This window comes from Plecotus auritus (assembly GCF_963455305.1).
Source record: "Plecotus auritus genome assembly, chromosome: 9".
Lineage (NCBI taxonomy): Eukaryota > Metazoa > Chordata > Mammalia > Chiroptera > Vespertilionidae > Plecotus > Plecotus auritus.
Genome location: NC_137783.1, coordinates 28,020,519 through 28,092,607, shown reverse-complemented (window position 1 = coordinate 28,092,607; position 72,089 = coordinate 28,020,519). Strand labels below are relative to the sequence as shown.

Below are 72,089 nucleotides of genomic sequence, written 5' to 3'. Positions count from 1 at the left end.
CCTCCCAGTGATACCAACAACAATCAAGACTTAACTACAACAAGGCTGTACACACAGTCCACAAAGGGGTGCACCAAGAGTGTCCACCTCAGGTTAACTGGGGAGGCCGACCCACTGGGCCATATAGGAAACCTAGCACACAAATTTACCCTACCAACTCAGGGAAGCAGTGAAAATGCGGCGTCAAAGAAACAGATCACAAACGAAAGAAATGGAGGAAAACAAACGACTGGATATAGAATTCAAAACCACAGTTATAAGGCTTTTCAAGAATATCCTAGAAAAGGCTGATAAATATAACAAGACCCTCGAAGATATGAAAAAGGACCAACTAGAAATTAAACATACACTGACTGAAATAAAAAATATTATACAGAGACCCAGAAACAGAATAGAGGAACACAAGAATCAAGTCAAAGAATTGAAATACAAAGAAGCAAAAAACACTCAACTGAAAAAGCAAAAAGCAAAAAAAAAAATCCAAAAAGTTGAAGATAGTGTAAGAAGACTCTGGGACAACTTCAAGCGTTCCAACATCAGAATTATGGGGGTGCCAGAAGAAGAGAGAGAGCAAGATACTGAAAACCTATTTGAAGAAATAATGACCGAAAACTTCCCCCACCTGGTGAAAGAAATAGACTTACAAGTCCAGGAAGCGCACAGAACCCCAAACAAACGGAATCCAAAGAGGACCACACCAAGACACATCATAATTAAAATGCCAAGAGCAAAAGACAAAGAGAGAATATTAAAAGCAGCAAGAGAAAAATAGTTAGTTACCTACAAGGGAGCACCCATACGACTGTCAGCTGATTTCTCAACAGAAACTATGCAGGCCAGACGGGAGTGGCAAGAAATTTTCAATGTGATGAATAGCAAGAACCTACAACCAAGATTACTCTACCCAGCGAAGCTATCATTCAGAATTGAAGGGCAGATAAAGAGCTTCACAGATAAGAAAAAGCTGAAGGAGTTCATCACCACCAAACCAGTATTATATGAAATGCTGAAAGGTATTCTTAAAGAAGAGGAAGAAGAAAAAAGTAAAGAGAAAAATTATGAACAACAAATACATATCTATCAACAAGTGAACCTAAAAATCAAGTGAATTAAAAACCTGAGGAACAGAATAATCTGGTGAATATAATAGAATCAGGGGCATAGAAAGGGAGTGGACTGATAATTCTCAGGGGGAAAGGAGTATGGGGGGTTCATGAAGAGACTGGACAAAAATCATACACCTCTGGATGAGGACAGTGGGAGGGAGGTAAGGGCAGAAGGTGGGGTGGGAACTGGGTGGAGGGGAGCTATGGGGGGAAAAAGGAGAAACAATTGTAATAATCTGAATAAAGATTTATTAAAATAAAAAAATAAAAAATATTTCTTAACTAGAAAAAAAATAAATAAATAAAACACTGATTTGTTAAAACAAGAATACCATAACTGGTTCATTTCAATGAGACATTATGGGACTAATTTACACCTCCTATAAAGATACCGCTGTTGCTCAGAACATACTGGAGGGGTGAGGCAGGGGGTGGGGAGCTCTCTTTTAACCTGCCTTCATGGGTTTTTGTCTACTACATATTATTTCAACCATCCTCTGGTGTTAAAAACCTTTTTTTGACATTGGAACTGATTATGGAATCAACATCATTTATAATGATGCTTCTTTGTTTAAAAAAATTACTTAATATTCTAAAATCAAATCTGTCATACCTACCTCTAAGCCTTCTTTGTGGACTAATTGGTTAGAATAACCTTTTGTAAACACTTATTATATACAAATGTCAGTTGTTACTACCATCTAAATCTCATGCCTTTTAGTCATAATATTTAGCAACTATCAAAATATCATAATCACAAAGGAATTTGGTTTTTCCATTCTGTCCTGATGATAGATTTCAATAGACACTGCTAATAAGATGACTTTCTTCGAAATAATGTGGTTACAGAGATTTGCATATGTTGTTCTGTCATTCATTCCACATTATTTTGAACACATTTCGACTACTACTTGATACTTTGGGGGCTATTTCAGGCTTTGAAAAAATGTGCCTAAATACTTACTAGTAAAGCAATATACAGCTCAATGCAATTTCTATTAAAATACCAATGGCATTCTTCTCAGAATTAGAGCAACTAATTCTAAAAATTATATGGAACCACAAAAGACTCTGAATAGCCAAAGAAGACCTGAGAGAGAATGAAGTGAGAAGTATAACACTCACTAATATAAAACTATACTTTAAAGCTACAATAATCAAAACAGTGTGGTACAGACATACAAACAGATATATAAATCAATGGAATAGAATAGAGAGCCCAGAAGTGAATCCTCACTTACATGGCCAATTAATCTATTACAAAGGAGACAATAATGTACAATGAGGTAAAGACAGTATTGTCATAAGTAGTGTTGGGAAACTGGGCAGATACATGCAAAAAAAAAAAAAAAGAAATTGGACCACTTTCTTACACTATATACAAAATAAATTCAAAATGAATTAAATATAAGACCTGAAACCAGAAAATTCCTAAAGAAAACATAGGCATTAAAATCTTAGACATTTCTCATAAGAATATCTTTTTAGATATGTCTCCTCAGCAAAGGAAACATAAGTAAAAATAAGGAAATGGGACTGCATCAAACTAAAAAGTTTTTGCAGAGCAAAGGAATCAATCAACAAAATGAAAAGGCAGCTTACTGAATGGGAGAGAATATTAGCAAATCATACATCTGATAAAAGATTAATATCCAAAATATATAAGAAATTCATACAACTTAACACCAAAAAAAAACCAAACAATTCAATTAAAAAATGGGCAGAGGACCTAAATACACATTTCTCCAAAGAGGACATACAGATGGTCAAATATTGCTCATCATCCTGAAAATGCAAATTAAAACCACAATGAGATATCTCCTCATACCTATCAGAATGGCTATCATCAATAAATCAACAAATAACAAATGCTAGAGAGGATGTGGGAGAAAATGAACCTTCATACAATGTTGATGTGATTGCAAATTAGTGCAGCCACTATGGAAAACAGTATGAAGATTCCTCAAAAAATTAAAAATAGAGCATCCATATGATCCAGTAATACTACTTCTGAGTATTTATCTGAAGAAAACAAAAACACTAATTCAAAAAGATATATGTACCACTATGTTTGTTGCAGCATTACTAGTAGTAGCCAAGATATGGAAAACATGATGTCCATCAAGAGATGGGTGAATAGAGGAATTGAGGGAACCAAGATGGCAGCGTAGGCAAACACCTGTACCCGCTGCCTCCCACAACCACATCAAAATTACAACTAAAATACAGAACAACCATTATCCAGAACCGCTGGAAAGCTGGCTGAATGGAAGTCCTACAACAAGAGAAGTAAAGAAAGCACACTGAGACTGGTAGGAGGTGTGGAGGCCCAGAACGGGCTGGTCTGGCACTCACTTGGGCTACCTTTTTAATCGGGAGGGAGATTGCCTTTGCGGAGGCCGCCCAGAGAAGCAAGGGATCCTAGGTCCACACCAGACGCCCAGCCCAGGGTCCCAGAGCTGGGAAAAGAAGTCCCTACAAAGGCTGTAAAAACTACAAGCTGTAAAAACCAGTTCGGATTGGGGTTCAGTGACACACCAGCTGCTGGAGACCCAGCTGCTCCTCTTAAAAGGCCAGCACCACAAACTGAACTTACAAGCTCCCGTTTCCTCTGAGCTTCAGTACCGGGCGAGGCTCTGGGGGACCCAGACACATACTAGGAGCAACTGGACTGTCCGGCATCAGGGCAGGAACTTGGGGCAGCTTTCTTCCAGATGGAGGTGCTTGCAGTGGTCATTGTTCCTGTGCTGGGACCTGCCAGGTTGCAGGGCTGACTGGCAGCCATTTCTGTTTGCTCTGCCCTGGTGATTCCCTGAGATCCCACCCCACCCAATTTACAACCCACCCAAGCTGTGCACACGGCTTTCTCAGGCTAAAAACCTGTCAAACAAGCTGCAGCTGGGTTAGGGAGCTCCAAACCTCTTGATAAAAGGCCCAAGGCCCAGCACCAGCACCAGCCTGCCTTGCTTCACAGCTGGGCCTCGTCTGGGCACTTCCAAGCCCAATATAAACAGAAGGAATCTGCAGATCTCTCTGTAGCTCCTGCTGGATAGCCCCAGGCAGTGGCTGACTTTGCACCTCCCTGGAGACCCAAGAGCCAGTGTACCCAGTGGTCAGTGTGAGACCATACCAGATTACAACTCTACACATCCATAAGCAACACACTCAAGGGGCAGACTCAGTGAGCACCAAAGCCCCACTGAAGCAAGTCTTGCTCCATAAGGGTGTCTCCTGCACAGTAGCTCTCCCACTGTAGTCACAGCTAGTCCCCACAGCCAATTGGCATAGAGGTCAATTCCTCTCAGTGACACCAACAGCAATCAAGTCTCAACTACAATAAGACTGTGCACACAGCCCACAAAGGGGTGCACCTACAGTATCTACCTCAGGTGACTGGGGAGGCTGAGCCACTGGGCCCTATGGAACACCTACTATACAAGGCCACTCTATCAACCCAAGGAGACTTAGCAGCTCTATCCAATACATAGAAACAAACACAGGAAAGCAGCCAAAATGCGGAGACAAAGAAACATGTCACAAATGAAAGAAATGGAAGAAAGCAAACTACTGGATATAGAGGTCAAAACCACAGTTATAAGGTTACTCAAGAATCTCCTAGAAACCTCCAAGGAACTTAGACTTTCAAGGATCTCGGTGAGAATGCCAAAAAAAAAAAAAAAATGAAAAAGGACCAGTCAGAAATTAAGCATACACTGACTGAAATAAAGAATAATATACAGGGATTCAACAGTAGACTGGAAGATCCCAAGAATCAAATCAATGATTTGAAATATGAGGCAGCAAAAGACAACCAACCAGAAGAGCAAAACAAAAAAAGAATCCAAAAATATGAAGATAGTGTAAGCCTCTGGGCCTCTGGGACAACTTCAAGTGTACCAACATCTGAATTATGGGGGTGCCAGAAGAAGAGAGGGAGCAAGATACTGAAAACCTATTTGAAGAAATAATGACTGAAAACTTCCCCCACCTGGTGAAAGAAATAGACTTACAAGTCCAGGAAGCACAGAGAACCCCAAACAAAAGGAATCCGAAGAGGACCACACCAAGACACATCATAATTAAAATGCCAAGAGCAAAAGACAAAGAGAGAATCTTAAAAGCAGCAAGAGAAAAACAGTTAGTTACCTACAAGGGAGGACCCATACGATTGTCAGCTGATTTCTCAACAGAAATTATGCAGGCCAGACGGGAGTGGCAAGAAATATTCAAAGTGATGAATAGTAAGAACCTACAACCAAGATTACTCTACCCAGCAAAGCTATCATTTAGAATTGAAGGTCAGATAAAGAGCTTCACAGATAAGGAAAAGCTAAAGGAGTTCATCACCACCAAACCAGTATTTTATGAAAGACTAAAGGGTATTCTTTAAGAAGAGGAAGAAGAAGAAAAAGGTAAGATAAAAAATATGAACAACAAAGTGGCAACAAATACATATCTATGAACAATTAAATCTAAAAGTCAAATGAATAAAAAATCTGATGAACAGAATAAACTGGTGAATGGAATAGAATCAGGGGCATGAAAATGGAACAGACTGACGGTTCTCAGAGGGGAGAGAGTGTGGGGGGTGCAGGAAGAGATTAGACAAAGATCTTATATGCATGTATGCATTACCTATGGACACAGACAATAGGGTGATGAGGGCCTGGGGCAGGGTGGGAACTGGGTTGAGGGGAGCTAGGAGGTGAAAAAAAGAGGGCATCTGTAATAATCTCAACAATAAAGATAAATAAATAAATAAATAAATAAATAAGAATGAATAAAGAAGATGTGGTGTATGTGTAATGGAATATTATTCAGCAATAAAAAAGAGTGAAATTTTACCATTTGCAACAACATGGATGGACATAGAGGGTGTTATACAAAGTGAAAGTAGACAGAGAAAGACAACATATGACTTCACTTGTATGCAGAATCTAAAATTAAAAATAAATAAACAAACAAAACAGAAACAGACCCATAGATAAAGAGAACAAGTAGATAGATGCCAAAGGGGTGGAGATGGGGGATTGGAAATTTTAAAATGTGTCAAAAGACCCAATCAGGCTACAGTTGCAGTTGGGGTCATCTTTCAGACCTTGATCCCTACAAGACCCACATCTGGGGGTGAGCTGGAAAGTTTGCAAGGTGGAAGCTACCATTCTGGGGACTTTTGGGGAATAGGGATGGTTCTAAGATTGTCTTTAAGATTGGTGTTGAGATTCTTAGTTTGCCTAGAATTCACAAAATCTAGAAGTGTAATTGTCACCTCTAAGAACAAGCAATTACCTTTTCTCTCCTGCATCTTTCATCCAGGACACCAGGATTCCTCAAAATGTGGCTCATGAACCATTTGTAAAAGGACTCCCAGTCCCTACCCCAGGTCTGCTGAATCAGAATATCTAGAATATCCAGAGTATAGTTCAGGAACCTATGTTTTGTTTTGTTTTTTACAGTTTCCGGGAGTGATTCTTATGTATTCTAAAATTTGAGAACCATGGTTTTACAAGTTATTAAAGCCTACCTCCAGGATGCTTATAAATTAGATCTGACAATATATCAAGGCAAAACTTCATTGAGCTGAAAGATTCATTAGTGTTATGTATGTCATTCTTTATTAGGACCAAATAGCAAGAAGTACCTGTCCCGGTCAGCAATTATGAGAACATCAAGACACATAGGCCCACATTCATTCTCCTTAATATACTTACTTCCTTGTACTCCCTTGGTTTTAGGTACTTTTGTCACTCGAACATAGATTTTTAAAAATATAGTTGTCTATTTAACAAATTGCTAAATTAATCAGTACCTGCCATGAGACAGGTCTTGCGCTTGTCATCAACAATATACAAATAAATATGTTAGGATCCTGCCCATCCAAGAGTTCACAGTCTAATCCTTTCTTTCTGGTGTCCTCTAGCAGTTGCGATAGAACAGCCACCACATTCCCCACAAAGAAATTCAGAAATGCCCTAGTCCACTGGTCTTGCACTGTGTTCCTTAGAGCTCTGAAGTGTCTCCGATGTTCCCCAGGGGATGTGTGGATGGCCGACCAAGCAGGCTCCGTACAACTACCCGCTGTTCAACCGTAAAAGGTCCAGTTCTTCCTGCTTATTTTTTATTACATGTCCACATAACATTCTAAGACAAGAAACTTTATAAAATATCACCCTAGAATACATATATTTTCAAGTATTTATCTCTTACAAATGGTTTTAATGCTGTATTCCACTCTCCCCTTTTTGTTGTTTCTGGTTAATCAGTGAGGATACCTCAAATTGGTGCTGACATGTCATAGACTTCCCACCAGCTGTAATTTGATAAAGGTGTTTGCCCTCAAGGGGACTGGAGGCAGTTAGAAACATTAACTTTCTCAGAAGCTACTGCCTTGGCATTTCACTTGGAAAAAGACGTTTTTGAAAGCATGTCAAGCCACACAAGGAAATTCAAAACCACAAACCTTAACTCTCCCATTTCCTGCATTCTCATTCCAACCTGCTCCAATCCCGGTCTAAGCTGATCTCTTTGCTAAACTCCCCATTGAGATGTGTATTAGCACCTGCTTCCGCTGAATTAGAAGATACTTCCATTTTCTAAATAATATTTGCTTTTCACATCAAGAGTTAGTTCAATTGTTCACAGGAACCTAGATGTTAAAAGAGAACAAGGAGGGCCTTTTATTTGTCACCGATTAATGATATACATTAAGGCATGTGCTTCTATCAGCATGCATGTTTAAATTCAAAAAATTATGCCCGCCAGACCACATGTTAAGCTCGAAAGTAGAAAGGACCGTTTAGGGGGTGTAAGCATGCGTTTCTGAGGGGATAGAGGTATCGCCAATCCTTGAGAATGAATACAGCATCGTAATCTGGCTGAGTGACAATCAAAGATGCTGGGTTGTATGTGCTCTCTACCTGCCTATACCTCTGTAGGTCAATAGGGACCACATGTTTTCATGGGGATACAAATATCTGCTTGGTCTTGGGGTAGTTTTTGTTGAAGCAATTCTTAATAGACAGCAATTGGAGTTCTGCCTTTTACTGTTTATGTTGGCACTTGTAGCTGATTAGGGTGACAGAAAGGGCTATTTCTGGAGAAGGCAGCTTACAAAGACATGGATTTATTCTACTGGAGTATTCACTCAACTCTAATTAGTCTAAAATCACTATAATAATTTGGAGATATTTTAGATGTTCTCCACATTGCTATAGTGAATCTTTGGGTTTAGGACTTAAGGAAAGCAAAGGATATGAGTCTCTACAACCTCCAAACAGATGCAGTGATTGCTATGGGCCTTTTTGGGATGAAAAGCTCCAATATTGTTCTGGACTCTGATTTTTTTTTTAATTTCTTTATTGATTACGGTGTTACATATGTGTCCTTATCCCCCCCTTATCCCCCCATCCCTCCCCTCATGCCCTCACCCCCCTGTTGTCTGTGTCCATTGGTTAGGCTTATATGCATGCATACAAGTCCTTTGGTTGATATCTCCCTCTTACCCCCACCCTCCCCTACCTTCCCTCTGAGGTTTAATGGTCTGATCGATGTTTCTCTGTCTCTGGATCTATTTTTGTGCATCAGTTTATGTTGTTCACTATATTCCATAAATGAGTGAGATCATGTGATATTTATCTTTCTCTGGACTCTGATTTGCTTTGTGAATTTAGACATCTTTTTTGACATCACTAGCTTAATAGTCCAGATTTCTCTCTTGCAAGACATAAAATTACCTATCCACCTGACCTCACAAGATTATGATATGGATCTAAGTTCTTGCCTGTAAGAGCATTCTATAAAACCCTGTATAAGTGTAAGGGAAATATAATAAACTATTTGTAACTATTACTGAGGTCATTAAATAAAGTCATTAAGTGGAGCCAGCCCAGACCATAGACCTTTCTCAGAGCTGCTGAAAGCTAGTGTGTCTGCTGCCTCCAGCTCCCTTAGTGCAAACACCATTATGAAAGCTTAGCGGGTGGAGAAGGATCTCTGTGGACCATAGCATTTGGGAAGATGGCCTAGAGAAGAAAATATGCCCAGGTGAAAACTACTCATGTCCTCTAACTTATTCTTAAATGTATATGTCCTCTCACATATGCATAAAGGCACAGCCAAAGGCATAGAACAATGCTAAGCTGCATCTTCTGGAAAATTAGACATGAAAGGGTTTATTTCATGGAAGACTGCCTCTCAGACATTTCGTGGCTTAAGCATACACAAGTACATGAAGAAAAATCTTCCAAGATGCACTAAAAGAAAATAGCTCACTTTTGCCTGTGTTTGGGCATCAGACTGCCAAACCGAGCTACGTACACAATTTCTTTCACAGCATGCTTGGGAAGGTGGCAGGCACCGAGGGGCATATGGAAGGTAAATACTCAAAGAATAGTACAAATGCAGGCACACCCACAGGGTGAGAGGTGGTGTGGTCAGGTTGCTTTGGGTCATGTACTCAGAATTATAAAAGCATGGAAAGCACTTCCAAGAATGATTGAAAAGAGGAATGCAGGGGTATCAATGTGGCTGTCAATAAAACCTTCTCTCCTCTCTGAATAAAACACATTAACTGCACCAGGGCCTCCTCATACATGTCTGCAAGTTGTGCTCAGCATGGCTCCAAAGGGTGTATGACATTGATACGTATGAAAATGACACTCCTGGAGTTGTTCAATGTACAACCTGCATGGCTGTACATAGCAGGCCCAGGACAGCCTCTCGAGCATTTGAGGGAGGGAGTAGAATAAAGAGGGGAGGTCTGTGGAAGAAAGAGGCTTTACTCATATCCTGGTTTTCATATCACTATAAACATCACCAGGGACAAGTCATTTAACCTCTCCGAGTCTCAATTTCCTCCTCTGTAAAGAAGTAATAATAAAAAGTTTCTACAAGGTTACCAGGGTAAATGAGGGCTAAGTGAGATCATGGAGATAAAAGTGCCTGAAACACAGAAGGGACTTGTGAATGACCATTACAATCATGCACCGCTTAACAATGGAAATGCATTCTAAAAAATGTGTCGTTAGTCGTTTTTGTCACTGTGCGAACATCTGAGAATATACTTGCACAGGGCTAGTGGTATAGCCTCCTATGTGCTATCCTTTTGTATAGCTGGCAGTGCAGCATGTTTTCTACACCAGCATCACCAGAAACATGTGAGTAATGTGCTACCACGTTAGGATGGCTGCCACATTAGGACAGCTACCACATTATGATGGATGCGGTATTACCATGGCTATGACATTACAATGGCTACAACTTTCGGATGGCTATGATGTTAGGATGGCTGTGACATCAACAGGCAATAGAAAAATTTCAGCTCCATTATAATCTCACTAGATGCCCAGTGCCACGAGATTCGTGCTCTGGGGGGTAGGGGTCCCTCAGCCTGGCCTGTGCCCTCTTGCAGTCCTGGACCCCTTGGGGGATGTCCGCCTGCCAGCTTGGGCCCGATCAGACATCCCTTAGGCCAGCAATCAGACATCCCTCTTGCAGTCCGGGGCTCTCACAGTCCTGGACCCCTCGCTCCTTACCGCCCACCTGCAGTGGAGGCGGAAGAGGATCCTGCCACCACTGCTGTGCTCACCAGCCATGAGCCCGGCTTCTGGCTGAGCGGAGCTCGCCCTGTGGGAGTGAACTGACCACCAGGGGGCAGCTCCTGCATTGAGTGTCTGCCCCCTGATGGTCAGTGTGCATCATAATAACCAGTCATTCCACAATTCAGTCGATTAGACTTATTATATAGGACTAGAGGCCCGGTGCACGAAATTCATGCACAGGGGAGGGGGGTGTCCCTCAGCCTAGCCTGCACCAATCTGGGACCCCTTGAGGGATGTCCGACTGCCCCTTTAAGCCCAATCCCACCGGCAGTCGGACATCCCTCTCACAATGCAGGACTGCTGGCTCCCAACTGCTCGCCTGCCTGCCTTCCTGATTGCCCCTAACCACTTCTGCCTGCCAGCCTGATCACCCCCTAACCACTCCCCTGCCAGCATGATTGATGCCTAACTGCCCCCCTGCCAGCCTATTTGCCCCTAAATGCCCTCCCCTGAAGGCCTGGTCACCCCTAACTGCCCTCCCCTGCAGGCCTAGTCACTCCTAACTGCCCTCCCCTGCAGGCCTGGTCACCCCAACTGCTCTCCCCTGCAGGCCTGGGTCCCTCCCAACTGCCTTTCCCTGCAGGCCTAGTCACCCCCAACTTCCCTCCTCTGCTGGCTTGGTCACCCCTAACTGCCCTCCCCTGCTGGCCATCTTCTGGTGGCCATCTTGTGTCCACATGGGGGCAGGATCTTTGATTACATGGGGGCAGCCATCTTGTGTGTTGGAGTGATGGTCAATCTGCATATTACTCTTTTATTAGATAGGATAGAGGCCTGGTGCACGGGTGGGGGCCAGCTGGTTTGCCCTGAAGGGTGTCCCGTATCAGGGTGGGGGTTCCCTTGGGGTGTGAGGCGGCCTGGGCGAGGGGCCTGTGGTGGTTTGCAGGCCGGCCATGCCCCCTGGCGACCCAAGCAGAGGCCCTGGTATATGGGGTTTATTTATCTTCTACAATTGAAACTTTGTAGCCTGGAGCAGAGCCAAGCTTTCTGCTTGCTCCGTGGTGGCAGCCATTTTTGGGGGGATTTATGTATCTTCTATAATTGAAACTTTGTAGCCTTAAGCGGAGGCCTGGGCCGGCCAGGGTGTGTGGAAAGCTTGGCTTCCTCCATCACCGGGGGCAACCCTAGCCTCCTGCTCTTTCCAGCTCCGTGGCTGCCACCATTTCTGTTTGGATTTATGTATCTTCTATCATTGAAACTTTGTAGCCTTGAGTGGAGGCCTAGGCCAGCAAGGGCAGGCAGAAAACTGTCTTCCTCCATCGCCAGGGAAACCCTAGCCTCCCTCCCGCTCTCTGTGGCTGTAGCCATCTTGGTTGGGTTTATTTGCATATTCGCTCCTGATTGGCTGGTGGGTGTGGATGGTGGGCGTGGCTTATGGGTGTAGCGGAGTGGTGGTTAATTTGCATATTACTCTTTTATTATATAGGATGGTATCACCATCGTATATGTGGTCTGTGTTGACTGAAATGTCATCATGCAGCACATGGCTGTATTAGCATTGACTACATGGCCAAGCAGATACTAGAGGAAGGAAGCCCCCTTTATTTATAAAGAGAGATAAAAATTGCCATAATAAAGCCCCTTTAAGTGGTGGTCTATGTATTACTATCAAAATAACCTTTGTTTAGATACCATCAGTAGATCCCTTTTATAGATTACTTAAGTCACTTTACCAAAATCACAAAATTAGTAAGTGGAAAAGCCAAACTCACATTATTTCTTTTGATTAAAAGCCCAATGCCCTATCCCTGAGTCACTGAGCAAGAAACAAAGTGGGGTGAGTGGAGGCACTTGAATGAAGCGCCATTGGCAGAATGTGGTTGGCTACTGAGCTTCTTTGGCAATGGATTTTATGAACTCATGAAAATTTATTTAAGAGACTTCCTTTTTTCTCCATCAGCCACCTTGAGACTGCTTTTGTACAACTCAAAGGCAGAAGAGAGCTATCAGCTTTCAGGCCACACACAAAGCACTAAGAGAAAGGAATAGAAACGTGTGGAATTTAAATGTTGGCTCTAACATTACTTCTATTTTGGTAGGACATATGTCTTGTTTTCTCATCTGATAATAGATGTGTGTAGTTTGCCAAGATATGAACCAGTTCAACAACACAACAAAAAGCAGACGTTTCAAATGAACTTATTATCTAATCACATTCCTTACCCTGCCCAAAGTTTGAATCCCCCTTCCACATCTAAAATAGTATACTAGTCAAAACTGAATACTCTGAAATCTAACTGCTTGGGGTTTTATCCTACTATGTAAAACTTTGTGCAAGGTTCTTCATCACTTTATGCACTGGTTTTCTTCTCCTCTCTAAAACTGAGATAGTAAATACTGAATAAACTCTTAACAATGAATGAAGGGGATTATGTATGGAAAGCATGTATAAGAATGCTTGTCACACAGTAGGTGTTCAATAAATTAGGAGTGCATAATAATCCTAAATGTTCCTATAGCTCAGGTAACAGAGTTTAAAATACATGAAACAAAACTGATAAAACTAAAGAAACAGGCAGCCACATCCACAATTATAATCAGAGATTTAAAACACCCACATTTGATCATTGATAGACCAAGTAAAAAGAGTAATAAAAGAGTAATATGCAAATTAACCATCACTCCGCTATATCCACAAGCCACACCCACCAGCCAATCAGGAGCAAGTATACAGATTAACCCAACCAAGATGGCTGCGGCCATGGAGTGAACAGGAGGCTTGGGTTGCCCCCGGCAATGGAGGAAGCCAAGCTTTCTGCACACCCTGGCCAGCCCAGGCCTCCACTCAAGGCTACAAAGTTTCAATTATAGAAGATAAATAAATCCCAACAAAAATGGCTGCGGCCACAGAGCAAGCAGGAGTCTTGGCTCCGCTCAAGGCTACAAAGTTTCAATTGTAGAAGATAAATAAATCCCAGATACCAGGGCCTCCACTTGGGTCATCAGGGGGCGTGGCCGGCCTGCAAACCACCACAGGCCCCTCGCCCAGGCCGCCCCACACCCCAAGGGAACCCCCACCCTGATGTTAGGATGGCTGTGGAAGAAAGAGGCTTTACTCATATCCTGGTTTTTATATCACTATAAACATCACCAGGGGCAAGTCATTTAACCTCTCCGAGTCTCAATTTCCTCCTCTGTAAAGAAGTAATAATAAAAAGTTTCTTAATTGACACCCTTCAGGGCAAACCAGCCAGCCCCCACCCGTGCACCAGGCCTCTATCCTATCTAATAAAAGAGTAATATGCAAATTGACTATCACTCCAACACACAAGATGGCTGCCCCCATGTGGTCAAAGATGGATGCCCCCATGTGGACACAAGATGGCCACCACAAGATGGCCAGCAGGGGAGGACAGTTAGGATTGGGCAGTCGGACATCCCTCAAGGGGTCCCAGATTGGAGAGGGTGCAGGCTGGGCTGAGGGACACCCCCCCCCATGCACGAATTTCATGCACCAGGCCTCTAGTCTATAGTAATAAAAGCATAATATGCTAATTAGACCAGACAAACGACCTTCCGGAAGACCTTCCAGATGAAGCAGAGGCAGCGGCAGCCACCATGGCTGCAAGGGCCAAGGCACCTGCCGTGGCTGCGAGAGCCGAGCCCCTTGCATGAATTTCATGCATCGGGCCTCTAGTAAAGATATAGAAGACTTGGATCCCACTTTAATCAATTGGATGTAATTGACAATTACAAAGCACTTCACCCAACAGAATACCTATTCTTTACAAGTACTGAATGAATGTTTGTCTTAACCGCCCCCCCTCCCCTGATTCATATGTCGGTCCCCTAACCCCTATGGTGGAGGTGGGGCCTTTGGAAGGTAATTAGGATTAAATGAGATCATGATGGTGAGGCTCCCATGATGAGATTAGAAAAAGAGAGAGATCAGAGCTTTCTCTCTCCCTATCATGTGAGGACATTAAGAAGGCTCTCTATAGCCCTAACCGGTTTGGCTCAGTGGATAGAGCGTCAGCCTGCGGACTCAAGGTTCCCAGGTTCGATTCCGGTCAAGGGCATGTACCTTGGTTGCAGGCACATCCCCAGTAGGGGGTGTGCAGGAGGCAGCTGATCAATGTTTCTCTCTCATTTATGTTTCTAACTCTCTATCCCTCTACCTTCCTCTCTGTAAAAAAATCAATAAAATATATTTTAAAAAAAAAAAAGGGCTCTCTATAAACCAAGAAGGGGACCCTCATTAGGAGTTGAATCTACCATCCCCTTAACTTTGGATTTCTCAGACTCCAGAACTGTGAGAAATAAATGTCCCAGTCTATGGTACTTGGCTGTAGTAGCCCAAAACTAAAATTTAGAACATAAGGTCCTGAATTAATTTATTATCATCATCAATTAGTATCTAGTATGATTGATAGACTATACACTACACATATTTTAAGTGCACAATTCAATAAATTTTGACACATGTATCCACCTATTAAACCAACACTACAGTCAAGACATGAACATATCCATCATTGTGAAAGTCTTCTCATGCCATTGTGATCCATCTTTCTGCCCTCTCCCTCCCCCAAACAACTGCCCATCTACTCTCTGTCGCAATGAATTCATTTGCATTTTCTGGAATCTCATATAAATGGAATCATATAGCACACACTATATCTGTGGTCGGCAAACTGCGGCTTGCGAGCCACATGCGGCTCTTTGGCCCCTTGAGTGTGACTTCCACAAAATACCATGGCCTGGGCGAGTCTATTTTGAAGAAGTGGCATTAGAAGAAGTTTAAGTTTAAAAAATTTGGCTCTCAAAAGAAATTTCAATTGTTGTACTGTTGATATTTGGCTCTGTTGACTAATGAGTTTGCCAACCACTGCACTATATCAACAGACCATATAGAGCATTTTTTTTGGTCTGGCTTCCTTTACTCAACATAATTATTTTAAGATTCATCTTTGTTGTTGCTCATATCAATAGTTCATTCCTTATTAGTGAATTGTATTTCATCGTATGTATGCTTCTTAAAATGTTTTCTAAACAGAGAGTTTCAGAGTTCGCAGGAATAAAATACAAGTCCACACCAATAACCCACAAGTTATATGGCAGGATCGACCTCAGCAAATTTTGAAATAAACACTTGTCTCAAATGAACAGAGCTGTTTATGTAGTGTTCATGCAAATGATTTTTTAAAACTTATGGATTATTTCTAATCGTGTCCCATAACCACATTTCTGCTAGTCAGCAAGAGACAGCCTCCAGTGGTTCTAGGATCCAGAGCATGGGAAGGAAGCAGCTGGGAGAGGCAGGAAGGATGCAGGCCTTTGAGTTCCAACTCAGCTGTCTGATTAAGGAAAAGTCACTTTTCATCTAAACCTCGGTTTCCCTATTCATAAAATAGGGAAACTGGACCATGGTGTCCTCAGCCTTAGCATTCGTAGAATCTCTGACCTTGACAAGTGTCAGCCATGTGCGCTACCTTCCCTTGGCAATGCTGTATCTCAGGCTAAACAACCCACTGCCCAGCATGAGCCATGCTTTCTCCCTCCACCTAACTGGGGACTCAATCTACCTAGTAAGGAGTGACTTTTTTCTAGTTGGTGTCCAACTGCAAGAGGCTCCTTCTTTCAAAAGCCCTTCTTCGCTGCCAAATTCTAGTTACGCAGCAGGGTGCAGCTCTTGGCTTGGCGCCTGTCCTTAGATTAACACTACTTCTGACTCTGACACAAATACTACTGCTCAGGCTACTTCTGCAAATTGTGCTGCCCCAGGGTCAATTTCCCCTAACTCTAGTCCCTCTGAGGCATCCTTCCCCTCCTATGTTCTTCTGAAAGTCAGCAGGGAAGAAGGAACCAGGGAGTGCCGAGTAGAGGAATACAAGGGAAGGAAGCTGTATGGAGTGAGAGGCGGTGGGTGGATTGAGGAAGACATGAAGGAAGCCATGAAGGAGCATCATCGTGGCAGAGACGGAGGGATACGGGAGCCATTGCACCTTTGTGCCTTCATAGATGCCTGAGCTCTGCACTGTCACACTCACTGACAGAGTAACACTCACCCACTCAGCATCCTGCTGCTCTATCTCACTCGACCTTCACGGCAGCCTGAGGAAGCAGGGAAGGCTAATTATAATCACCCCTACCTCCACCCATTTCACAGAGAGGAAAACTGATGTTCAGAGTGATTCAAAGATTTCCCCCAAATAAAAATCGGGCAGCTCAACCCCAGCTGTTTCAGGCTCCAGATCTAAGAGCCTACATTCCAGAAACAGTGACTGAGCACTTCCCAAGTTGTAAGGTCCTTGAAGGAATCAACGATCTGTAAGACATGGCCTCTTCTTTCAGAGAGCTCCTTCTCTGGTAGAGAAGGCAGAGAGTGAAGTTCCTGTAAGAGCTGCCAATGAGGTAGGAGTGAGCCGATGAGAGAAAGGGATCTCCAGCTACAGGGAGCAAAGAAAGCTTTGCTTTGCCTTTCACCTGCTGTTTCAGGTACAAAACAGTCACAGTGCCAAGCAATCTATTCGTGGACGCTGTGGAAGACAGACAACTTAAGTTTCTCTTCTTGTTTTGAGTAGTGATCAAAAGACATCAGAAAAAGGAAATAAGCAAAAACTATTTAGAGAGGGCTTGGGCCTTTGTCTAAAGAACTTCTGTTCACACTAACTTGCTTTTTTTTTTTTTAACTTTTAAAAACAACTGAATGAATCACAACTGAAAGGAAGAAAGACACAATGAACAACTGATTTCTGGTTTGGCACCAAAAAAAAAAAAGTGTTATCTTTGATTATATCTGCAATGGAAATGAATTCATTGAATGGGGGTAGAAATTACTTTTTATTTTACACTGTTCTCTCGCATTTGAAATTTTTCCATAAGTATGCGTTACTTTTATGATCAAAGAGAAATCCATTTCTTCCTCTACACCTCATCTCCACTTGTTTTGGGACAAACGTATTGTCTCTCACCTGTAACCATAACCCTTTTGTAACAACCGGTAGCAAAAGAGATTCTATTTACAGAGTGTTTGCTGTATGTGAGGCAGAGTGCTAAATTCTCTAAATATTTTACTATTTCTTACCACAATTCTAAGGGTAGGTACTACCACCCTCTTTTCACAGATGAGGAAATTGAACCTCTGAGAGATTAAGTGATTTGCTCAAGGTCACAAAGTTCATAGGCAGTGGAGCCAGGTTTGGAATCCAGGCAGAACTGGAATCCCTACCGCCATTCACTGCCACCCGTTATCTTCCTAAACCAGATGGAATCACATCACTTCTTTGCTTACAATCTGTGGCACCCCCATCCCCTCCCCTCCATTGCCCAGAGAACAACCTACGCTTCTTAACATGACATTTCCAAGTCCAGTTTTCAATGCATTCATTCAGGTACTCATCATAAATCAATAAATAATAGCAAGCCCTAACATTTGTTTCAAAGCAGTTTTACATACAACCTCCCCAAAACCATGTGGCATAGGCAAGTGAGCAAACAGTCCTAAGCCGTTTCAATGGCTTGTCAATAGGCATGCCTTGGCTTTCCTCCCTGGTCCTCACAGTGCTCTGAGCTTCCCGCCATGTTTTAAGTATGTCAAGTTCCGTCATCCCTCTCTGGTTCTGTCACACTTTTTTTCTTGTGGGCACGCCTGGGAACACATACAAATCCTTCATGATCTCTGTGGCTCAACTGACCCGTGTTTCTTTGGGCTTCCTCAACAACCCGTCATTACTCTGCATGGTCACACTGACTACATTACAGTAGATGCGTTTATTTGCTTGACTCTCTTTTGCAGTAGACTGTGCACCTCTCTAGAGCAGGGATTATGGGTTGTGAGCATGGCCTTATTTAGGAAGCTAGGATAAACTAGTGATGGAGGATGGAATGGATGCAGAAAGACATGATTAATGGCAAAGGTGTGTTTCTACTGCTTCCAGGAGTCATGCAATACTAAACCAATAATTATCAAGAATGAGGCATGGCGCCGAAACCGGTTTGGCTCAGTGGACAGAGCATCAGCCTGTGGACTGAAGGGTCCCAGGTTCGATTCCGGTCAGGGGCATGTAACTTGGTTGCGGGCACATCCCCAGTGGGGGATGTGCAGGAGGCAGCTGATCAATGTTTCTCTCTCATCGATGTTTCTAACTCTCTATCCCTCTCCCTTCCTCTCTGTAAAAAATCAATAAAATATATTTAAAAAATAAAAATTAAAAAAATTAAAAAAAAGAATGAGGCATGGTAGTAGGGGCAGAGAGAAATGGTGGTGTGTTAGGTGTGTGTGTATATGTGTGTGTGTATGTGTGTGTGTACAAAGAGAGGGGAAGGGAGTATGTATATAGTAGATATACATATATAGTTTCTCTTTATATATATAAAATGTTGGCACACATATATGTAGTGCGTATAAGTACATATAGAGTACATACACGTATACTTTGTATATATACTAGAGGCCCAATGCACAAAATTCGTGCAAAAGTAGGCCTTCCTTCCCCTGGCTGCCGGCACCGGCTACCCTCTGGCACCAGGGATCTGGGCTTCCCTTACGGTCCCAGCTTCCTCTGGAAGGTCGTCCGGAAGGACATCTGGTCTAATTAGCATATTATGCTTTTATTATTATAGATATACATATATATAGTATACACAAGTTTACCTTATAGTGTGTGGATATATAGTTTGTATGTGGCATGTACATAAATAGTGCATACATATATAGTGTCTATTCACAAATATGCATGGTATATGTGTGCATACATATATAGTGTCTATTCACAAATGCATGGTATATGTGTGCATATACCTCATGTACTAGAACACAATGAAAGCAGAGACTTACAGGGTGCACTTGAAGATGGTAGGAAGGACATTTATTACACACAATATAGATAATTTTTAATAAAATAGAAGCACCTTGAGGCTTGCCTCCCTCTGAGAAAAGCAACCCCTGAAGGAAGAAGAAACAGAATTAGGAAGGAAAATAGAGAATCTTATTAAAACCAAGTGTAGGGAGCGGTTATAGGGTTAAGCCTTGGACTGACCTGCTGGCAAAGTCGCAAACAAGTCCCAGCTTGGAGGGCACAGTCCTCTAAGCATAAAGCTTGATCTTGGGACTGCTCCCTAGATCTTTCCTGGGTAGCTAATGGGCTGTGGGAGGGGCAGCAAGTGCTGCCAAAACAAGTGAAACTTACAAGAACATTGTAGATTACCTTGTTTGTCCCTGACTATAAATACAGCATCAGCTTTGCCGTCTGGATCTGTTCTGTGGCCTCAGCAAGGCACAGAAGATCCGACCCAGCTTATTCTCTTCTTCTGTCTTATTTTCCATCCTTCACCACCCTCCCTCAGACTCATTCTCTTCTGTCTTATTTTCCATCCTTCACCACCCTCCCTCAGGCTCACCGAACCCTTGGCTGTGCTGGCGGGGCACACCAAGTAAGAACCGAATTCCAACATGAGGCTAGTTAGCAAAAGAAAGACCTTAAAAAACAAATCCAAGGCAATGGAAAAGCGAGGGCAGGGGGTGGGGAATCAATGGATTTGATAGTTAGGAAGATGGCAGTGAACAGAGGTGAAAGTTTCAGGAAGAGGTGGGATGACTCACCGTGATGAAGTAGTCAGACACTTTCCAGTCTGTCTCTTTCCAACATTTTGGCCTTGAAAGATGACAAGAAAAGCAACTTTCATGGAAGCAAAATAAAAAAATGGCTTTCTTTGGTTCCCTGTAGGAGGAGAGAGCTCAAACATGTTTGTGGACAGAAGGCTACAGTCCTGGTATTCACATCATGAAACATCAATCACAGCAAACACGGCCAAGACCTCCAATCCACCTAGTAGCAGCTCAAAATCTCTCAAAACAACTCTGTGAGGTAGGTTCTAGGATTATCTACATTTTATAGGAAAGGAAGCAAGGTATGGAGAGATTAACTTTTCCAGAGTCCCTCAGCTTTTAAGTCTCAGAGTCAAGGTTGCCCCAGGCAATCTGACTTCAGCATGAGTGCTAGCTGACATGCCGTGAGGGACACTGAAAACAGAGCCCTGACCTCATGCTTTTTCAAGCCCCTCTTAGAAAGGCCTAGGCCTACTTTCCCTAGCTTTCCCTCCTGCCCAGCAGAGGCTTGGAACCCAGGGACGTCCACATCAAAATAGTGGGCCAGGGGGCACTGTGTTGAGGGGCAGTGGCTGGGGAGGAATAGTGAAGAGAGGCCATTTGTTGGTGTTGCAGAGTTTGCAACTTTCTAGCGTTTGGTAAGATGGAGATTATCTTAAGCTTCATCAGAGGAGAGAGATAGTATACACACCAGACCTAAGTTCGACAACTGGCTCCAACTTCTAGTATTTTAGAATCTGGAGTAAGTCACTTAACCTATGGAGGTACCAATTCTCTATCCAGAACGTTTGATAATAATAATTTTTTAAAATGATAACTATCCTACCTCAGAGTAATGTAAGGAGCAATGTGTGTGACAGTGAATGGAAATGTGAACTACTTCATCACCATCATCATTATTATTATAACTATTAGGCCCTGGAGCTATCTGAAAAATGGCTCATCCTCTCCACTCCCCCACTAGCACCTCTCAAGGTATTATAAACTGATAAGACTTTCGATTTCGAGAAAGTCTTTTTATATATATATTTTTTTATTGATTTTTTTACAGAGAGGAAGGGAGAGAGAGATAGAGAGTCATAAACATCGATGGGAGAGAAACATCGATCAGCCGCCTCCTGCACACCTCCTACTGGGGATGTGCCCACAACCAAGGTACATGCCCTTGACCGGAATCGAACCTGGGACCTTTCAGTCCACAGGCCGATGCTCTATCCACTGAGCCAAACCAGTTAGGGCTGGAGAAAGTCTTTCTAAGCACAAATAATTTCTATGTGGACAATTTGCCCCAAGTGTAAAATTCCCCTGTAAAATTCCCTTCAACGGTGAGGCAACATGACACATGGTTAAACATTCTCAGAGAGTGAGCTGTGACCAATTGTCATGATCCAAGATTTGCAGGCAGCTCTGGGGAGACTGGAGGTGGTCAAAACAACAAATACTTGTATCAGATGTTCCACACCTGCCCGTTCATCCTTCTTTGCTTTGTTAATCATGATATTAACGTTCGACCTCCAATCAGCACTTTCCCCTTACATCTCACTACCTGTTTTTGTGGATTTCACTTTTATAAATTAATACAGACTTCCAAATCCCCGCCTGGTCTTGCTAAGGACAGAGGAGGAGATAACTTTAGCACCAAGAGAGCACACACATTGGGGAGGAACATGAGGAAATGCCTCTGGGTCAGCTCAGCTGCCAGGCATTCTAATTGCATTTTGCCAAAGATTTGGAGGACTCTCATTTGGCAGGCTGTGGAGACCAGGTCTTTAGATGGGTTTTTCACCTTTAAATAACATAGTTTGGTTCATATATGTAGTGAGCCTAAAATTACAGTAAATGCAAAGCTGCCATTCTTTATACTTTTCTGTCTCAATTGTCTTGACTTTTAACTTTGCCCTATGTAACTGCACTCCAAAGATAAAACTAAAACAATTGGGCAGCAGCTGGATGGAGAATATGATGGGCAGGAACAGGGACACTTACTGTCACAAATAATCTTCAAGAACATCGGAGGCACAATCTCCTTTTAAGGTGAGGAACCAGGGATGTAGGGTCAAATTTCACTTTTTTTCCTTTGAGAAATGGACATGCAGTTTGCATGTTTGTTTACTTAAGAAAAGTGAATATACAAAATTCCCAAATAGCTGAGACGATACATATGATCGTCATTTGTACTAGATGGCTTCATGAAAAAGGGGGGTGCACTCTGAACCCCTTTCTGTACCTACCAGCCCCTCGAATGTACACATTTGACTCACCAGTTTTGTAAAGCAAGGCACCCCAATAATTCTATTCATCTCCCAACACCGCCCACCCCCCAAATAAGCAAATGGTTGCTCAGTGTTAATCTCTCTTAAATCTTCACAAGGTAATTCTTTAAGTTGCCTGTTTGGCAGAAATCAGTTAAAACACATTTAGGACAATAGTGTTTTTTCCTCTTTGAAATGTCTAAGCCAAAACAGACAGGCTCCTTCTCCTGGTTCTTCTTCTCCTGGAACCCCCGCACACCCCACCACCAGATCTCTCTCATCCCAAGGTGGGGCAGAGGGAGGCTGGGACAGACACCTGCCATCCCAGCTCCCTCGCCCTGTTTTAGGTTTTTTTCACTCAAAATGCCAATGAAACAGGAGCCAGTACTTATTTGGTTCATATTCTTTTTTTTAAAGCATAAATAACATTTCTTCCCATATAAATATAAAATTCTGTGAAGAAAAAAAAGGAAAAAAGTATGATCATCTTAGTTACTGTCCAGCAGGAACATGTGCATTGTTTATAGCATCAGACATCAGATTCTCCATTTTAAAAAATACGTTTTGTAGTCTCGTTCTAGGACCCTTTCAAACATAGGAAATTCTTTGTCCTACAAACAAATCCGTTTAGAAATTATTTAAATCTGCCAGTGATGTCTACATTGATCCAGGAATCAAGGCTACTGGAGTGAGCTAGAACTCAACACGCAGTATACAATTATTGATATACAAAAATTTTTATAAATTAATTCATCAGATTGCAAAAATACATCAGATTTTCTGAAATTTCCAGCAGGTAATAAATTACTTACTAAAATATAAAAATAAAAGAGCTCAGGCGTGTTTCTTCTGATTCAAGTGTGAAACGCACAAACAGTCCTGGTTCCGAGGGGCACCCCCTGCCCACTGCAGCCACCCCCCACACGGGAGGGGTGCGGGTTACTCGGCGTGAGGGTGCCACAGAGTCCCCAATAGTCTGTCCCAGTGTGTGAAGTACGGGGCGAAGTTGTAGTTAAAGTGAGAGTGATGCAAGTCGTGGTGCACCACGCCGCCGTACCACCCGAACGGTACCAGCCTGTGCGTGGACCAGGGGAAGTCGTAGCCGGAGTGGTCCTCCACCGACAGCCAGATGTTGACCGTGTGGAAGACCAGGACGGTGAGCGGGTGGCACTGGAGCAGCGCGATGTTCACCATGTCGAAGAAGCCCAAGGAGAACAGCTCCCAGACGCTCACGTACTGCGTGGCCAGCGCGAACGAGGGCGCGTTCTGGTGGTGCACCTTGTGGAAGGTCCGGTACAGCCAGGGCACCCGGTGGAGCAGCACGTGCCACGCGAAGAACTCGGCGTCGAAGAGCAGCAGGCAGAGCACGACGTGGCCCAGCAGCTGGGGCACCTCGGGGGCTTCGGGGGGCAGGAGGGCCGGCCCGCGGGCCCAATGCAGCAGCGTCAGCGGGAACACGAACACCAGGTGCTGGTAGAGCGTCTGCCCCAGGCAGGACAGCAGCTGCCGCGCCGTTGGCGCGCTGTCGGGCTGGATCTTGCAGCGCCGCAGCGCGGGCACCCAGGGGCACAGGAGGTCCAGCACCACGAAGGGCAGGCAGAAGCTCACGTAGGTGGTGATGGAGAAGATGACCGGGAAGAAGGGCGACTGGGTGAGGGCCTCCCGGGTCCTCAGGCGGTCCCAGACGGGCTGCAGGAACATCTGGCCGGAGCTGCACCCGGCGGCGTGGAGCTTGGAGGAGTTGTGGCTGCTCATGGCGAGGCGCTGCTTGGCCACCGCTGCAGCTGCTGGCGTCCCACCGGCTTTATTTAGACTCGGGCCCCGCCCGGAGTGACGTCAGCGGCCGCTGCGCTCCCTTTCCCAGCTGAGCGGAGCTTGCATCAGGAGCTAGCTCCATAGAGGCGCGTGTAGCTGCCAAACTACACACCTGCGGCTGCATTTCGAGTTTGGATAACTCAGTCCATGTGTCATCACCACCCCCAAAAAAGACGGGATATTTCCATCCCCACCAGAAGGGGTCTTTGTAACCAATGCAGAACTACTTGTCTTTAAATGCTCACATATAATTGCCTGTGCGGACCCATAAAAACGCCAAGTACAATTGCATTTTAAGAACTTTTTAAAGCGACGCACCTTCTGTATTTCTAAACTTGCTGTCTGCACACCCTGTAACGATTTAACCTGGAGCGAGTGGCAAAGTAACCTTTCTCGGAGGGAATCGCGGGTCCCTGGCCGCATGCCGCGGCGATCGGCGCAGGAAACCAGATGCGACCGGGTGGCGGGACCGGAACCTCTCCAGTTCCGGTCTTCAGAGAGGATGTATCCTCGCCGGTTCGCCGCGAGCTTCAGATCCTGCCCTTCCCGGCCCCCCACCTCCCGTCCCCACTTCTCCCCCTACCCCCGCCCCCGCCCCCGCACAGTCTGCTCAGAGGAACCTCCAAACCCGGGCGGCTGATCACCCCTCCGTGACGCTGCCGAAGCGCGCAGACCAGCGACGGGAACGGAGAGACGGCGAGACTCCCCGGCAAAAGAGGGGACCGCGACTGTTCTTCGCTTTACATGCATACGCACGTATACATACATATGCACATATACATGCATGAATACACACATATATACATACACACATTCTGGCTTTAACGTCTAGCGCCGGCCCAGAACTGCCGAAAAGGACGCTGCATCTCAGGAAGCAATACCATCAGTAAAGCACCCACTTTGTTCCCAAAGGGAATGTTTGCGTGTTCCCGAAGCCTCGCGGAGCTGCCGGCTGAACAGATGTCGCGCCTGTCTTGCCCTTCCCTGGGCTGGCTTCGCGGCGCCAATTCGCCCTGCGCCTTCGCCCCCATTCCTCCAAGCCATCCCAAGGCACAACGCCGGACTGCGAGGCTCGCTCCACACCTGCGCTTCTCGGCCATCAAACTGGGGTTGACTGGCCCAGGACTGAGTGTGAGGAGGTGGGTACTAGAAGAGCTCTGGGGAGACACACACACCCACCCCCCCAGACCACCAACAGAGCCTCATTTGACCCGGGTAGCTGAAACACAGGAACGCCTAGAAGATCGGTTTGGAGGAAAACTTGGAAGCCAGGGACGCCGCTTTGCCTCTGATGTCTGTGAGGTTCTAGCCAGCACCTCGCTCCTCCAAGCTTTGCATTTTCAGATCTACCCCCACCCCAAGGGATACGATAATAGTAGCTATCTCACGAGTCTATTTCGAGCATTAAATAGGAAAGTAATAATAATAATAATAATAAGGCTACCATGTAACATCTGTGAGGCACTAACTAAATGTTTTATTTGAGGGGATTTCACCCAATCCGTGGAAGTAGGCATTATTATTATTGCTGTGGTCTTACAGAAGTAAAAGCATAGTGCCTGGTAAACATAGTAAACATACAAAATAAGACTCATTTTTTTAAATATATTTTATTGATTTTTTACAGAGAGGAAGGGAGAGGGATAGAGAGTTAGAAACATCGATGAGAGAGAGAAACATCAATGAGCTGCATCCTACACACTCCCCACTGGGGATGTGCCGGCAACCAAGGTACATGCCCTTGACCGGAATCGAACCTGGGACCCTTCAGTCCGCAGGCCGACGCTCTATCCACTGAGCCAAACTGGTTAGGGCAAGACTCATTATTTTTATTTTGTTTTTTTTAATCACCATATATCCCTTCTATGCCCTCTTCCACCTTCACCCCCCTCTCCAATCACATTATTTTAAATTTACATTTCACATTTTATCTAAATCATAATGGAGGACATTTGCAATGAAAATCAAATAAAATTATGTAAAAAGATATAAAGCTATATATTGTGAGGAAAGAATAAGTACAATGAAAATATAGACCAATATCTATATTGGCCTAGAAATATGATATATAGCCTATGTACTAGTACATACCGTAATGTATGTATTTATATATTAGACACGTTGTATATAATATGCCAGTTTATAATATAGCATTGCATATTAATGTATAATAACATAAGATATACACTGAGTGGCCAGGTTATTAGGATCTCTGAACGCATAATAATCTGGCCACTCAGTGTACTTGTGTATAAGGGAAAGCTTGCAAATCTTGATATGTCAAGGGACCAGGAGATAGTGGCCCCCAGCCTCTGGCTAGTAAGTCCTCTGCTTCTTTCTAACTACCCACAATGCAGTTCTTATACACAGAAAAACCTTATTTTAAAATCCCAATTCTGTGGTCAGTCTACATTAAGTGGCCAGATTATTATGCGTCCAGAGATCATAGTAATCTGGCCACTCAGTGTATATGGAATGTTACACACACACACCCGTAATAGGCCAATTCGTAATTCAGAACCTCCCAACTAGTGTGTGTCCCTGAACTGCCACTGATGGGTCATGGATATTCCTTAGCAGCCCATTCTCTGAAGCCTCAGGGCTCCGTGCGCCATGAGATTATTATGATAGTCTCCTTGTGTCTGGAGGAGATAAAGCTTCAGAAGCAGCTTTGAGCTTCCTGACAGCCAATGCCAAAAAAGGAAAGAAAGTGGAGTTTTCTGTTGTCTTGGCATCTGGATGGCAGCAGAGGCAGGCACAACGCAGGCCTTGGCCTCCTTGCTGGTGGGTTTCTTCCAGTTAGAAAACCTGTCCTTTCCGATCTCTTCAGTGCTCTTCCCAATTCGCTTTTTGTGCCACCCAGGAACTTTCTTCTTTTCCATTCCTGGTAAGGATCACCCTGCCCTTGAATTGTGTATGGCTCAAGCAGCATCTCAGAGAGAAGAGTAAGGCCTCTTTTCCTTGATCTTTATTTATGATTTTAAAATAATACAAATAAAAAGGTTTATTTGAGAATCACACCACACTACTGAATGTAGCATATGCCATTTACTCAGAGTTCCAAAGGGCCCGTCAAAATTCACTTTCTCAGACTTACAATTGTACTCTGCTCAGAAGTCAAATATCACTCAGATTTGCCCTCAACAGAAATTAAGTCAAGCTTCAAATCTCTGTCCGGTACATGCTGTCCATTCCTTGTGGTTTCAGTTATTTATCATGCTTGGATGCTTTGGATGGATGCTCTCACAGATTTTTTAAGTGGGTGGCATTGGCAGGTTTGTTTACTTTAGACTTAGCTATTAGCTTGTTCTCAGGACTGCCCCTCTGAGCCCGTAGCTCCAACCAACCCATTCTTCTTCTCTGGTTCTTCCATCCTCTATCACCAAGCTTGTTAGAATATTCCCCATAAAGCCCTGCGCAGCAAGACCTGGAAGCCCTGGTTCGCCCCTGGTTGTCCAGGCTCTCCCCCTGTTGCTTGCGGCACTTTGAAGAATAGCCGCCAGCTTCTCTGCCTTTGCATTCCATGCAGCCACAAGGACAAAAGTTCGTGTCCAATACACAAGCGCAACCATCGCAGGGCAAGTGGTCGGTTCAAATATCATCAGTTGTCCATGCCAGGCCACAGAGGATGCTGCAAACGTAGGCACAGGATGTTGGACAACCAAAAACAGAACATCACTTAATGGAGCCAAATGAAATTGAGCCCTATGTAGTCTTGACTGAAGTGGCATCGTTTCTTAAACTGGCAAACGTGCATCTTTAAACACTTTCACTTGCACAAAATTGATTTAACAGCTTTGCTAGATGATGGGTCTTTTTAGGGCACAGATTCTACCTCCGAGATTTCTTCCCCACAGTGCCAAGCATTATACCTTGCACATAATAAGTGTTGAAGAAGAGTTATTTGTGGACTCAATGTACGGTTTAAAAGATATTGGCTCTAACTTGAGGCTAAAAAAAATTGAATCTTTTTTTTGTTTTTTTCGTTTTGTTTTGTTTTGTTTTAGCACTGGCTATGTAGTTTAGGTCTACTTATCCCCTGGAATGGTTTTTCATAAAACGTGGCATTTATTTATTTCAAATGGTATTAGGACTTCGGCCACACTGTTTCTTGTGCTTCTCCTTTTGATTTTGACTTCCTGTGTATTATTTTTATCTTGGCAAGGTCTTTCTGACAGGGCTAGAGTACAGGAATCCTTTCCTCTCTAGCTATCCCAGAGATCACATCACTTCTCTGAGAGTACAACAACCAAGTCTATGCATGTTTAATACAATCTAGATGCTATTTGGTACCAACTTAACAAAAGACTTCGGGTACTGCCCCCTCCCATAAAAATAGAACATGTAGTTGGCAAAGTGCATTACCTATGACATATGCTCTTCTTGTGTGTGACCTTCATGTTTGTTTCCTTCTAAAATAAAGTGAAACTGTCTTAGCATCTATCTAACCGAAAAAATTATCCATCTAACTAAAACAATTATTCCTGGATAGGAAAGATGAAAAGTGTTGCAATGTTTTACAACTGTAACACATCAAGACTCATAGAGAGTAGATAATCTAATCCCTGGTTGTAAAAGTGAAGACAGCCTCAGAAAGGTCAAGACTAGCTAGAGTTAAATAGCAAGGTACAGCCAATCTGAGAGCGAAACCTGGTCAGTGTCAGCTTCAAGACACGTGCCCCTACATCAAAAGTGGTGTCGGGATGGGGCACTGAAGTTGCATTTATAGGACAGTTTACAAAAGACTGGGAAAACGTTAATTATCCATGCCAAAACAGGGGGAATGATGATGAAGAATATGACACAGATGCTGGTGTATATTTGGTTTTAAACACTTTCTCTTTGTGATTCTTCTGGGTCACATATGTGTGGGTGCTTCTACTGATATTGGAACTCTCATCAACCTATTTAAAATAAGCAATATATATCATATAAAATCATTCCCAATGGGAATGATTTACAGAGAAAATACCTCACCTGTCAAAGGGGTTGTTGCAAAGATCAAAGTCTTATGAGAAGGCTTTAAAAATCCAGAAGGCACAATGTAAAATGAAAAAGTATTTGTGTTTATACTACTAAAACAGAGAGTTTTCTGCTTAGTTTGGAATTGAACTTGAAATCTGCACCTAAAACAATACAATAAATACTCTTGAATTAATTACTGACAATTTTTTTAAAAATCAGAATTATTACAACCCGATGTTGCCTTTCAGGGGTCACATTTTGAAAATCTCTCCATATGTTACAAAATAAACAACAAGAGTTAAAATTAGTGTATTTTAAATGTTTACATTGAACAAATTAAGGCCTTTAATAACCACAAACACAGAATAATCTTCATCATTTGGAGATAATATCAACAGTCTAAATGTTGGTCCTTTTTAAGTGTGAGGACTAAGGTTAAAGACATTTCCATTTCCTCCCCCCAAGTCTGAGGTTCTGACCACTCTATTAGGCAAATTTTTATTTTCATGTCACATTCCAGACACCGCTATTCTTTGAGAACATTTTTCAGATGTTATGCATTAGACAGGATTAGTCATAATCCTAGAAATGACCACAGACATGGTTGATTTTACCAGTCCTCCAATGACAAACTGGCTCATACATCAACAGCTCTCTGCCGCTCCCCAGAGAAAGGGACTAGAGAAAACCTCCTTCTGAAAAGGTTTGGAAGCAAAGCCAAGAGTGCCCTCTTGTGGCAAATGAAAAATAATAATTTTGTTCTCAGTTATTTGGTGAGTGGCTTTGCCGATGTAAGTACAGTACAGAATCTAAGAGTTCCAAGTGGGCAAATATTAACTAGTCTTTTTCTTGCCACACGGGTCTGTGGACATCTTTGTGATCTGCTCAGTAGAAATACATATATATTTTAAAAATATATTTGTATTGAATTCAGAGAGGAAGGGAGAGGGAGAGAGAGACAGAAGCATCAATGATGAGAGAGAATCATTGATTGGCTGCCTCCTACACGTCCCACACTGGAGATGGAGCCTGCAACCTGGGCATGTGCCCTGACTGGGAACTGAACCATGACCTCCTGGTTCGTAGGTTGACGCTCAACCACTGAGCCACACCAGCCAGGCATTAGAAATATATTAAATGCAGTTGATAAGTGTGGGGAAGCATGGGGCTTGGTTGGAAAGTCTGTGAAGAGGATTACCTGGGAGGCCAGAGGCCTCTGGGGGACCTTGCCAAAGGTGGCAGACCCTGCCTTGACTTTTCCAAACAAGTCTGAGTCCTGGGTGTTTTACTAGAATCTTTATGTTTAGACTTCAAAATGCCCTTGTTTGAAAGACACTACAGATGCAGGTGCTTTCTCAAGGATGCTTACCCTGCTGGTTGTATCTAGTGGTTAATTTTAGTTCAAGCTGTTGTGACAATAAAAGCCTAAGGAGGCAGGCAAACAGGGCTTTTTTGCTCCTAAGGCAAAACAGCCCCTTAGCCTTCTCTTTCACAGAAATGTGTGTCAGAGTAATCATTCACCCATCATTCAAGGTCTGCCAGTCAGCCCTGGTGGATAAGGTAATCAGAACTCCTACAAACTCGTTACCAAAATTCTTGAGGCACATGCTCCAACCTTGTTCTGTGCTCTCAGCCAAGGATAAAACAAAGCTACATTATTGCAGTCCCATTACAGATATAAAACTGGGGCGAGAATGGCTATGCAGCATTTCCACCTCCAGACTGACCCACATACTGAAGAAAACTCCCAGGGATTTGGAAAGGGGGTGAAAGAAAAACACCCCAATAAAAGGTAGGCGCTATAGAATGAAGCCCCCGCTTATTACTATGGCCTGGTGTGTTGGTGCTTTAATGACCACAGGTTTTCAAGGGCATCTATGGGAGCCTCCATGGCCACAACCAAAGCAAGAGAAATCAGGTCACCTATGGCACTGAAGCCATTCTCCAATGAGCTCTCTGCCACTATTGGTGTAAAACAACAAACAAAAACACCTGCTCACCGTTCCTTTCTTTCCAGCCCTAGCAACGAATCTTGCACCTGATTGGCCTTGGTCAAAGGAGAGTGGCATCCTCCTGGGGATGTATATCCTTTGCATCTCGTAGTTTTACTCTTTTCTGTGGTTGCCATGGAAACACAGATTCCAAAAATGTGCAGTCCCAGATGTTACCTGTGCACCTAATTTTATTTCGCTAAATGACAAAGTTCATCATTTTTCACACATTTTGTCAGTCCACACATTTCTATTGACTCACTATACTCTAGGCCAGGGGTGGGCAAACTTTTTGACTCGAGGGCCACAATGGGTTCTTAAACTGGACCGGAGGGCCGGAACAAAAGCATGGATGGAGTGTTTGTGTGAACTAATATAAATTCAAAGTAAAGGAGCGGAGGGGAGAGCAAGAGAACCGGATAGAACAGCTGGATCCGACCCGCGGGCCGTAGTTTGCCCAAGGCTGCTCTAGGCTGTGTTAGATTTGGGGTAAGATATATCGTCTGCCCTCAAGCTCAGAGTAATAGGAGAGATCACATTAGACCCTAAAATCTAGATTTATGATCCTTGAAACATGACTCATCTCTGCCAGCTCTGGTTGCTTTATTTGTTCATGGAGGGAGTTGGATGGACAGTCCTTGAACCCATGGTCCTGCCTTTAACAGACCATTACCTGCAGATGGGGTCCAGGGGTGGGCAAACTTTTTGACTCGAGGGCCACAATGGGTTCTTAAACTGGACCGAAGGGCCGAAACAAAAGCATGGATGGCGTGTTTGTGTGAACTAATATAAATTCAAAGTAAAGGAGCGGAGGGGAGAGCAAGAGAACCCTCCGCTCTTTCGGCTCCGCGGGCCGGATAGAATAGCCAAATGGGCCGGATCCGGCCCGCGGGCCATAGTTTGCCCACGGCTAGAATCACTACCCAGTGTCCACTCAGCCTCCCTCTGTGGACCCTGCAAGATGACACTGAAGGCCAGTGCTTCCCAACTATCCCTGATGTTCCTTGTGTTTGAGACACTCTCTGCTGCCCACTGGAGAGGATCAAGCGTTCATGGGCAGTATCAGTGAGGTTTACACGGAGTAAGGAAGAGGGGGAGAAGATGAGAAAGAAAAGCACAAGTCTTACCAAAAGAGAAAGGGAAGCGGAGAAGGGCTGTTAAATAAAGAAGACACACACTAAATCCGTCGAGCCTCTGAGACTCACTGAGTTTTATTGAAAAGTTTAAATAAGACTTTTTATATGTTACAAGGAAGTATTATGCTGTCTCCACATAGTAGCCAATACCAAGTATTGTTGATTATTGCAGCTGAAGTAACTATATCAGAAACACGTATCAATATTATTCTGCCCATCGGACAGAACTGTAGGAAACAAGGCGGTGAGAAAAGCAGCTGAACCTGGGCTTCCTGACACAGGGATGCAAATCAGGAGTAGCAAAAACATGGTCACACACAAAACTAAAAAACGAAGCGATTCCTGGCACTGAGATCTGAAAGCATTCATGGTCACACTCCTCTCGCATCAAATGCATGAGGACACTTCTCGGGGGCGGCCTTGGGGCTTTTGTTTTACACGCATCATTGCGGAGCTCCAGCCACTGGCTGAGAGAGTACATTCATTTGAGGAAAACTAGTGGCATCGTCTCTCCACAGGACTTTTCTTCTCAAACAAGTGGGTTTACGACCTGCCTCACAATGAAGAGTTCAAGGATATAGAAGGTTGTGTGCATCCGTCTTCAAGTATTTGAAATACAGTTGTTGTGCTTTAATGAGCAGAATTTGTTTTTGAAATTATTTTGCTTCCTCTAAGCAATGTAAACACTTGCTAAATAACGGCTATCACAGATAGATTTGATAAAATGCATTATAGGACTTTTATTACCCCAGTGACACGGCTGGGGTGTCACTGGCTTTGACTCAGCACCCAGAGTGACTACATGAGAGAGTGTCATTAGATCCCTAAACTCAGGGCCATTCCTCTGGAGAGCCTTTTAAGGCCAAGAGATGAGAAGAGGATACTTACACCCTGAGCTTTCCTCGAGGCAGTGTCAGGTTATTTACCAACGAATAACAGTTTAAAAAGTCCAACACAGAGGTCAATGTGTCCTGTGTGGAGTAAAAAAAAGCAATATAGTATATTTTAAATTGTATGGATAAGCAGACTGGCTATGACCTTTCACAAGTCAGTGATATTTTTAGAAGACTTAGAGAAACTATATTATTGTTAAGACACGAGCTGCATATTTGGCCATGATTAAACAATTTTTTTAGAAAAAACAAGTGTGTTTCTACCCTAACTGGAGAAAATACGGCATCTTCAACATCATAATTTTCTTAGATATGAAAAGATAAAAAGCCTGGGAAAGAAAAACAAGTACTTTAGAAAAATTAAGCCAACAAATTTTTAACATGATTTGATCATGGTATTCATGGTAAATTTCTCTCTCTGGCTTTCACTGATACTTTCTCATTAGATTCATCATTTTCTCATAGAGCCGCCAAGGGGCATCCAAGCCCCAGATGAAGTCGAGGTGCTCCCATTCCGGAATGCACTCATCGTACACCAAGTTGGTGATCTCGGTCAGTAAGACACTGACGTCCTTGACGTCCGCAAGCCAGTCCTGACCGCCGCTCCAGACGGCAGTTGGCACGAGCATGTCCTTCACATGGTAAGCAGGAGGGTAAGTCTATAAAGGGAAACCCACAGAACGTTTGGTCACGGTTGCTTTAATTTACAAAACCACCGCCGGCAATCTCCATTAAGCACGGATTCATTCACTGAGTATTAAAGACTAAATTTTGAAAATCACTCTGTTTACTTTTCAGGTCACTGTTACCGGAACAAAAATAAACCTAACCCACAATGAGAGCACAGTTAGAACAGGATCCTGGTGGGCTTGGTACCAAGTGCTTAAATCCGACGGGAGGAAGGTATTCTCCCAAGTCATTGATTCAAAGAGACAGAACCCGGGAAGGGGCTTTGGAGTCCATAGTTTTCTATACTCCTCTTCCCTCTGGGGTGTAACGCAAGTCACTGAAGTTCTCTAAGCCTCAGTCTCCTCATCTTTAATAATAATAATAACCGTAGGGAATTTGTGAGAATTAAGTAAAACATGGCAAAGTGCCTTACACTTCAGAGTACTTAGCACTCAAAAATGGTAAGTTGGGCAAAATAAGACCCGAAGCACGGAGGCATGGAACAGCCTGACATACCTTGATGTGGGGTTGGGGGATGAGAAGAGATAAACTAAAGAACTTATATACTTACTAGAGGCCCAGTGCATGAAATTCATGCACTGGTAGGGTCCCTAACGGCTGCTGGCTGCTGGCCAGTACTTCCTCCCTTCCCCAGGCCGGCCCCCACCCCTGGTCGAACTCCTGGACAAACTCCTGGTCAAGGGGACAATTTGCATACTATGCTTTTATTATATAGGATATGTAGAGCCCATGGACACAGGCAATGGGGTAGTGAAGACCCGGGGGGCTGCGTCAGGGCAGGGAGGAGGGAGTATAAGTGGGGGGTGTGGAATGGGAGATATCTGTAATGCTATCAATAATAAAATATATATTTAGAAATGAAAACAATGGTAAGTTAATTGCATTTGGGAGCAAAGGCTTAGGTAATGTCATTTGGCCAAGGCCCTCCAGCGACCAGATCACAGACGTAGGCTGGTCTGACTCCACGTCTGTGTTCCTGATCACGGTGAGTCACATACGACAACAGTGAGAGTGACCATTGTTACACAGGGCCAAGGAAATAACGAAGAGGGAACGCCCAGGCCACTACACCAACCACAAAGCTCGGGTTGTTGTGGGACTGAAACACTATCTAGTCAACTCTCCCAAACATTTCCACAGCCCGGAGCCCAGAATCCTGGTAACTCGGGCTGGCTTCCTTGATGAGTTTGCAGGGCCCACTGTTTCCAAAGACTTTGAAGACTTTACCTGGTTGTAATGAACATAATTCCTGGCTCTGCTCCCCCAGTCAAAGGCTTGGAACTTTTGCAACTTAAAAGTCTAGAAAGAAGATAATTTGGACAAAAAGTTTATCTGACACAGATGTTTGAGATAACATCACAGGTTGCTAGAGTTAGCCACGCCCTCAGAAATCAATTTTATACCAATACTCAGGTTTACTCTTCATTTCCAAACTGTAATTCAAAATAAGTGGCATTACTTGGCTGTCCTTTACTAAGTGACTCAATTTCTTATTGTATGATTGGAAAACAGCTATTGTAGGACACAATAAAGCAGCTATAGACAGGCTATAAATTATACAGGATTGGGGCAAAAGTAGATTGACAGCTGTGAGTATGCAAACACAGAGCTTATTCTTATGTTATTTATTAATTATTGTATTATTTTCTATACAAACAACTGTAAACCTACTTTTACCCCACCCTAGATCGATGGTCACACTCATTGGATAAACTTCATGCTGACATTTTTTACTGAAATGTAAATCTTAAACTTTTCAAAAAGTTAACTATCTTACTTAGGGAAGTTTTATATATATGTATATATATGTTACATGCAATATATAGATTAATATATATGTATGTGGATTAGAATATAAATTATAAATCACATAACTATGAATAAATATAATCACTGTATATTTATATATGGATTAACATATTTCTGTATGCTTCTATATGAAGTCCATATTTTCTATATATCTACTATATTTGACTAGTTATATTACTTAACATTTTAATGATTTTATTGTTTTGACACTTTTTCTCAAGTACCAGTATCAGTATAATCACCAAATTGTACTGCACACCAGCACAATTCTAACTAGAGTCATGAAATAATATTGTATATAAAATTTAAATTATGCATAGATAGCCTGATATAAAAGTATTTTAAAAGGCACTTATTTTTAAACTTTTAAATAATTCAAATTCACACCTCCTCTATATGTATCCCCAAATTAAAAATATGTCAAGACTTAAATCCAAAATCAGCAACCCAGAAAGAGAAACCAAGATGGCGGCATAGGTAAACACCTAAACTGCTGCCTAGCACAACAATTTCAAAACTACAACTAAAAGACAGAACGGACACCATCCAGAACCACAGGAAAGCAGGCTGAGTGAAAATTCTACAACTAGAAGGAAGGAGAAAAGCTCACAGAGAATTGGAGGTACGGCAAAGGGGCTTTGTGTGCGCAGAGAGGAAGGGCGGCTGAGAGCCTGGCTGACTTTCTCTGGCGGAAGGGGGAAGGAAGCCGCCGACCGCACTGAACCCCAGTTCTGACTGCACTGAACCCCAGTTCCAGGCGAGCCCCTGGGGACCCACGCACTTGTGGGGGGAGTCTGGACTCTCGGGCGGAGACTCGGGAGCCGGGGAAGGCGGAGGACTGAAAGTGCGCACGCGCGTACGCGCTGGTGCGCACAAAGGCTGCGGGGGTTGCCACAGGCTTTCCCTAGTGGAGGGGAGTCAGAGGATTCTGACTGCACTGAGCCCCAGTTCTGACTGCAGTGAACCCCAGTTCCAGGCGAGCCCCTGGGGACCCACGCTCTTGTGGGGGGAGTCTGGACTCTCGGGCGGAGACTCGAGCTGGGGAAGGCGGAGGACTGAAAGCGCACGTGCGCGCAGGGGCGGGGCTGACAGGAAGCCAAGCCTGAGGCTCCACCCCATCCAAGCTGAGCACAGAGGCTATTGCAGTTTGGCAAGTCTAATCCTATAGGGCTGTCTCCAGCACCGGGCTTCTCCCAGCATAGACACAGCTGATCCTTACAGCCAACTGACCCGGAGGTCAATTCTTCCCAGTGATACCAACAACAATAAAGACTTAATTACAACAAGGCTGTACACACAGTCCACAAAGGGGTGCACCAAGAGTGTCCACCTCAGGTTAACTGGGGAAGCAGACCCACTGGGCCATATTGGAAACCTAGCACAAATATCTACCTTACCAACTCAGGGAATCAGTGAAAATGCGGGGTCAAAGAATCAGATCACAAACGAAAGAAATGGAGGAAAACAAAGGACTGGATATAGAATTCAAAACCACCGTTATAAGACTTTTTAAGAATATCCTAGAAAAGGCCGATAAATATAACGAGACCCTCGAAGATATGAAAAAGGACCAACTAGAAATTAAACATACACTGACTGAAATAAAAAATATTATACAGAGACCCAGAAACAGAATAGAGGAACACAAGAATCAAGTCAAAGAAGTGAAATACAAAGAAGCAAAAAACACTCAACCGAAAAAGCAAAAAGCAAAAAAAAAAATCCAAAAAGTTGAAGATAATGTAAGAAGACTCTGGGACAACTTCAAGCGTACCAACATCAGAATTATGGGGGTGCCAGAAGAAGAGAGAGAGCAAGATACTGAAAACCTATTTGAAGAAATAATGACCGAAAACTTCCCCCACCTGGTGAAAGAAATAGACTTACAAGTCCAGGAAGCCCACAGAACCCCAAACAAAAGGAATCCAAAGAGGACCACACCAAGACACATCATAATTAAAATGCCAAGAGCAAAAGACAAAGAGAGAATATTAAAAGCAGCAAGAGAAAAACAGTTAATTACCTACAAGGGAGCACCCATACGACTGTCAGCTGACTTCTCAACAGAAACTATGCAGGCCAGACGGGAGTGGCAAGAAATTTTCAATGTGATGAATAGCAAGAACCTACAACCAAGATTACTCTACCCAGCAAAGCTATCATTCAGAATTGAAGGGCAGATAAAGAGCTTCACAGATAAGAAAAAGCTGAAGGAGTTCATCACCACCAAACCAGTATTATATGAAATGCTGAAAGGTATTCTTAAAGAAGAGGAAGAAGAAAAAAGTAAAGAGAAAAATTATGAACAACAAATACATATCTATCAACAAGCGAACCTAAAAATCAAGTGAATTAAAAACCTGAGGAACAGAATAATCTGGTGAATATAATAGAATCAGGGCATAGAAAGGGAGTGGACTGATAATTCTCAGGGGGAAAGTGGTATGGGGGGTTCATGAAGAGAATGGACAAAAATCATACACCTTTGGATGAGGACAGTGCGGGGGAGGTAAGGGCAGAAGGTGGGGTGGGAAAGGGGTGGAGGGGAGCTATGGGGGGAAAAAGGAGAAATAATTGTAATAATCTGAATAAAGATTTATTTAAAAAAAACAAAAAAAACAAAAAAAAAAACAAAATCAGCAACCCAAATGAACTGGAAACTGTTCAAGCTTTGGCCAGAGGGTGGCATCTGGTAAAGAGGAAAAACGTCCTCTGTCGGAACTGCTGTTGATTCATGTGAGGTTCCAGGTCTTATCCACTGCCTAAAATTCTACTGTCTGATACAATAAAAGAAGGCGTGAGATTAGAAGCCACAGGGGATTTCTACAGGAGAAATGCTAGCATCTGCTTTTGACCATTGCAAAGGACAGAGTTTAAATACCTGTGGCACATTTAACAAGCAGAACCAAGTATGGATTTACAGCACCTGTGCTCTCGCTCTGGCTGTCAGTGAAAAAATACCAGCGCAAGCTGTTCCCCACTGCAGACAGTGCATCGCTTCCTCACATATGTCTTTCAGCATTTACATAAAGCACCCTAGTGAGTATGGAACACACAGGAAAAACTTGCCTAGGGCTCAGACTGAACTTCTAAACTTGACTTTTGTGCTTAGCGTCATAGGAAATCTCAGAAGAGAAATGAGAAGATAATTATTTGTAGTAGCAAAAACATGGAAATAAGCTAAAGTCCAATCATAACTATTTGGTTAAATACATCATGTTATATCAATAGACACAACAGGCCGAAACCGGTTTGGCTCAGTGGATAGAGCGTCGGCCTGCGGACTGAAGGGTCCCAGGTTCGATTCCGGTCAAGGGCATGTACCTTGGTTGCGGGCACATCCCCAGTGGGAGGTGTGCAGGAGGCAGCTGATCGATGTTTCTCTCTCATCGATGTTTCTAGCTCTCTATCCCTCTCCCTGCCTCTCTGTAAAAATATCAATAAAATATATTTTTTAAAAAAAATAGACACAACAGTATGCCACTTTTGTAAATATAAAGATAACAAACTAGAAAGAGAAATATGAATAATATTTATAAATAATATTAAGTGGGGAAAAAGTCAGAAAATGAAAGTGAGCAAGCTCTATGGTTATACTTATATGATAATCATATGTGACCAAAGATTAGGAGGAAATACTTATACTATTAGGATATTAGGATAGATGGATTTTAAAGTGACATTTTAAAAATTATTTTTATGTCTTGAATGGTCAATAGGTTCAACCTTTCTAAAGTACAATCTGTATCAGAAATCTTAAAAATATGCCTTCCTCTGACCACTAAGTCTACTTCTACAACTGCACCCTAAGAAAGTAATGAAAGATCTTTAATTCAAGAACATATGTCCCAGAATGGTTTACTAATGCAAAAAAAAATAAGCTATCGTAACAAAAATAACAGTAACAATTACAATAATAATTAAAATATTAATAATAATAATTTAAGCAAAGGAAAACTGATGTTACAAATATTTTAAATTTTAGTTATTGACCTGGAAAGGTTTCTTTTTATCACAGCAGAGACAGCTAATTGCCCATTCTTGCTTACTTCCTTAATCCCTAAAGCTTTTGCTAAGCACATGGCCACCAGGGGAAGAACCACATCCCTTATAGGCTTCCTTCCTGGGGGCGAGAACACACATGGAGGCAACCCGGCTTCCACCGGGCAGAAGGGGCAGCATGCCAGCAGCGGCAGAGCTGCAGTGCGGAGGGAGCTGGGACCCTGCGTGACTTCCGGGAGCACTGTCACACCCCCTCCACCACGATCCCGTGCCACTGATGTCTGCACTGTATCATGAGAAACAAAAACTATTTTAAGGCTCTATGATGGCATCTCTGATTCAGCAACTTAGCAAATATAAAGCTATTTAATTAAAAATGTTTAACGTGTGCAGAGTGTAATCCTACTTTTGTAATGAAAACAATTATACAGAAAAAATAATAGAAGATGGCACTGAGAGAGTTCAGGACCTGCCACCACAAAATATGTTGCTTTGGCCGTTTTAATGACTGGTTTAAAGGAATGTGAAAAACAGCAGATGCAAGGAAGGTACTCTGACCTTCCTTTGAAGCAAGATATAAAATTCCCATGTGAAAGAAGCCATCCCTATACCAGAAGGAAGAACTGTTTTTAATATCAGAGATAGAGGGGAGGCCTAGAGAAAACTGTACAAGAAGACCTGGGTAAGCTCTGCTGGTGTGGCTCAGCTGGTTGAGTATCATCCCGTGCACCAAGAGGTCACAGGTTCAGCCCCCATTGTGGGCTTGATCCCCAGTAGGGGGCATGCAAGAGGCAGCCAATCAATGTTTCCCTCTCATCAGTGCTTCTATCTCTGTCTCCCTCTCCCTTTCTTTCTTTCTTTCTTTTTTTTAATATATTTTATTGATTTTTTTTTTTTTACAGAGAGGAAAGGAGAGGGATAGAGAGTTAGAAACATTGATGAGAGAGAAACATCGATCAGCTGCTTCCTGCACACCTCCTCCTGAAGATGTGCCTGCAACTAAGGTACATGCCCTTGACCAGAATTGAACCTGGGACCTTTCAGTCTGAAGGCTGATGCTCTATCCACTGAGCCAAACCGGTTAAGGCTCCCTCTCCTTTTCTTTAAAAAAAAAAAAAAAAAAAAAAACTGACTAAAATAACTCTTATTTCCTTTAGTGTCCTGTATTTATTTTAGTTACTTTTCCACAGTTGCTACTTTGTTCAATCTAGTATATAAGCACTTAGGCCTAGTCACTTCTGTGGGTCTTCGTTTTTCTTGCCAGGGCTCCCATGTACATGTAAATGAAATTTGTATTCTTTTCTCCTGTTAATGTCTTAGGTCAGTCCCAGTCAGAAACCCTAAGAGGGTAAAGGAAAATTTTAACTTCCCCTAATATACCAACATACTACTAGTAGTTATCCCAGTTAGGGGACATGTGGGTAATTTATTTTCTTCTTTGTACTCATATGTATTGTTAAACTTCATAATGAATACATACTACTTGTATAATTTAAATTATATTAAATGTCTTTTTACAATGTTTTAAAGACTCTACCTAATGTACATTATTTTTTAAGCACTAGGTTTCAAACGATAGAGAACATCAGAATCACGTGAGGAGCTTCCTAAAATGCAGATCCCAGGGACATACCTCCAGGAATTTAAATTTTCAACAGGTCATGGGTAGGCCCAAGAACCTGAATTTTTAATAGCTCCCTAAGTATCTCTGGACAACACTGTAAAGATAGGTTAGGACCAGCCTTCTTCAAATCAGACCGAGTTCCTGGGCTCTGGGCATGGTCAGTGAGGGGGTTAAAGGAGGCTTGGTGAGGGGCGGGGGGACAAGGGGTCTCCAAAACTTGTCAGATTTATAAAGAGAATAACATCTGTAAACTAAATTTAAAAGCCCAGTAAAGAACTAGGTTTTGGATTGTCCACTACTATGCTGTACACCTGAAACTAGTACAAAATAATATTGAATATAAAGTGTAATTGAAAAATTCTTTTAATTTAAAAAACCTATTTTTTAAAAAGTAGGAAACATAAAAAAATAGAGTTCCATGCAAAAAAACAAACAAGCTATGTTTTGGAACTGTTTTTATAAAATGGAATGCTAATTATTTAAACAAGAAGTAAATTTCTGAATGTACTATGAATAAAATGACCTTGTAGGGCACTCTCAAACTCCCACCATAGGAACCCCCAAACTTCACACTTGAATCATAGCCCTCAGCCTGCCAGTGCTCAGACCCCACACCGTCAGCAGAAGCCTTTGCCAGCAGGCACCCTGGCAGGCAGAGGGTGGCAGCCCCTGGCCAACAGCCCAAAGAGGGAGAATCAAGGAGAAGGTCCTACGAAACAGCAGAAAAGCAATTCTTCTCGACAAAGATGACTCAGCAAACAGAAGGGCGAAGGGCAGGACGGCCTTCCGCAGTGCATCTGGGCTTTGGAAACGTCCGAAGACACATTTCAATGTGGTTAGAACCTAAAACCACAATGGGGCCCCAGAGCCCAGCCTCAGTCTGCGGCCTTCGACCCCGGCCAGCTGCTAGATTAAAGGGGCTGCGCCAAGAACAAAAGCCTGGATTGCAGTCGACCCACGAGCTCTTCTGCAGATCCGGCCAGCTGCTAGATTAAAGGGGCTGCGCCAAGAACAAAAGCCTGGATTGCAGCCGACCCACGAGCTCTTCTGCAGATCCGGCACGTGGTGGAGGCCTGCACCCAGAGGGGTGGAGCAACCCTGTCCTGTAATATACAGCAGGTGGTCCGACAGCCGAGGCTGCCTCCTTCCCAGGGGCCCCTGAGCCGTGGGGCCTGGGGGTCAGCTGTACTTGGCTGAGGCGCATGACACAGCACACGTGGCCTGCAATGGTCACTAAGCTGGATAGTTCAGCAACTGCCTTCAACTCGGCGGGTCATCCTCCCCACAAAAGTGCACTGGCCCCAGAGGTGACAAGAACTGGGCCTCTTTAGAAACTGTCCATTAGGTAAGAGGGTAGAACATGTTCCAAAAGGCAGGGGTATTTGGTGACAGGGTACATAAAGAAAACAAGTGACCATCAACAGAAACGTGGCTGAGGAGAGAAGCAGGAAGGGCTGGCAGAGAGGTACGTCATGGGATGCACGGATCTTCCCGACGCTGATTTGACACAAATCCCACTGCCCTCCTGGAATGCCTACCTGGCTCCAGTGTATCATGTTTTGCACGGAAGTCCCAGCAGGAGAGTGTGTCACATACACAGATATTCTAGACTGCAAAAAGAAAGTTGAAATAAAGAATTTTAAAAAACAGTGTTAAGGAGGCATTGATAATACACAAATTTTGCCCTTCAAAGCATTAAAAACCACAGAGCCACAATCTCAATGATACGACATTAAGAGGAGGAAAATATTCTTTGACTACAAATATGTCATAGAAAAATATGTACAAACACACACACACAGAGTACATGGCAACAGGGTAACCGTGGGGCTGTTTGGGTTGAGATAACTGCTCATTTTTATTTTCTTCTTCATGCTTTTCTGATTTCCAAAATTTTATATAACAATTATACCTTACATTTATCATCAGAAACAAGAACATTTACTGTCACTTAAAAAAATTCCCTAGAACCTTCATTCCAGAATATTAAAACCTGTTTTTGAAAGGCAACATTACAGACTACAAATATATTTAGAACACCAGCAGAGTGCTGGCCAAGAGGTTATATTTTCTAAAATAAATTAATTATTGTACACACACACTAGAATGTGTGTGAATGACCATTCCAAACTTAAACAATTATATAATTTTTAAAAGAAACAAATCACTAGAATAAATGTCATTCCTACCTCTCCAGCATGTTCCAACACAAATAAGCATATTCATAGATAAAATCATTGAAAGTTAAAGCAAGTCTCATTATAAACATACATACCATATTTAAATTTCTCTCATTAAATCCACACAGAAGGAAAAAGACATTTCCACAAAGCTCCTCCAGAATGACATGATTGCAGACATGCAGACTCATCCACTTCAAAAATGCATTCTGGGGGAGAAATTCTCTCGCCCCAAATAAATCCTGCAAAGAAAAAGAAACCCAAGAACACCTCAACATTTCATTCTGCTACACGGGCCTCCGTGACCACCTCAGAAGCAGAGGTAGGAGAGAAGTGGTAACCAGTGGAATCTAATGAACAAAATAAACTGATGAACAAAATAGAACCAGAGACATGGAAGTATGGAACAGACTGATGAATCTCAGAAAGAAAGGGGAAGGGGGTGGAGAAGAGATTAACCAAAGAACTTACATGCATATATACATAACCCATGGACACAGACAATAGTGTGGTGAAGGCCTGGGGGGAGTGGAGAGTGGGGAGGCAATGGGAGAGGGGGGCAGGGGGTCAATGAGGGGAGACATATGTAATACTTCCAACAATAAAGATAAATTTTCAACAAGAAGAGAAATGGTAACCAGTGGACGTTCAAACTAGGGTACCTTAGCAATCTGTTTACTAAGGCAACAGCAGATGTTATAGATGTGCATTTAAAGTTTCAAATGAAGAAAGGGAGGCAGAAAATCCAGTAAATTTGCAGCGGACTTTTACAGTGGAAAGGGGCCTCAATAATCACTCATCCCAGGGCCATCTCAAGTTTCACTTGACTTTGGTGAATTGGTAGTGACTTTCGAGAAAGTGTCAAAACTGTGATTGATCAGCAACGGGCACATACATCTAATCTGATTCCACTGGCCAATGGCTGCCCACTGCCTATTGTTTTCTTTCATATTTTTTTATTCTTTTTTTTTTTTTAATCCCCACCTGAGGACATTTTTCCATTGATTTTTAGAGAGTGGAAGGGAGAGGGAGAGGGAAAGGGAGAGGGAGGGGGAGAGAGAAAGAAATATCAATGTGAGAGAGACACATCAATTGATTGCCTCCCACACGGGCCCAACCAGGGCTGGGGACTGAGCCTATAACCCAAGGCACATGCCCTTGACCAGAATCGAACCTGGGACCCTTCAATCCGCAGTCCAACACTCTATCCACTAAGCCAAACCGGCCAGGGCCATACTTTTTTTATTGTGGTGGAACACATAACACAAGATTTACCATTTTATCCACTTTCAAGTATTCAGTTCAATGGCATTAAATACCCTCACGTTGTACAACCAGCACCACTCTCCATCTCCAGAACTCCCTCGACATCTCAAACTGAAACTCTGTCCCCATTAAACAATGACTCCCCACTACTCCTCTGCCAACATGCCCACTTCTATAAATGAAATTTATTGCAACACAGTCACACTCATTTCTTTACACTCAAATGTTTCTCTGGCTGTTTTTATACCATAAGGGCAGAGTTGAGTAGTTGCCAACAGAGACCATTATGGCCCACAAAGTCAAAAATATTTACTCTCATGATCTTTACAGAAAAAAGCCTGCTGACTCCTAGTCTATATCAGTGTTGACCAACGGCCCCGAACCTGGCTCAAGTATTTCTGGGGCAATCACTATGATCCCAAGGCAGATCTTCACATACTTCTGCACCAGGAAATAAGAAAAAGATCCTCCTTAATTGAACCCAAATTTGTTCCCTTATAACTTACACTTTTGCTGATGCCCACCCTCTGGAACAGCCGTCGCCAACCGGTAGTCTGCGGACCACTGGTGGCCCGTGAGGTCCAAAAGGTTGGCGACACTGCTCTGGAAGGTCAAGCAGGAGTGAGAAATTCAAATCCAACAAAAGCAGTTTTATGGGTTGAATTGTGCGCCCCCCCCCCCTGCCCCCCTGTCAAATCCACTTAAGTCCTAATCCCTAGTACCTCAGCATGTGGCCTTATTTGGAGAGAGGGTCTTTACAGAGGAAATAAGTTAAAATTAAGTCGTTAGGTGGGTTCTAAGCAATCTGACCGGTGTTCTTATAGAAAGGGGTAATCTGGACATAGACACAGAGGGAGGTCTGAACACACACAGGGAAAGTGCCATCCTATATAATAAAAGGGTAATATGCAAATTGACCATCACTCCAACACACAAGATGGCCGCCCCCAAGTGGACACAAGATGGCCACCACAAAATGGCCAGAAGGGGAGGGCAGTTGGGAGGAACCAGGCCTGCAGGGGAGGGCATTTGGGGGGGACCAGGCCTGCAGGGGAGGGCAGTTGGAAGGGACCAGGCCTGCAGGGGAGGGCAGTTGGGAGGGACAAGGCCTGCAAGGGAGGGCAGTTGGGAGGGACAAGGCCTGCAGGGGAGGGCATTTTGGGGGGGACCAGGCCTGCAGGGGAGGGCAGTTAGGGGCAACCAGGCTGGCAAGGGAGTGCAGTTAGGGGTGACCAGGCCAGCAGGGAAGGGCAGTTGGGGGTGACCAGGCCGGCAGGGGATGGCAGTTAGGGGCAATCCAGCCATCAGGGGAGCAGTTAGGCGTTGATCAGGCTGGCAGGGGAGTGGTTAGGGGGTGATCAGGCTGGCAGGCAGAAGCGGTTAGGGGCAATCAGGCAGGCAGGCAGGCGAGCGGTTGGGAGCCAGCAGTCCTGGATTGTGAGAGGGATCCAGATTGGAGAAGTTGCAGGCTGGGCTGAGGGACACGCACACCCCTGTGCACGAATTTCGTGCACCGGGCCTCTAGTGTGAAGATAAAGGCAGAACTTGGGGTGATGTTTCCACAAGCCAAAGAACACCAAGCAAACCACCAGAAGTCAGTGAGAGTCATGGAACAGATTCTTCCTCACAGTCCCAGCAAAGACGTGTAAAGGTACGTGATAAAACAGCACGCGCAACAGGCCACCCTGCCCCGAGTGATGGCTAGGCAACCTGGGAAGCTATGCACAGCCTAATGTGTGCAACTGCTTTGTAGTACACAGCTTCCTTTTTATTCCTCCCTAATAATCAATTATCAAGATTTCCATGTTCAATATTCCGCTTTTTAAAAATGTACTACTAATTTAACTTAAAGCATGGCATGGGCTGTATTCAAAACTCTTAGGGCAACTTTGGTCTGCTACAGCCTGCGATCTGTCTTCTCCAAGGCAACCAATGGATACCTAAAGACCCATACCAGCACTCCTTGAACTCCCTTTCCTCCAGATTAGTCACGTTCATATTAGCTGGGGAGAACCAGGAAGTAAACACCACATGCAGATAAGGTCAAGGGTCATGAAAAGGCGTCAGTTTCTAAAACTCGTGGCTCTGAGTCTACATAATAGTCACATGTAATAAATGCATATATGTTTGAGGTTCTCTACTAACAAGTTAATAGGGTCAGTGACTTAAATCAACAAGCCAAGCTCTCCTTTTGACTGACGAAGGTAAAGTAACAGTCTTGCACTTCAGAACTGTTACCCAAACACTGCTATGGCAAACTCCACTGAAAATTACTGCAAAGCAGGACAGCATTACAAAAAAAGGAAAATTCACCTGATATGGACAGGCTTGCTCCTCTCCACCCTGATGTCTTCTAATATATACCTTTGTATTCTGAGAAAGAGTTATGACACTCAACTTTCATGGAAGTAACATATTCTTCCCAAAACAGCAAATTCAAAGGTTTTACTCTTTCACTTTGTCACTCTCCGGGATATTATAAAACACTGATGTCTGGATCAGTAATTCCTAAATACCAGTCTGTTTGGCCTGCATTAAAAACATGTAGGGTACAGATCCTGGACCGCACTGCAGATTTAACAAAACACCATCTCCAAGGTGGGGAGGGGAGTTTGTATGTTTACAAAGCTACTAAATCACAATCTCCAAGAACATTCCTATGACACAGCAGTTTCAGTTCTCCATAAAAAAAAGGTACAAGGATGCAGCAACAGCAAATCAGCAGCAACCTAAATATCCACCACAGGCATCTGGCTTAATACGGTAGCAGTTCTTTATAAATGGAAAACTTACTACGCAGCATGTGATAGAGTTTTATGCATTAACATAACAGCTCTTCAAGAGTGAAAAGTGTAATCTGCAGAACAATATACACAGTTGAATACTGTCTACATTAAAACAAAACAATATATGTCTCTCTGAAAATTCACACACAAGGTCTATAGAAAGAGACCCTAAAGTGAGCACTGTGCTTAATTATGAAGAAGGCACCAAGAGAAGCTACGGTAAAGGACACTTAATCTGTAATCTTCCAATTGTTTATAATGAAAATTTTAATGGTATTACCCAACGCATTATAAATTAATTTGGTTTAAGGAAGTCACATCTTATCTGCATATCTGGTCACCTATGCAGAGAAACCCATCTTATGTGAGAGTAAGATTCTAAGCTCAGAGTACAGGCTGTATTTCTTATGAAAGTCTCTTAAATGGCCAGTAGATGTGCTATTCCTGATTTGTAGTATATATGCCGGAATGGGATTTCATATCGGTGTGGGTTTAAACGTGTCATACATAAAAATATATAATGCATGCCTAATGGACCATCTGGCCTCAGCTGTCTCTCAACTCCTCATAAAAACCGCTTCCTTCTTGAATAGAGCTTGGGGTCACGGGGTCACACAGCTCAAGGGCTAAGCCCCCATGAGGTTACTGGCTTGTGTTTAGATCACCCTCGTCGTGGTCAGGGTCAGGCATGTATGTGGGAAGGGTGCATTTCCTTCTCCTACCTCCTGCCTACTCCTCTGCACCACTCACTGCGTAGAATAAAAGGCAAGTCCAAGAGGATTAAGCTACCTTCTCCCAGACTCTCTTGTGCTCTCTTTGCTTGATCAGTGGATATCTGCACTGATATGTTAACTATGAACATGGGCCTCAGGTGCAGAATTAATGATACACCTTTCCTGACTCCCCAGGATCTGGAAGTAGGGGTAAGGGGGAGAAAAGAAAAACCTTGGAAAGAGAAATCCCACTTTCCATTGATAGCAAACCATAATGGAGAAAAGCACAAATTCTCCCACTAATGGCCAATTCTTCAGATCTGGAAAGGAAATTGGGGGAGGGGTGGGTTAAGTACCTTCAAGAGAAGATCTGGAAACCGTCCTAATTTAGCTAGAGGGCTACTAGTGAACTCGACTGAAGCCACAGGACCCAGGGCAAAAAACATCTTAATCTTTTTGGCCAGCTCCGGGATCCGTGAAAATGCTATAAAACCTGTGCGAACAAAAGGAAGGTAACAGGAATTTGATCCTCTGGAATTTTCTCTGAAAAAGCAAGGGCAGTTGTGTGTGACGCCCTCTAGTGGCAACCTGAGAATCATGCAGGCAAACACTTGAAAGGGATCCTCTGAACTATGTGCAGAAACACTGAGTTTGACTAAACTAGTAAATCAAGTATTTAAGAGCTTGTTTCAACTTTTCAACCTAGTTATGCCCTGGAAGAAATCTTCGTTGCTAAAACCAGAAGATGTTTCCTGTTCGTTTAATAATGTAAACCGAGCTCCTGAAAGACTGTAATCCTAACAGTTTGGGAGGGCCCCAGCACATCCATATTCCTAAGAACAATTTACAGAGCCATTCAAATAAATTAGCAATGACTCAGAAATGACTGGCACATGTAGCGTGCCCTAGGGATATAATACCTCTTAGCGTCCTTTCAGGTCACTGCCAGCCTTAAACTTGGCGTTAGAATGCTACTTTAGAGTGCAGTGGGACAAAGGACATTCAGTAGACAAGTCAAGAAATATGAATGAAGAAAAATGCTTAACTTAATGAATGAGAAAGGCTAAAAGATACCCACGTTACTTTTTGAGTGTGTATTCTAATGAGACCATGTGACATGAACATAAAGACACTGGTCACAGTAAACACTAAAAGAGGGAATTATTCAAATTACGGGACGGGTTCCTAGTCCCTAATCAGAGGAACTCTTGTTTCCTAGAATTATGGGCAATTTTCATTTTCTTTAAACTTGGCTCATTTTCTATTTTTGTTTACAATGAACACATATTACTTTTATAATCACCACAAATAAAAATGCATATGACTTTTAAAAACTATTTATAAATAAAAGTGTAACAGCATTGACTAGGTAACAATGAAACAGGACTATTTTTGCATATCTAAGTAACAAGACTACATCTGTGTAGTTAGCTTCATTCCACTTAACTTTAAGTCAGTGTACTTTCTTGTTTTCCTTTTAAAAGTCTCTGCACTTATGAATCCTGTTTTCTACCCTCTCACATCCCCATGTTGCTTAACTAGAAAAATACGTAATAGGCTGTGGCTTAATACCTTTAAATTCAAGAGAACCATGAACAGCATGGCTTATGCATTTATAGTAAAGTCTGAATTTCCAGAGAAGATAAAATATTACCAAAATTCTTTGCCCTATTCATTATTTCTGCTTGGTGGTAATAATAATGATGATGATGATAATAAATAAAAGTCTACTTAAGCTAACATTTTTTATATTTCATTTTTCAGAACAAATGCAAACTCTGCAATAATACATTATATCAACTTCCAATCTTTATTACATACATACCTATCGTAGTGCCTTGAGAATGACCCACATAATACACTTGTTCTTGGCCAGTTTTATTCAGAATGAAGTTAATTGAAGCTGGTAAGTCATAACTTGCCATCTCATCATAACTGTAATCCAAAAATGGAACTCTTTCATTGAGACATTACATACAAATGCAACACACACAAATAGTAATTGTGCAGTTTGACGACTTATCACAAACTGACCACAGCTGGGAAACCATGCCTGAGCACAGGAAACAGAACTACCAGAACTGCAGAAGTCCCCTGAGCCCTTTTCCAATCGTGCCTCTCAGGGTAACCATTATCCTCATTTTTTACACCATAAATTAGCTTTACTCATTTTTTAACTTTTCTATAAATGGGACCACAGTACGCATTCTTCTGTATTAGGCTACATCCAAACTGCTGCACATAGTTGTAGGTTGTTCATGGGGTAAATAGACCACACTGAATTTGTCCATTCATTGTGAATGGGCATTTAGTAGGTTCCAATTTTCCACTCTTACAAATAAAGTGACTGTCGCTGCACATGTCCTCGGTAAAGCTCTCCTTGCATTTCACGTCCTCAGGTAGGCTCCAGTCTTACAAATGGGAAGCAGGTCTGGAGGACCCGTAGCCTGCTCTTCTCTGTGCCTGGTATCCACACAGAGCCCAGACCCGTGGACATGTGAGCGTTCGTCATCAGGAGAAAGATGAGCCAATTGTTGACACTGCTTATGATGTACCAGGTTCTTTCCCTGTATCCTCGCCTTTAATCCCCCAATAACCTTATAACAGAGGAATTTATTATCCCCATTTTACATGAAGAAAACTGAGACACAGAGAGCTTGTGCTAGTACGCATGCCCAGTGTCACACAGTGATTAACTGGTAGAACCAGAAGTCAAAGAGAGAAGAGGAAAATGTGTGGATACAGAGTCGTGAACATTTGGAATGTGTGTTTCTGGAGGGAGGAAGAAGGTTCTGGGACACAATTTACCCAGCAGCTCCCACACCACCAGGAATGTCAATATAACTACAAATTCCTACTTGAATCTAATTCTTAAATGTAATCACATATTTAAAATTTACCTTACTGCTATTTATTAAATTCCTAGAAAGGTTTAAAATATTTCACGGTCCACCGAGTTACCCATCTATCTGCCGCCCTGGTGTCTGCGTTAAGGATACTAAGGAACTAGATGCCTGTCAAAATCAAGCCAAATATACCTGAAGGCCCAGAATTCATCCTGAAAAACTGAAAGGGTCTTGTGTTTCCGAGACCAGGTGTTTCCCCTGCTGTTCCCCATCCACACGTCGAAACCAGCATCTGCCAGAATGAAGCCCAGGCTGCTATTGGGTAGGTTTGTGACCCAGTTACTTGAATCGGCCAGCAAGCCGTGCTGCAGGAACACCACTGGTTTGGGACCTGAAAGACATTTATGTTTAGGAGCTAACAGCACCTAGTTTCTAAACAAGCGTGAATCTTAAAGCAAATAATGAAATAGAAATAAATTAAAATATTAAGGTAGCAATGCACTCCTATATAACATTAGTAAAAATATTTTTTTAAAAGCGTTGGCAAGGTAACAGTGACACTGGACTATTTTTGCATATCTAGTAACAAGACACATTGACTTAATCATCAAAAAGTTTTTAATGTATTTTAAAGAACTTATGTAATGTTTCTATACTTTGTTCCAGTAATTTCTCAGAATGCATCCTAACAAAACAAACCAAAAGAAAAATATCACACAGACAAAATTCATAAGTATACATAAACATATATATCCATATATGTGTACAAACATATATATTTTTATATGTAAATTTATCTTCTACTCACCCATAACTGAGACAGTAATATAGCAGAAAAAAACAAAGATTTGGAAGTCAAAGAAACCTGACCTCTGGCTGCTAACAGTGTTAAAAGCATCCATTCATTCATTAAACAAGCATTTATTAAGCACCAACTATGTGCCAAGCAACCCAACTATATGCTGCGGACACTACAGAGAACAGAAATAAGTGAGAGAGAGAAACCTCACCATCATGAAGCTGACATTATACTGACCATGAGTTTTAGCGTCAGACCCTCCTGGGTTCAAACCTGTTCTCTCCTAGTTCTGCTGTGCAGCTTGGGAACAGCATTTCAACATCCCCTGAAATTTATATCACCCCCTGCAGCACGGAAATGTATTATGTACCTTACAGGGAGTAATGAGATATGAGACACTATATGAAAAGTTCTTAGCAAAGCGTCTGACACACAGTAAGAGTTGAATAAACATTAGTTCTAATTATTATTAAGTTGCTTAACCAGTCTGAGTCTTAGTTCCTTAAAGAGCTGTTAAGAGGAATAAGTTAGCCAAAACCGGTTTGGCTCAGTGGATAGAGTGTCGGCCTGCGGACTGAAGGGTCCCGGGTTCGATTCTGGTCAAGGGCATGTACCTTGGTTGTGGGCACATCCCCAGTGGGAGGTGTGCAGGAGGCAGCTGATCGATGTTTCTCTCTCATCGATGTTTCTAGCTCTCTATCCCTCTCCCTTCCTCTCTGTAAAATATCAATAAAATATATTTTTTTAAAAAAAGAGGAATAAGTTAGATAAGTGTCTGGTACAGTGACTGACACATAGGTCAAAATGAATAAATAAGAACTCCCTGTGCCTTCTGCCTATTCTTTATAATAGTGAAACACTTGAAATAAACTAATGGTCGAGGGGACAAATAATTAATTTCAACCTAACTGGTGCAATAATTAAGCTATCAACGACAAGGACTGTGGTGGCACAGGAAAGCTTATAACATAGCCTTGAAGGGGGGGAAGAAGAGTAAAGTACAAAATTACAGTCTACTCTGTACTACAGCTATGCAGCAATGATGTGTGCAAATGAGGACTGTAAAATATCAACGAATAAGGAGAAGACTGATTTGTTGAATACTCAGATGGGAAGTGAATGGACAACTTTTTCTTTCTGTTAGTTGGATTTCTTTTCACCTTGCCGAGAAAAGCTCATTGAAATAATAGCTAGCTACTATTGCGTGCTTATAAGCTCTAAGGTACTGGGGTGAACATCCTGTGACGCTGGTACTATTCCCATTTAGCAGACAGAGGACTGTGGCTAAGAGAAGTCAAGTAACTTGACCACGGTTGACTGAGAGTGAGTACCAGTAAGTGGGAGAGTTGGGATATGAACCCAGGTATGTCTGATACCAGGGTCCATCACTGTCATTTCTTTGCTATAGGAAAGGAGGTTAGCCAGAGAGAAGTCGTTCTAGACCACAAAGAAAGCCCTCAGAGGATGACGGCCCAAAGAGGGTAAGCTATTTTGCAGGGAACTGGACCAAATGCTTGGAAGAAAGTAATCTCTGGTTGGTGCAGGAGACAGAGAATGGGAGACAGGGGCATGATACTCAACCTCGCCCGCTCAGGCGATTCTTCCAAGGACCAGCCTGGTCCATGCACTTCAGCACCTGAGGCCTGGTGTGTCTGAGCAACAAACTAATATGATAAGAATAGGGCTGCCTTCCCCAGCTGTGCCCTACAATTAGTTTGTCTGTCCCAAACCAGCTCTGGGAGGGCTGGGGACTGAAGGGGAGGGCTAAAGCATCTTGGACCAGAGAGGGCAGGTGACATTATCATGGTCACCTAAATAGCACAGAGTCAGCAAAGGGAAGCAGCCCGATGATGACCCATCACAGTGCTGCCTGCCGCGATTAGACCCAAACATGGGTGGAAGTGAGGAGGGGATTACTCAGGCTCCAAAAATCAATCTGCTGAGCCCACAGTCTCCCAAGAGGAAGATGACCGGGTGAATGGGGAAGTTCCTCCTGCCCCCCAAGCCACTGGCCTTCTCTGCCGGGGCAGTGTCTGGTCAGGCTCCACTGGTCAGGCTCTAAAATGGTGTGAGAAATCAGCTGAGGTGCAAGAACGAACCAAAAGAACAAGGAGGAAATCACAAAGATCAAGGCGTTGGCATGAAGCAGACCTTGGTTCTTACTATGAAACCCATGTAGCATTTACTCAAGGTCCTTTTCTAAAGTGGGAAAGATACAGTGGCTGATACACAGTAAAGCTCAATAAATAATGGCTAATAAAATAATAATGAATGTATAAATTTAATAAAATAATATTAGAACAAAGTCACAGGCAGGAGGGTGAGAGAGAAGAAGGAGGAAGAGGAGGAGGAGAAGGAAGAGGAGGAGGAGGAGGAGGAGCAGTAGCAGCAGCAACACTGCTGGCTTTGAAGATGGAGGATGGGGCCAGAAGCCAAGGAATGCAGGCAGCTTCTAGTTGCTGAAAAAGGCAAGAAAACAGATTCTCCCCTAGACTCTCCAGAAGGAACACAGTCCTGCCAACACCTTGATCTTAGGCCTTCTGACCTCCAGGACTATAGGATCATCAATTTGTGATGTTTTAAGGCACTATGTTTGTGGAATTAGGTACAGTAGCAATAGGAACTAAGTAATCTGTGCATAGTTGCACAATCAGCAATCCCGAGCTTGGGCTCAGAGGCGGCAGTATGCCTCCTGGGCCTAAAGAAGAGAGGCCTGGCTCCTTGTTAGTCTGGCAGGAGCTTGCATAACCACAACCTTTCAGGAGCTCTTGGAAGATAGGCTGTAAGTGGCATAAGGGCTCCCTCTCCTCAGCAAAGATAGGTTCTAGACAAAATGGCACCAAGGACTTAGCTTATGGTACATAAGCCTTCCCACCACTTCACAGTGAGTAATGCAAAGTCAGAACCGCCCCTCACTTTAGACCTTTCTGCAGTCATTCATGGGACCGAACAACAAGTCAAGGAGTAGGTTTGAAGAAATCTGATATAAACAATATAGGATTGAAGATAACCTACTTCTTTTCAGATTACGCTCCTTGTCAGTTGAGGAATTTTATTTAATATATAATTTGATAAGTATGCTATAATAACTACTTGCCTTAAAATGTTTCTCTTCAGCAGTTTTGTTCCAGTGTAAAAATAGAACATTTTGAGTAAGACCTGTTAATATACCAGGGAATTAGCACCACTTCTCATTCTATAAATATAAACATGTGGCTACGATAGATGTGCTGAAAAGTACATTTGTCCAGGTTGCTACTTTATAGTTAAATAAAAGAATATCAAACTGTAAAAAAAAAAAAAAAAAAAAAAAAAAAAAAACAAGTCAAGGAAGCTCAACACCCAGCAAAGTAGTCCTCGGCTTGCACAAACCCAAGTCCAAGGACTGGTTCAGCATCCCTTTTGGCTTTAGTTCACCAAAAGCTTCGGGGCCTGGGAGGCTTCCTGAACCTGCCCCAACCACTTGAGATAAATCCTAGCAAACATTCTGGTACCTAGTTGATTAACAGCTACTGATTACGCACACAGCACTTCATTTCACATGAATTAAACTGTTATAAAGGAGCTATTAAGATCCAGCCCATGTTAAAGATGAGGTAACTGATTCCTGGAATCAGAAATTAAGAAACCTACCCTTGAAGACTCACCTAGTAGAGAGCCAGAATGGAAACCCAAGTCAGCCTCCTTCCAAAGCCCTTGCTTTAAACTTCTAAAGATTCATTAGAAAACAAAAATGGTGGGGAGAGGAGGTATGCTTATACGTATTCCTGACATTTCAAAGCAAGCCAACCACTATTTCCCCTGCCTATCTAAATCACCTGGGGGACTTGGAAGATATACATTTCTGGCCCTGGTTCTGATGTAGGGAAGCCTGCAAATATTTATTTTTGATTCCCTTCTCTTGGCTCTTCTGATACAGCCCATCCATAGGCGTGTTCAAAATGGATTCCTCTAAAGGGGACCATGACCAGCCCTCGAAGGGCAGCCCCTGAGTCTTTGCCAAGGCAAAGTTCACGATGCCCGTCTGTGCCCACTGAAGGCAGCTGTTCATATCCAGAGCACCATCAGATACACAACTTCTCAGATATTGTTGGTGCTTCATGTGATGATTGCCTTATCGGACAGTTTATTTCCCAATTAGGCAAGGAGTAAGTATGCCTTGTTGCTGTTTATTTGCTTTAGTCAAAGCCTATATGTCTTTCCTTTTTTTTTAGCCAAATAAAATAAATATTCTGTCAGGAGATTTAACTTGCTCAAGACTTATTACACAAGGCCATGTTTTAAAGAACACTATCTCAGAGTGGCTGGCCTGCTACTCTTTGACCTGAAACAAATCTCTTTCCTTCTTTGAACTTGGCTGTCTCACCTAGTAAAATGAGGACAGTGACCTAGAACACGGGTTCTCAGCCCCAAGGGTGTGTTCAGAATGAAAGCTCTCCAAAACCTTCGGCCAGGCAGGACGCTGAGATCCTTCCAGCACTAACATCCCATGACCTTCTGAAATAAGGCCGAGCAGATAAAAACAGAACCACTTCCCTATAGATGATGAGTTTCTGAATTTCAATTCCCTGATGAAGTGGTGGCATAGGGGAACTCAACACCCTACAGAGAAGTTTGCTTGACATTGAGAAACAGCCTGCACTTACTTTACAGATCGCCAAGAGCTTCCTAAACAAGCGTGCCAAGTAGAGGTTTGACCAAACAGGCAAATGATTGTCTAAACCAGGGGATTCTTACTGGGTCCATAAACTCACTAAAAATACATACAAAATTTCTGTGCACACAGGTGTCTTTTATTTTACTAGAGACAAGGCCCATCACCTTCATCCAGTTACATACCCCAATTCTGGAGACTGCCCTGGTATCACTGTCACTCAGGCTGACCGTGCAGAGTTGATTCAGGCGTCTAGTTGTGGGTTCGATCCCCGGTTGGGGTGCTGCTAGTTGCTCTGAGGCAGTGGTCGGCAAACTCATTAGTCAACAGAGCCAAGTATCAACAGTACAACGATTGAAGTTTCTTTTGAGAGCCAAATTTTTTAAACTTAAACTTCTTCTAATGCCACTTCTTCAAAATAGACTCGCCCAGGCCGTGGTATTTTGTGGAAGAGCCACACTCAAGGGGCCAAAGAGCCGCATGTGGCTCGTGAGCCGCAGTTTGCCGACCACGGCTCTGAGGGATACAAAGATGACAAAGACACAGTCTCAAAAAGTGGCTGAGGGAGCGAGGATGGGGAGAAAGAGGTACAAAACTCAGTCAACCCAAAGCAAAATAAGCAAAGCACCTCCAGAGGGGGGTTGGCAAGGCATCTGGCAGTCCAGAGAAAGTGTGTGTCGCCTTCCTGCTTAAGCAATCCAGAGAGCTGGCAGGTAAGCTGGACTTGGAAGGATGAGAAGAATTCTTTGGAAATACATATAAAAATGAAGACGGTAGGCAGGGTGGGCAGCATTCCAGGGGTTGTGTTCACCAGCTGAACTTCAGGGGACTTTAGAAAAAAGGAAATAACTCAGTTGGATTTGCATGTCCAAAAGTAGTTCTTTGATACTTTTAACATAAAATCACAACTTCGGATTATATCATGCATAATTTGGCTATGGAGCCTGTTTAAACCTGTGCGGTTGATAAATGATGAAAGTTCCTTAGGTAATGGGTAAACACAGCTGGCAACCCACAGTTCTCAAGCACTCCTCGTAAGCCTTGTGAAAGAGGTATTCTACCCTGTTCTACAGGGGAAGACTCCGTACACACCAGAGCTTAGGACGGCACTCGCTCATTCGGGGAGTCATATCCATGGCGAACATCAAAGGCTTACTGCTTACAGAATGGGGGCGAACAGTACAAACAAGACAGCAGAGGAAGGAAAGGTGTACATCTTCATTGAGCAGGTTCCTGTCCATTGCTGACTGACAAAATCACTTAATTATGCCTGGGCTCTACCATGTTTAATCCTGAAAAACTACATAAGAGGCGAGAAAACACGGAGGCTGGCAGAAAAGAGAGCAGTTGGCATGTGTAGTGGAGGCATGTGGTTAAGCCCTGTGATCATAAAACCTCCCATAATCTCCAGATGAGGCTCTACATGTGACCAGAGGGGACCTCTGTGACAGGACCGGAGGATGGTCTCTATACGGCTGTAAACTCGGGACATGGCAGCACCACAGTACAGCCAAAAAAAGAAGGAGAAAGCCCTTTAAAAAGGGTAATAAGCCCTAACTGGTTTGACTCAGTGGATAGAGAGTCGGCCTGCAGACTCAAGGGTCCCAGGTTCGATTCTGGTCAAGGGCATGTACCTTGGTTGCGGGCACATCCCCAGTAGGGGGTGTGCAGGAGGCGGCTGACTGATGTTTCTCTCTCATTGATGTTTCTAACTCTCCCTCTCCCTTCCTCTCTGTAAAAAATCAATAAAATATTTTTTTTTAAAAAAAAAGGGTAATAAGAACTGTTTCACTTAGCCCCCATAAATGAATAATGTTTCAATGTTGCTTGTAACCACTTATAAATGGTATAAGTCATTATACTGTGGTGTTATTTCTGTATTAAAAGCACTGATTTCTTAAAAGATAAAGCAGACTGAATTTTCATATTCCTGTTTTGAAATTCTTTCTCTTTTTTTTAACATATGGGAAGTCTTTAAAATGGACGTGGCTCAAGCCTCTCTCAGGATCTGAACTTAGCTCAGGCATCCAGTTAAGTGGTAACTAGGACATCAGGGAGGGTGGCGGCGCCCTGGCCGGGTGGCTCAGTTGGCTGGAGCATCATCCCATGCACCAGAAAGGTGGTGGCCTTGATGCCAGGTCCAGGCACATACCCAGGCTGTGGTTTCGATCCCCAGTTTGGAGGCCTGCAGGAGGCAACCGATCAATGTTTCTCTCACTCATTGATGTTTCTCTCTCTCTCTCTCTCTCTAAATATCAATAAAAAAATTTTTTAAAAAGAAGATAGGGTGGCAGCCTACCAAAGCGAAGGAAGGCATAAATTGAAGCGAGCAGCCTAGAGAGGACCTGACAGCCAGAGCCACTTGACGATGGGAGTCAGGAATGATTCTGCAGTTTCTAGTCTAGGTCATTAGGAGGGCAATGGTGTTATTAATAGAGGAGGAAGTCGGGAGAGGAAGCTGCATGAATGAGAAGACAACAAGCTCTGTGTGAAGCATCTAATGAATTCTTTTTATCTATTTGGCTTAAATGAGCCAAAGGAACACCACTGACCACACTGTTCCTGCATGAACGCAGGACGATGAAGAGCCTCGGCCTTGGAGCAGGGGCAGTGCGCAGGGCAACCACAGATTTCCTTCAAACTCCCCTGCCCTCTGAGCTTAGCTCACAGTAGGTGTTATGTGCACACCACTGATCCCCTACAGGAAGGCCTCTGCAGAACAGAGGAAGAAGGTGGGGACCTCCTGCCAAGGCCAGATTTAGGGTACTTTCCGTCTCTGTTCCCCATTTTGAAGGCCAAGGGTATCCACTGCTCTACACACCTGCCAAAACAAGACAAAGCAGAAAGAATATAGAATGTAGCCCATAGAACCAGAGAGTGGGAAAGACTGAAGGGGAACTTTGAGATTATTCCAGCCAATTGAGGAAGAATCCAAAGCCCACAGATGTGAAACCACACAAGCACTTAGGGGCTGACCCAGACCTGGCACTGGGGTCGCCTAGCTCTTCTTCCTACCACCTGGGAGCAATTAAGAATCATGCTCACTTTCCTCATACTCCAGGGCACAGCACCTTCCCCCGCAACAGCCATGATACACACAAGTAGGGCATGTGGCACTACTTGCTTACTTGCCATATGGACAGAGAAGCCTGTAGGTAGTGATTAAAAAAAGAGGAGGCACATTCTCTAAGCTTGTTTTTACTGAGGATTCCTGCATCTTTTAACAATAACTCACACTACTAATTACATTAGTCAACTCACCACTTTTAAGAGAAATACATAGAATACATATTTTCCTTTATATATGGAATCTGAAATCAGTATACAGGGTTTACTTTTCTAAAAAAGAAAATAAGGAAGGAAACCAAGATCATATGATCTCTCTGGGATAAAATATATGTTTTGTGTGTTTTGAGCAGGAGGAAAAATAGAAGCCCTCACTATAGCTCACTACTCATTTCTATAACATGCTTATTAAAAGGAAGATTAACAGTAAGTACCCATAAGACATAAAAATCTCAAGAGGTAGAAATTAAATTTCTGGCCAAATTCCAAGCTTTCCTATCTTGACACAGAAAACATACATACCTTCGGCAGAATGGTTCTTCCTCCCGTGAGGGATTCGGTGGAGGCAAAGAATATACCCATCTTCTGTCTCAACTAGGTGTTCCTCACTAGGAAATCCCCAGTAAGAGATAATTTCACTCTACAGAGAAAAAAATAATTATTATAATGGAAATTCTATGGACAGAATCTGTAAGATCTCTCATATTTAAGGCAAAGGAGAAGACACAATGTCAATGACATTTTCCAGGCTTCACTTAAGAAATTGACTGTGGCCCTGGCTGGTTTGTCTCAGTGGTTAGAGCATCCAACTGTGGACTGAAAGGTCCTGGGTCTGATTCTGGGCAAGGGCATATGCCCGAGTTGTGGGCTCGATCCCCAGTAGGGGCCATGCAGGAGGCAGCCGATCAATGATTCTCTCTCATCATTGATGTTTCTATCTCTCTTTCCCTCTCCTTTCCTCTCTGAAATTAATTTTAAAAAAAAAAATTTTTTTTTAAAAAGTAACAAAATCAGCTGTGATTGAAATTTTAGCCTGCTGAATCTAGTAGCACACCCACAAGAGTAAATCCTCCACTTGTTTTATCCATGTGTTCTACACACAGGTGTTTGGTTAAATTTGGCGTCATCATTCTGGCATGTTCTGCACCAACAATGACTAATTTTATCATAGCTTTGGGCCTCTTTGTTTTCATCCTGGCTCCCAGGCACAAATAAACACTCTTCGTTCTTTCTTTTCTAAATGTACCAGCTAATCAGGCACATGCCCGGGTTGTGGGCTTGATCCCTAGAGTGGGATGTGCAGGAGGCACTTTTCATTGATGTTTCTATCTTTCTCTCCCTCTCCCTTCCTCTCTGAAATCAATGAAAATATATTTTTTAAAATAAATAAATAAATGCACCTGCTAATTATATGATCTACCACTATTCTTATTTTAAGAGGTCCTATCATGTTTTGTTTTGCTTAGGAATCTCTATTTTCCCAATCCTTTATGCATAAATAAGGTATTTCCAGACTTTATTGTTTACTTAAGACTTAAAACTTGGACATGTTTTAATTACTCAAGGGGTTATTTTTGCTTGTTTGTTCTAACAAAATGTTTTTGAGACATTTTGATTTTTGTATTGAACTGTGCTTTCTGGACATTGCTGATCACAATCCTTGTTCAGTGTATTGTAAAAGCAGCACTCAGTAACATTCTTGCAAAGTTTTGACTGTTCTTTAAGCAAATTTAGTGATACTTAAATATCATTATCTCAGTAAGAAGTATATAGTTTTAACAACAGGATGCAATCTGCAAAATACACATCACCTGGTGGGAGGTGTGGTGAACTGAATCTAAGATTCAGAGAACACGAAAAGCACTATGAGATAGAAAGAGATTCGAGTTTGTGGCTCCACGTAGCCCACATAACTGAATTTAAGAAAATATTTAACATCTGTCACATGCATTTTAAAAGCAGGTGACTTTGAGAAACTTACCACATTCATATTCGTTTCAGGATCCACAGTTGCCTGCTTCCCTCTAGATGTCTCGGAATGCACAGTCCCAAGGGCCACACAGAACACCAAACCCAAGAGCCACATTTTCATTCTGTACAAAATAGTATAGTGTTATTTGTCCAAATTTCATTACACATAATTATGCTGATAGATTAATGTCCCCATAAAAAGTTCAGAACCAGGTTTAGGGCAAGTAAAAGTTGGGTAAAGGGTAAATAAGAAACAAGGCATATCTGGAAGCCAAAAAAAAGAAGGAATTCTGTTTTACTAGGAAACCTCCCCAACAGCTTCCCCACAGTTAATACGTGACCTAGCACACCCACTCACCGCTTCATCATGAGGTTAAATAAATTGTTCCTGGAGAAATGGAGGAATTGGAAGAAAGTAGGCTGAGAAAAAGGAAGATCCTCAAAAGTCCCGAGCCTGTTAACCTCCCACATTTTCCTCCCTAATTGTGACTTAAACATTTTTTAGTTTGGCCAATATTAGCTCTTGCCCCCACCCCCCCGCCCCATCCCCACCCTACCCCTATTTACTCACTTCCATTCTTGCTCAAAATTATATGTCAGCATTCAAATTTGTCACCCCAGGGGAAAAAGTGAAATAAAAGAAAAGATCCTGCAAGAGAAGCAGAGGCAAAGAAACCACCCCTCTCTCCTTCTGAGACCCTCCAACCATCAACAAAGACCATCTCCTTTCTGGCAGTGACAGGCACAAAATCACAGCATGGCAAAGACTTGGGGATGGATGTTAACGGCAAAGTGAAGTGACTTTCGCAAGGACACCCCGATGGTTAGAGGCAAGGCCCAGGCCTCCTAGCGTTTTTAAAATAAATATTCTTACTTATAAAGATCTATGTGTCACCCAGCACTGGGCAAACTACGGCCCACAGGCCGGATCCGGCCCGTTCGGCTGTTCTATCCGGCCCACGGAGCTGAAAGAGCAGAGGGCTCTCTTGCTCTCCCCTCCGCTCCTTTACTTTGAATTTATATTAGTTCACACAAACACTCCATCCATGCTTTTGTTCCGGCCCTCCGGTTCAGTTTAAGAACCCATTGTGGCCCTCGAGTCAAAAAGTTTGCCCACCCCTGCCCTAGCCGGTTTGGCTCAGTGGATGGAGCGTCAGTCTGCAGACCAAAAGGGTCCCAGGTTTGATTCCAGTCAAGGGCAGGTACTTGGTTGCAGGCTCCTCCCCGGCCTGGGCCCTGGTCGGGGCATGTGCAGGAGGCAACCAGCCGATGTGTTTCTCTCACATCGATATTTCTCTCTGTCTTTCCCTCTCTCTTCCACTCTCTCTGAAAATCAATGGGAAAATATCCTCGGGCGAGGATTAAAAAATAATAATAAAGATCTATGTGTGTATGCCCATACGAAGACTTGTATAAAAATGTTTATAACAGCCGAAACCGGTTTGGCTCAGTGGATAGAGCGTCGGCCTGCAGACTGAAGGGTCCCGGGTTCGATTCCGGTCAAGGGCTTGTCCTTGGTTGCGGGCACATCCCCAGTGGGAGGTGTGCAGGAGGCAGCTGATCGATGTTTCTCTCTCATCGATGTTTCTAGCTCTCTATCCCTCTCCCTTCCTCTCTGTAAAATATCAATAAAAATATATTTTAAAAAAAAATGTTTATAACAGATTGTGTATAATAGCCCAAAACTGGAAAAACCCAAATGCCCAAATGAGTGAATGAATAATCATATTATGGTATATACATTCTACTCAGCAATACAAAAGAATGAACACAATAACATGGATGCATCTCAAAATAATTACAGTGAGTGAAAGAATCCAGGCCCCCCAAAAAACTACATATGATTCCATTTATATAAAACTAATCTATATTGATAGAAAGCAGATCAATGGCTGTCTGAGGAAAGGGGGGGGGCGTGGAAAGAGGGTTACAAAGGGCTATGCGCAAGGAAGCTTTGCGGGGGGAGTGATGGATAGGCTTATTATATTGCATTTACTGATTTTTCACAGGAGTGTACATAGTCAAAGCTTATTAAATTGTATAATTTAAAGTATGTCTTTTTATTTTATGTCAATAATACAATTCAGCAGCTTTTAAAAGACTATGCTTAACTTGAGTACAGGCATATCTTGGTGATAGTGCGCATTTGGTTCCAAACCACAGCAATTCAGTGAGTCTGGCAATAGAGCTTTATTTATGCTGTCTGAAACCAAACCCAAAGTATCTCAAGGTAGGCCTGTATTCCATGAATCTTAAGAAATTGGTTCTCAGGAGATTGCAAAAGTGGACTGACACCTTCTGTGGATGCAATTCCTACAGGTGCTGCACTTATTTCTACAAGCAGTGGTGAGCCCCGACCTTGTAGACGGGGGGATGTCATGTTGGGGTCTACACTGGCAAAGCAAGCACACTTGCATTTACTCAAAAGTTTGTGTTTCTTCGTGGTGGTTAGAAAGCCTATACCATCTTTGGCTACCTTTTATCAACCTCCCAAAACTCCACTATTACTAGGGAGTGTGGGGTAGATTGAGAAGGAAAAAAAATGAAAGGTTATAACCGCAATTGAAAACAAGGAGGCCTCCAGCAGGAGCTGCTGCTCTCCATTCAGCACCTACAGAACTGGGACCAGCTGTCCACAGGCGGCTCCAAGAGGTAACAGCTGAAGCCACTCAAGGAAACAGGGCCCAGCTAACTTTTCCTTCCAACACAACACTAAGCACGTTTCTCAATCACTTTCTCAAGTGATTCTTGCAGGGATGAAGGCTGACAAGTGTAAACAGAGAGTAAAAGCCCCTTTCAGGGAGCATTCCAGAGCTGGACACCGGGTGCTTTTCTAGGCTGCCTTAGCAACTTTATCTCAGTCCTTTCCATATTGCAACAATCCAGTTAAATGCTTATCTGCCTTCATTTCACCCCAGCCCGAAGGCAGAGTGGGTGTCTGATTCAACTTTGAACCCCTAGGACCCAACCAAGTGCCACTCACATATCAGATGCACAATACAAATTTTGCAATATGGAATAGGGGCAGTCCAACAGTTCAGTGGCTGAAGAAAAGCTCCAAAACAGCTTGCCATGTAACTTTATAATAATAATAACAACAACAATATCTTGCTATAGGGTCTTGGGATTTACGATGTTAATTACTCTTCTACCAACTTTATGCAGTACCCTACATTCTTTTCTCAGGAAACTGAAGTTCACACACGTTAAGTACTGAGAGCAAAGTGACAACTGGCTAAGTAGTGTCGCCTTAATTTTCACCAGGATCAATGCCAAAGTCCACCCTCGACCGAGCTCTGAGCTAGGTCGGGCAGGCTGCCTGAAGGAGCTAACGGGGCGTTGAGGAGGAGGAGGAAGAAGGGGGCCTGGGAATCAATAATCAATAATCACCGCAGTCGGAAGGCTCTGGGAGTCGGAGGGCACCGGGGAGAGCGGACAACTTCAGAGGGCTCCCTACTCCTGGTCACTGGAAGGTGCCTCAGGCCACCTGCTGGTGCTCAGGGCAGGACGCGCCGGGCCGAGCGCGGAGGGTGCTGCCGGCCTGCAGAGGCTCGGGGAAGGCGGGACTAAGACCCCGGGAGCCGGGCACGACCCTCCCCTCCGACCCGCCCAGGCTGACCCGAACTGCCGCACCCGCACCTGGCGGAGCAGCGGGGACTCACCTGGGGACGTCCTCCCGGTCGCAGTCCAAAGCCGCAGTGCCTGCTCACAGAGCCGGTAACTCGTAAGGGAGTAGGGAAGCGGCTCGGGGCGGGGTTCGGGGAGGGGCTCGGCGGGGGCGGGGACAGGACGACCCGAGGGCGGGCGTGCAAGACCAGCTAATGCTGTTAGCGCCGCGAATCGGAGCAGCGGGTCAGTGCGGTGGAGACTCCGCCCCTGCTGAGGGCCCCGCCCCTGCTGAGGGCCCCGCCCCCGCCGCGGCCCCCGCGGAGCATGCGCTGTGGAGGGACCCTAGAGGTGCGGCGGCCAGGCTCCGCCTCCCAGGCCGCGGCAGCCCCTGCTCTACCTGCAGGCAGCAATCTTCTGGTCTCTGGGCTCCGCACTGAGAGCGCCAGTGGGGCCTGCACCCTCTGCTTCAAATGAAGCGTTTAGCATTGTGCCTGATGCAAAGCAATCTTGCTGTCCATTTTATTTTTATTACTAAGTATGCCAAGCATTATTGAGAAACTGGGAGTATAGTAGCCAACCAAACAAGGTCCGGCCCTCCTGCTTTCATTCGAATGAGAAGAGACACACCATGAATAACTAACGATATAATATAAAGTAGTAGAAAGTGCCATGAAGAACAACAAAAGAGTAAAGGGATAACGAAGAGCATGCAATGTTATATATAAGGTCATCAGAAAAGGACTCTCTGATGAAGTGGCATCTAAACACAAGCAGGAAGGTGATTGAGAACCATGTTGATCCTGGAGGAAAAGCATTCTGGGGTGTGAGAAAAGCATGTGCAATTAAGATGTTAGGCCCTGAGGCAGTAATATCCCTGGTTGGTTCTAGCAAAAGCAATGAGGTCAGTGTCACTGGAATAGAATGTGTGTGGTGAGAGTGGTAGAAAATGAAGTCCTAGAGGTAGTTAGCACTTTAAGGGCCAATGGTAAAGACTGCTTTTTCTTCTGAACAAGATGAAAAGCTGGTGGAAGGTTTTCCATAGAAAGGCAACATAATCTGGCTTAGAGTTTACAAAGACCACTCTTAACTGCTAGCGTAAACTATGGAAGACACTCTAACTGCTAGCGTAAACCAAGTGAGGGTTAATGATGGCTTGGTCTAAGGTGGTGAGAGTAGTAGAAGTGAAGAAAAATACTCCATTCTAGGTATTTTCATAAAGTCGAGCCAACACGATTTGCTGGTGGTTGGATACAGGTATGAGAGGGAAAGTGGTGTCAAGGATGGTGCTAATGGGTTGAGTTGCCATTTTACTAAATACTCTCGCCTGCTAAGGCCTCATCAGGAAACAGAACTGCTCTAGGTATTCCAAACAGAGGAAATGGTTACACAGTAATGCAGCAGGGTTTAGGGAGGCCCCATGGAGATTAGCAGTAGCAGGAAGGGCTCAGGCATTGGGGGAAGATAAGGTCAACAGAGACTACAGGTTGCAGCGTTGAGCACCAGCGTCTGCCAGAGATACTGCCCAAGGATGAAAGAGGGGATCTAAAAATACCATGCCCTTTCCTTCCTCCTGTCCTCCAAGCTCCCACCAATCCCTCCTGTGGGTCAAATGTAGCCTGTAGCTGGCTGACACAGGAGCCCAAGAAATGCAGCCTGCAGGGTCAGACCCCTCCATAATACAAAGTAGAGCAGAAGAAGGAGGGGGGGGGTGAATCTGGAGACAAAAGGGCAAAAATCAGCACTAGGATTTATAGGTCTAGTGTTCAAAATCAAATTCCAGGCTAGAGATACAATTTGGGAATAATCAGCTTAGAGACAGTATTTAAAGCCATAAGACTGGATATCTCTGATGGGGTAGGCACATAGAGATTCAGAAGATTAAAAAGCTGAGAAGACAGTGAAGTTGGAAGAGAATTGAGGTTGTATTTGACACCAAGTGGAGAAAACAATTCAAGAAAGAATATGAGCCCGTACCAATGATACCTGAGTGAGGTGAACATTGAGAAATAAACATCAGATTAGCAACATTTCTGAGCACCAGACATTGGGCTAAGTCCTTTACACAGTGTCTCATTCAATCCTCAAAACTACCTCCATATCCTCATTTCACATGTGAGGCTTTGAAAGGTTAAGTTTATTGCCCCAAATCAGATGTAGAAAGGTACAAAGATAGAAAGTGATGTGGCCCAAAATGAAAGCCAGGCTAATTAAATCCAGGTTGTCATCTGTGAATGAATGAATAAAGGAAAATGCAACCAAGGAGTTCCTTCACCCAGGTAAGGGGGGATTTCCCCATTTCCTGCTTTGGGCCATTGTAATCCACAATGACTGGTAGATGACCCATACTTTTATTATAAAAATAAAGCTTTACAGAAGACAGGGGGTATGAGGTGGTTTGTGGGGGTGTATATGAGAGAGTTTGGGATGGGCACTTATAAGCCAGACTAGTGGATTTTCACACTGAAACAACAGTACTAATAGCAGTTCTGCTTCCAGCCAAGATGAGGTAACAAAGACCAGATTTACTCTCCTGCCTTAAACTACTAGGGAAAAGGGTATGGAACGTTGGGTAACAGAAAGTATGGAAGAGCCATCCCTGAGTAAAGGAAAACAATTGCCCCCAATAACAGACTGAAGAGAATTTCCAGGAGAAATTGGGACCCTCATATATGGCTAGTGTGAATATAAAGAAAAAGAAGGAGGAGGAGGAGGAGGAGGAGGAGGAGGAGGAGGAGGAGGAGGAGGAGGAGGAGGAGGAGAGATCAAAAGTTATTTGATAGACATATGTATTGGGAAATATTTACTACAATTTGGTTAGTTAAGACATCTTTGGAGGAGAGACTATTCCATGATGTGACCACTGCCAGACCCACAAGCTAGACTCAGGCCAAAACAAAGATTGCTTCCTGCAAACCCCACTTAGCATTGATGCTCATTCTGACATAAATCACAACCTCTCCCCTACCTCCTGCCATGTGCTGGTTCCTGGAACAGGCCATTGAACTGACCTGGTCAAGCATGTAAAATAATGTCCCATACCTAGTAGCATTCACATACTAGTGCACTTGACTAGCCCCTTTCTGCCCTAGATACTTATTTGACACCTGTCAAGAGGCTTGGGGATCCATTTTGTCTTATAGCCCCCCCAAGAATCACCTTGTAGGTAAGTTTTCCTGTATAAACTCTATTAACAGACTGGAGTGGCCAGCCTCTTTCTTTAGTCCTTCCCTGCCCTCCACTTATGGAGGTAGATTTTCCATCTCAGAGCCTTTCCCTGGGTTCGTGCAGACTAGCATCCTTCACCTAACAAAATTACCATTTTGTTGTTATTGTTGTTGTTATGGTGAGAACATTAAATCTCATAGCAACTTTCAGCATTGTTAACTATGGTCACCATGCTGTCCATTAAATCCCCAGACTTTATTCATCTTACAACTGAAAGTTTGTACCCTTTGACCAATATTTTACCATTTCCCCCCACCCCTGAGCTCCAGGCAACCACCATTCTTCTCTGTTTCTATGAGTTTGATTTTTTCTTAATTTCACATTAAGTAAGATCATTCAGTATTTGTCTTTCTCTATCTGACTTATTTCATGTAGCATAATGCTTTCAAAGACCATCCATGTTGTCACAATTGGCAGAATTTCTTTCTATTTATGGCTAAACTATCCTATATAATAAAAGGCTAATATGCAAATCGACCGAACAGCAGAACGACTGGTCGCTATGATGCGCACTGACCACCAGGGGGCAGACGCTCAATGCAGGAGCTGCCCCCTGGTGGTCAGTGCACTCCCACAGGGGGAGCGCCGCTCAGCCAGAAGCCCTGAGCCAGGCTCACGGCTGGCGAGCGCAGTGGTGGTGGCGGGAGCCTCTCCCACCTTCACAGCAGTTGGACATTCCCCAAGGGCTCCTGGACTGTGAGAGGGTGCAGGCCGGACTGAGGGACCACCCCTCCCCCCTGAGTGCACGAATTTCATATATATATATATATATATATATATATATATATATATATATCACATTTTCCTTATCCACTCATCCATAAATGGACACTTAGGTTGTTTCCATGTCTTGGCTATTGTGAATAATGCTTCAGTGAACCTGGGATGCAGGTACCTCTTCAAGATACTGATTTCATTTCCTTTGGATATATATTTAAAAATGAGATTGCTGGGCCATATGGCAGTTCTATTTCTAATATTTTGAGGACCCTCCATACTCTTTCCCTCAATGGTTGTGCCAATTTATATTCCCACCAACAAAGCACCAGGGCTCTCTTTTCTCCACATCCTCAATGGCATTTGTTATCTCTTGTTTTGTTTTCATAGCAGTCATTTTAACAGGTGTAAGGTGATTTCTCATTGTGATTTTTTTATTTGTATTTCCTTGAGGATGCTGATGGTGAGCACCTTTGCATGTATCTGTAGCCATCTGTATGTCTTCTTTAGAAACTGTCTATTCAAATTTTATGCCCATTTTTTATTCTCTGTGTGTGTGTGTGTGTGTGTTTGCTATCGAGTTGTATGGGTTTCTTATATCTTTTGGGTATTAACCCCTTATCAGATATATGGTTTGCAAGTATTTTGCCCCCTTGCACAGGTTGCCTTTTCATTATGTTGATTGTTGTGTGTTTTGTTATGTGCAGAAGCTTTTTAGTTTGATGTAGTATCACTTGTTGATTTTTACTTGTATTGCTTGTGCTTTTGGTGCCATATCCAAAAACCCATTGCCAAGATGGATCATATCCAAAAGGTCATTGCCAAGACCGCTGTCAAGGAGCTTTTTTCTGCAGGGGAACCATAGAGTAGTGAAGGAAGCTAACAGTCTGTCCCACTAGGGGGCGAGCTCGGCTTACTCACCTGCCCCTCCTGAGCTGGTCTGTGCTGGCCAGTCTACCTTCCTCCTCCACAGAAGCTGCCTTCTATATCCTCCATAAAAGCCAGTTTAAAAAAAACACACCACCATTTTTCTTTTGTGTTTCTTATTTGAAAAAGAACAGAGAAACTTTAGAAAATACAGAAAACATCAAAGAAAATAACAAAAATTGCCCACAGTTTCAGAACACTGGGATTCCTTTAGCAATTAAGTGTGGAAGGAACTGAATTTTCTTTTTTAATTAAACTAACATCTGGCATCCAAATTCTTCTTTGGGAGAGAAGTTTTTTTCCTATTTATTTTCATTTCTTTTTCTCTCTCTTTTTGAGAAATATAAACTGACACATTTTCAGGATTCAGTGTAAGAACATCTTGTCCCTTGGCATAGGAAGGAGAGAGAGGGCGTGTGGGGGCTGGGTGTCCTCTGACAAAGGGGCTTCAGAACTCCTCTTATCTCATCTTTGCAACACAGCAGGAAGCACGCTGTCCATGGCTTTATGAGCACATGATTTCGAGTCAATGGGCAGACGTACATAATGTAAGCAAGCCTTAGGGCTCTTCCCCCTCAAGCTTCTCCCCTTCTGAGGAAGCAGCATTCTAAGCCGACAGTTAAACCTGCTCCCACGCTGCCTGGATGAGCCCCAAGGAAGGTGAGCAATCATGATTCCTACATCCAGGTAACTGGACTCACATAGGTTCTTTTCATGTATGACACCCAATGATATTTGCAAAAAGTTTTTGTATGGGCCATTGTTCTGTTTTCTGAAGCAGAAAGTGAGTGTGAGGAGTGGAGGAGATGCGAGAAGGAGGGGACACGCTGAGCTTTTCCATGGCGTGCCTTGGGCCATGAGAAGATACTAAAGAAAGGAGGATGGGTTCTAGGCCTCCCTATAGGCACGCGCCTTTCCATGTCTGAGGGAGGGAGGTGAGTTCCCTGGGGATAGACTGTGTTAGAGTTCCCTTCCCCTCAGAACACACATAGATGCAGAATGACTTGGTTCACTGGTGCTGCTGTTATTTTTAGAAGAGGCTTCTGGTGCTATGACTTCTTCTGCCATCTTCCCAGAAATCAAGACCGCATCTTATTCTTCACCACCTTCTTCAGCTCAAGGGCTTTCAATCTGCGGGTGACCCAGCCCTCAGGCTCACATAGCAGAGACTCAGTTAGGCAACAACAGCATTGAGTGGTAAACTGTGGGAGCTTTGTACTGTGTCCACGTGACTAGATGGAACTGTGTCTCCCAGAATTTTCTTCTTTGTATGATTCCAGTCAGGGTGAGTGAGGGGACATTTTTGCATGTGGTTTGGAGAGTGTAAAAAGAAGCATTCATTTTGCTTGTTATGCTTGGAATGGGAGGACGGGTGTTTTTGCAGCTCATGGCTTACTGTTGCTTATCTCCTGGATCAACCCCTTGGTGTGCCTGGCCTACCACTGCTGCACCTCCCCACCCCCCCAACCCTCCTTCAGTGTCTCTGAATCCTGGGCCGCTGTGTGTTTAGCTCCGTGGTGAAGGGTACCAGTTCTCCCACGGAGCCCACATCATCCGAGTTGGAGGCAGTGAGAGCTGACTTGCATTCCTGTCCTCTGTTGTGGGGATGCGCACAGCACGTGCTGTGGTCCTGCTGTCTGTTCTCCCACATCACCTCCCTCTCCCCTTCTCCACTGCCTGCTTGTGGACTTTAAGCTTGAGATCAGACAGGGAGACGATAGTCTCACAGACACTGCTTAGCCAGCTCCCCAACTGCATAAAATCAAAGGCCTGTAAGAAATACACACATATTTCTCCTCGTGGCTCTTCTTCTCCCACTCAACCCTAACACACAAATAAAGATACTTTCTGCAACTAGGAATTAGGAAATCAGTGATCTAGTTTTATTTCTGCTGATT

General features: G+C 43.4%; 2 protein-coding genes across 2 annotated transcripts; both read right to left on the bottom strand.

Moving 5' to 3' along the window:
- Nucleotides 1-22,926: 22,926 nt before the first annotated feature.
- Nucleotides 22,927-24,262, bottom strand: CH25H (cholesterol 25-hydroxylase; the record flags this gene model as incomplete). The annotated part of the gene is made up of 1 exon (XM_080640831.1): nucleotides 22,927-24,262. The coding sequence occupies one exon, from the start codon at nucleotides 24,260-24,262 to the stop codon at nucleotides 23,447-23,449; it is 816 nt and encodes a 271-aa protein (XP_080496957.1). The 3' UTR covers nucleotides 22,927-23,446.
- An 8,209-nt stretch (nucleotides 24,263-32,471) lies between these two features.
- On the bottom strand, nucleotides 32,472-65,571 carry LIPA (lipase A, lysosomal acid type). The gene is made up of 10 exons (XM_080688061.1): nucleotides 65,376-65,571; nucleotides 61,724-61,835; nucleotides 60,265-60,382; nucleotides 51,416-51,614; nucleotides 50,203-50,312; nucleotides 48,734-48,870; nucleotides 43,708-43,854; nucleotides 42,971-43,042; nucleotides 35,225-35,296; nucleotides 32,472-33,966 (listed from the first exon to the last, which is right to left on the bottom strand). Exons 2-10 carry the CDS (start codon nucleotides 61,832-61,834, stop codon nucleotides 33,733-33,735), a joined length of 1,200 nt encoding a protein of 399 aa, XP_080544187.1. The 5' UTR covers nucleotide 61,835; nucleotides 65,376-65,571; the 3' UTR covers nucleotides 32,472-33,732.
- Nucleotides 65,572-72,089: the final 6,518 nt, after the last annotated feature.

Coding starts and splice junctions, on each gene's coding strand:
- LIPA (XM_080688061.1), bottom strand. CDS start 61,834: ATGAAAATGTGGCTCTTGGGTTTGGTGTTCTGTGTGGCCCTTGGGACT. Junction 51,615..60,264: donor GAAGAACCATTCTGCCGAAG/GTATGTATGTTT, acceptor AATGTCTTTCAG/GTCCCAAACCAGTGGTGTTC. Junction 33,967..35,224: donor ATTATGTTCATTACAACCAG/GTAAAGTCTTCA, acceptor TTCCCTTTATAG/ACTTACCCTCCTGCTTACCA.